A 71,818-nucleotide genomic window follows, 5' to 3' on the forward strand; every position below is an offset into this window, starting at 1 on the left:
GGTGTCCTACACCAAAGTCAAGGGCTCAGAGGAAGGAGGAGAAGAGTCTTGAGGTCCTGGTGCATGATGGTCGAAAAGTTGGTAGTGAGAGTGTCAAGAGCACATGAAAATTTATACTCATGTGTTAACAACTGTACAGTAATCCATTACGGTCTCCATCAAGTAAAAATTAAATAAACATAGTAAAGACAATACTATCTTTATTTGTAGATCATAGTAAAGACAATACCATCGTTATTTTTGAACATAGTAAAACATTGAACATAGTAAAGACAATACTATCGTTATTTGGAGACAACTGTTGAAAGTTTGTAAGTAAAAGTTTAATTAACTAGTGACTTATCAGAAGAAGAATGGTATAAAAATGTGAAGTGATTTGGAATATTTTAAGGTTTTGTTTTTTAAATACCTATAATTTGTCACTGTGCTCTATTTTGCATGACTTATAAGATCTTAGTGTTAATATTTTTGATTGTGGTGCTATTGAACCAAAATTTATTTTTTATATCTCAGAAACAACTAATTATTACTGTCTCAATTGTGTCATTTTGGTATAGTTAATTTTGTAAAGAATTACCATATGAATTAATAAACTGATGCAAGCCCCTTTCAGTGACAATCACAAAGTTATACTACTATGTTAAATGTAGGTATCCAAAATATTTTTTTATTTATACTAAGGAAACACTGATAACAAACATATGATAAGAGGGGTACAACTCCACACAGTTCCCACCACCAGAACTCTATATCCCATCACCTCCCCTGACAGATAGCATTCCTATTTTTTTTTCCTCCAGGGTTATTGTTGGGCTCGGTGCCTGCACCATGAATCCACCGCTCCTGGAGGCCATTACCCCCCTTTTTGTTGCCCTAGTTGTTGCAGCCTCGTTGCGGTTATTATTGCCACTGTTGACATTGCTTTGTTGTTGGATAGAACAGAGAGAAATGGGGAAGACAGAGAGAGAGGGGAGAGAAAGATAGACACCTGCAGACCTGCTTCACTGCCCTTGAAGCGACTCCCCTGCAGGTGGGGAGCCGGGGGCTTGAACCGAGATCCTTATGCCGGTCCCTATTACTGATGTGGTGAATGACATTGATTGACTTACTGGTGTTGAACCAGCCTTGCATTCCTGGGATGAATCCCACTTGGTCGTGATGAACGATCTTTTTGATATGCTGCTGTATCCGGTTGGCCAAGATCTTGTTTAATATTTTGGCATCTATGTTCATCAGAGATATTGGTCTGTAGTTTTCCTATTTTTTTTTCTGTCCTTATCAGCTTTTGGTATCAGGGTGATGTTGGCTTCATAGAAGGTGGAAGGGAGTATTCCTGTTTCTTCAATCTTATGGAAAAGCTTAAGAGGTATGGGTACTAACTGTTTCCTGAAAGTTTTGTAAAATTTGTTTGTGGAGCCATCTGGTCCAGGACTTTTGTTGTTGGGGAGGTTCTTAATAATGGTTTCAATTTCTTTGTCTGTGATTGGTGCATTTAGATTTTGTAGTTCTTCTTGGTTCAGTTTTGGAAGGGCATATGTTTCTAGAAATTGTTCCATTTCTTCCAGATTCTCTATGTTGGTGGCTTATAGTTCTTCATAGAAGTTTTTCATGATTCTCATGGTGTCCTACACCAAAGCCAAGGGCTCAGAGGAAGGAGGAGAAGAGTCTTGAGGTCCTGGTGCATGATGGTCGAAAACTTGGTAATGAGAGTTTCAAGAGCACATGAAAATTTATATTCATGTGTCAACAACAGTACAGTAATCCATTAAGGTCTCCATCAAGTAAAAATTAAATAAACACAGTAAAGACAATACCATCGTTATTTGGAGAACATAGTAAAGACAATACTATCGTTATTTTTGAACATAGTAAAAAATTGAACATAGTAAAGACAATACTATCGTTATTTAGAGACAACTGTTGAAAGTTTGTAAGTGAAAGTTTAATTAACGAGTGACTTCTCATAAGAAGAATCGTGTAATAAATGTGATTTGGAATATTTTAAGGTTTTGTTTTTTAATACCTATAATTTTTCACTGTGCTCTATTTTGCATGGCTTATAAGATCTTAGTGTTAATATTTTTGCCTGTGGTGCTATGGAACTAAAATTTATTTTTTATACCTCAGAAACAACTAATTATTACTGTCTCAATTGTGACATTTTGGTATAGTTAATTTCGAAAAGGAATTACCATATGAATTAATAAACTGATGAAACCTCCTTTCAGTGACAATCACAAAGTTATACTACTATGTTAAACATAGGTATCCAAAATATTTTTTTTAATTTTTACTAAGGAAACACTGATAATAAAACATAGGATAAGAGGGATACAACTCCACACGGTTCCCACCTCCAGAACTCCATATCCTTTCACCTCCCCTCATAGATAGCATTCCTATTTTTTAACACTCTGGAAGTAAGGGCCCAATATCAGAATGTGGAACGTCTGGCTTCTGTAATTACTTCCCCGCTGAACATGGGCATTGGCAGGTCAATCCATACTCCCAGCCTGTCTCTCTCTCTCCCTAGTGGGGCGGGTTCTGGGCAAGTGGGGCTCCAGGACACTTTTATTTTTTCTTTTCATGAGCCTGACATTTGATATGCAGGTGGATCCAACTTATTGTCTAGGGAGATGATGCCGTGGCTGGAAAATGGACAAGAAAGCTGGATCAGGGAAGAGAGTAGCTGTGTTCCTGGGATGCCATTCTGCACTACCTTCCTTCCAAGCCCTCCCTCCCAAATTCTGCCTAACCCTGCTAAGGCTGTGGGGAGAAAGCAAGGAGCCCAGGCAAAAAGAGTGCATTAAAAAGGTACATGTTTAATTTCCAGCAGGAGAGGCTACTGGCTGAAGGTACCAGGTGGCCCCACTGGACTTTACAGTTTACACTTTATAATCTACAGTTTACATGCTTCCTTAGGGGGTACACAAAGAGTACATGATGGGGAAGGGTGCAGCTTCTTCTCTTCTGATGTGGTGTCTGTAGAGTCCTCTGCCAAGTGCCGTCCTCCATGGTGCTGCTCTGGGGCAGGTGGTCGCTGAGAACTGTGGACTGTCTTGCACTGGTGCCGCCATCTTGAAGTGGAGCCTTAAGTCATGACCTGGGGAAGAGCACGAAGGCCACTTTTGGGCAGCCAAGTCTCCTCAGCAATGGGGGTGTGGGGAAGAAGAGGGAAAGTGGGGTTGTCTGGCAATGGGGTGAGAACAACTTTAGACTAAAGCAGACCCACCCTGGGTGACTAGCTCCTCAGCAGTGTGCATCCCGCTCTCCCTTTACTGTTGGAACCCCAGGCCCAGGGGTCCCCCACTCCTTCTCACAGAGGAAAATGTTCCTTAAAGCTGAGCTCTGCCCACAGCACTCTCTTGCTAGAGCAGCTTCAGACAGCAGGGGAGGAAGCCCCTGTGGGACAAGGATCTGAGCAGACCCCACCTGAGCCCCCCATAAGTTCCCCCATGCTGGACCCCAGGGCTCTGCAGAGAAAGCACCAGGAACAGTGCTTGCTTCTCTGAGTCAGAGTGTTGTGTCCCCATACAGTATGACACCAGGACATAGTTACCTTCCTGCACCCTCTCAGCTACCTTCCACTCTGCCCTGTGACCACACTCAGATGTTTCTAAGAAAACCTGAGAAAGTCATGCAGCCTGTTGTGTGGTAGGTTAAGCACAGGTGGCACAAAGTGAAAGGACTGGCTTGAGGATCCAGGTTTGAGCCCCCTGGCTCCCCACCTACAGGGGAGTCACTTCACAGGCAGTGAAGCCGGTCTGCAGGTGTCCCTCTTTCTCTCGCCCTCTCTGCCTTCTCCTCCTCTCTCCATTTCTCTCTATCCTATCCAATAAGGATGACAACATTAATAACTACAACAGTCCAAGCACAGACAGCAAAAAGGGAATCAATCAATATATGCACATGAAAAAGAAAACAGGAGATGAAAGAAATGAATGTCCATGTCATTGTGTGTGGGTTTCAAAGGACTCTGCTGTGCAGGGTGAGAGGTCACTATGGGTGCCTTCTGGTGTGTCCCAAAATCAAACCATTGGTTGAGAAGCTCAGACAGAGGCCGGCCAGAGAAGCTGCAGGGACTGATGTTACAATAGGCCAGGGAGGAAATCTGCTAGTTCTGGTCAAGATGCTGGGAGCCCATCATTTCTGAACTCTGTCCCCAAAGAGGTGGGTGTGGGCAAGGGCTGATATTCACACATCCCCTTCCAAAGTTCTCAGACGTGGAACTTGCCCTGGTGCCTGCTCTGTGAGGGGCACCCGTGTGTGAGCTGGTCTTCATCTTCTCTGGTCTGGTCCACAGTGATTGATAGGAACACAGGGTGAGTAGATCTGCCCAAGGCCACACACACCCTAGACTCAACCTGCCCTCCTCACTCTGCAGTGCTGCATTCTGTAGGCCTTGCTGGTTTAAAACACAATGTGCTTGTCAGGTTTAATGAAATCGAGATGGGAATGAAAACTGAAATGAAAAATAGATACCTTCCTGAGAAAACTGTGCGGTCTTCACTTGGCCCATGCTGGCTTCTCCGTGTGCTAATGGGCACCCAGGTGTCCCTGAGTCCAGAGATGTGGTTTAGGCTTTCTTCCTCCTGCTGCTGCTGCCTCCCTGCTCCCTCTTCACCACCTGGGTTAAGGAAGGTCATTGGCATGTGTACTCAATCAGGCTCTGTCCTGGGGGTGGAGGGTTGCACTCCACACCCCTCAGAGGGCACACCCTAACTCTGGGTGGAGCCTCCCAGGTGGGTGCTGGGATGCCTGCATTCAAGCCAGAGGGAAGGGACCTGGGGACAGCTCACTGCACTCACCTGGGTTGTGTTTGCCAGGCTAAACTTTTGCCTCTCCCTTTCTGTCTCTGGCCAGGAGCCTCACCTACAAGTGCACAGGTGGTCCCCCAGTCAGTACTGCTCTGAATGGGGCTAAGCTTAGCCTCTCTGAGTTCCACTGAGAGCAGTGTTCCCCACTGTGCTGCAACCCTGAGTGGAGCTTGGAAAGCGTTTTCTTGCTCATGTAAATTGGAATGAGTTTACACCTTTATGTTCAGAGATAATAATGATCACGGAATGCAGTAGGTACATTGGTGTTGGCATTGGCAGTTCCTCCTTTACTACTTCTGTACAATGTCTGTGCTGTAGGTGGGCCGTATGGATGGATGCTGTGATCCCTGATCTGTGGGGAGGCTTCTCTCATCCCCAGTGGCACTACCTCACTAGCCTTTGTCACAATGGATTAAGGAAGGTCAAGGGAATGTATACCAGATGACAACTGGTAACCCCCTTGCTTTTCTTCCCAAAGCAGTCCCAGGGGCTGCACATTGTGGGCATATTGGATCAATACCAGGGTAGCAGCCAGACTTAGAAAGGGTGGGCACCCTTATTGGGTATAGCCCTAGGCTCCCTCCCACATGAAGAAGGCAGGGAGAAGAGGCCTGGAGGTTCCTCTATGCACTCACTCCTCAGGTGCTCCCTGATTGACCCTCCTCCCTCACAGGGCCTCTAGGAGCTGGCAGGGTGTTTGGGGCCTCTTCAGTTACTCAGAGGGGTGCAGGGGCTGGACCCCTACAGAATATGGAATCAGTGACAGTTCTTGCTCTGTGTGGGAATCTCTTTGGGTCCCTCCTTTGTGTGGAGAGTTCACACTACCAGAGTTGTGTGTCCATTTCTCTCTCCACGTCTCTGTGGCATGTTGTTCTATGCTCCTCTCCATTACGCTCCACTTCCTGCGCTTCTAGGAAACCCTGCTGTAGATCCCACTGGTTCCAGTGACACATGTCCTAAATCCTATGATACCTCTGCCTCAGGCCTGCTTGTGTGGATGCAGGTTCCTGGTGCAGGGAAATCTCACCCCGTCAACAGGAAGGATTATTTCAGTGTGGTACCATAATGGACACATGGAACTGGGACAGTGGAAGTATGTCACTAGTGATATTAGGAAGAAACATTAGAAAACATAAATGAGATTTGAATTCTTTAATAACTGTCATCCATCTTCAAGGAAATATTTCTCTTAATATGTGAAGGAAAAAGGCATCTACAGATCATCACCCTAGCACCTTTAATGTCAGGGATTGAACTTGGGAGCACTTACTTTTTCCTCTCCAGCCTCAGCCAAGTCTTAACCTACTGGGCAGCAGTTGCTATATTCCATCATATGTGAGATAAAGAGAGTCACATGCATAGGCAGTCATCATATTAGAGCTAGGAAATGACATGAAACCATTCATTTAATATATGGGAATGAATGTGCAAGTGTAGAGGTGTTTCTCATGTTCTCAAATTAATACAGTGGCTTCTTTAACTGTCTAGAAAGCCTTTCCCATCTACATTTTGACCAAATCTGTTGTTCTTAGGTCCAGAAGGTGAACAACTTTGTTTTTAGTCTCTTCATCGCAGTGTCTGTCTTTCTGTCCTATCTCTGTTTCCATGAGGCAGGCACTCCTTGTCTCTTCATCAGGTGTTACACCAGGACCAGATAAATCCTTGGCTCTGAGGAATGGCTGCTGTGTGTTCTGACAGGGAGAGATGGGGGTGGCCATGTTGTGGAGTAGGAGGAGACAGACAGTGAGAGGGTGACGGCATCTGAGCAGAGAAGACAACTCAGGAGTCTGTGTGAAGGCCACACTCACTGAAAACAAACTTGAGCAGAGCTAAGGACCCCTTTCCTGGCTATTTCCAGAAATCTCTATATGCATAGTGTTAATAAATTAGAAAAATTATGAGGCGCAATAGTTAGGTACCTTCCTGTTGGCATTGTCCAATCTTCATTTCTTTCTGATGCCCTGGCTGTGGTCAAGCACATCTGAAAGCTGTTGACACCAGAGCTGTGGGGAAACCTCTCTCACCCCTGCAGTTGCAACCTTACTGCTTATGTTTGTCACCTGGGATGGAAGACATTCATAGGTGTGTTTACAATATCAGGCTTGATCATCACAAAAGGTTCTTTCCCTAGAAGCAGCACCATGGGCTGAGTACTGTGGGCACTATTGGTTGGATCCCTGGTGGCACACCACACTCAGCACTGGGCCCACAGCTCATACTCTGGTGTTCCTATTGAGTGCAGCTGTAAGCTCCCTCCCACATGATGAAGGTAGACTGCAGGGGCCTGGGAGCTCCTCACTGCACTTGCTCCTCAGCTGCTCCCTGCCTGTACCTCCCTGCACACAGCCCCTCTTGGAGAAGGCAGGGTGTACAGAGCCTCTTTATTCACTCAGGGGGGAGCAGGGGCTGAACCCCACAGCACCCAGGTTTTCACCTTGCAGTGCCAGCTCTTTCTTTGTTGGGGAAGGTTCTCTGGTCCCCTGTTAGTAGGAAGAACTCACTCTATCAGAGTAGGGGGTTCGCTTCTCTCTTCAGGTCTCATTCCAAGCTGGTATCTGCTCCTGTGGCCTGCCTTCCACGGCCTGTTGTCCTAGTGACCCTCCCGCCCATGCCACTGACCCTGCTGTCAAGTGCCCTAAAGCCCATTTTCCTACTGTCCTGCCTGCTGGTACGGCCAGAGGCCCTGGGTGTTTCACCAGTGATATTAGGAAGGAAATAGTAGAATACGTGAATGAGATTTGAATTCCTAAGTTCCTTCCACACATTTTCAAAGATGTATAATTTGTCTTACGTATGAGGGAGAAAAATCTGCCCAGGCCATTGCTCTGGCACATGTGATGTCAAGCATTGAATTTGGGAGCACTTCCTGTTTTCTTCAACTCCATGCAAGACTCCACTTCCTGGCCTCCAGTTTCCATATGCTGTCATTTATAAGAGAGAAAGAGTGACCTGCATATCACAATCCTGCCAGAGCTATGAAATGACATAAAGTTGTGTATTTCACTCAATGTGTGATAGAAGATGTATAAATCCAGAGGTTTTTCTCATGCTCTCCGATGAATGCAGACCCTTCCTTCACCAGCTAGGAAGGCTTAACTGTCTACACTGGTGTGTTGGACAGCCTGAAGGTGTACAATCTGCTCCTAGTTTATTCATCCCTTTCTGGCATTAGGTCATCTCTGTTTCTCTCTGTCTCTGTCTCTCTCTGTCTTTCTCTCAGTGGCAGGCCCTCTTTACTCTTCCTAGGATGAGACCCCAGCATCATAGGAGTCCTTGTCTCTTAGGAAGGCTTGTATGTGTGCTCGCTGATATGCAGAAAGGTTGTTGGCTGTGTTGTGAAGGAGAAGGGGGTAGAGTGGGTAGCTGGACCTTAGTAAAGATGACAATTCATGAGTTTGTGTAAAGCCTGTTCCTGAATGAATCATGTATCCAACACCCTAGGCATATTCTGCCCAAGGTTGCAACCCTCCTTGTCTCTGCCCAGCATGCTCACCGGCCAGGCTCACCGGCTATGGAGTCACTCAGGCTCTCCAGGTTGTTATAGGAGCTTCCATTAAGGGTGATTTAGCACCTGGCAGTGCAGTGTTTCCCACCGGTATTTAATTTGAGTGGAACGAGGGACCTTTGTTGGGGCTAATTTTAAGTGCATTGTGCTTATGTCAATTTTAATTCTTTAGAGACCAAAAAGATCACAAAATGCCATAGTTACCTTCCTGTTGGAATTGTCCAATTTCCTCTCATGCTGACTTTTGCTCCTGCTGAAGGGAACCAGGATGTTGGTGACCTCACAGCTGTGGGGAGGCCTCTCTCCCACCTGCTGGTGTCTCACTGCATAATCCCCTTCTCACCTGGAATTGAGGAAAGCCATGGGCATGTTTACCAGATCAGTGCTCATAACCTCTATGTTTTTTTTTCCCAATAAATGGTACAATTGGCTGAGGTTGTGAGCACATAGCCTTTTGCCCTGGGTGACTTGTCACACTCAGCAGTGAGCCCACAGCTTATCCTCTAGGAACTCTTAGTCTGCATTGCTCAAGGCACCCTTCCACATGATGAAGGCGGAGAGAAGGGGCCTCTTGAGGTGCTCAGAGGGGTGCAGGAGCTGAGCCCTCACAGAATATGTGGCCTTCCTGCACTGTAGGCTCTTTCTCTGTGGGGGAAATTCTACTGGTCCCTTTTCATTGTGAAGAACTCACTCTACCAGAGCCAGGTGTCCACTTCTGTCTCCACATCCCTGTGGCAGCTCCTCTCTGCTCTTCTTACTTGTCCAACAATGCCTGCTCTCTTGGAAGTCACTGGTCCTACTGACAGGTGCCCTTCATCCCCTGTTACCCTGGCCCCTGGCATGCTGGTGTGTTCACAGGCCCAGCAAACAGGAGACTCAATGCAGTCTGCATGCAGAATTATTTCACTATAGGCACCAGAATCAACCCATCTAGTAGGGGGCAGTAGCAGTGTGTCACTAGGGAAGGTATGAAGGAAATGTTAGAAAAGCATAAAAGAGATTTAAATTATTTAATAGCTGATAGACATCTTCAAAGATTTATTACTTGTCTAATGTGATGGAGAGAGACCTACACAGACAATCCCTCTGGCACATGTGGTGTCAAGGATTGAACTTGGGAGCACTTACTTTTTGGTCCAACTCCAGCCAAGTCTCCACCTCCTGGGCTGCAGTCCCATATGCTGTTATATATAAGAGAAGAAGAGGAACCTGCACATCACAGCAATCTTTTCAGTGTTAGGAAGTGATATAAATGCATTCATTTAACTGAATGTGTAATAAGAGTACAAAGGCAAATCCAGAGAGGCTCTTAGTTGAACACATATCAATCTCTTGCTCAATGGGAAGCCTTGACCATCTACACTTTGGGAGAAGTTTGAATGGTGACCAGAAGCTGTACATCTTTGCTAGTACTCTCTTCTTAACTATGCTTCGTATATCTCATCTCTCTCTATTTATCTCTCTCGCTCTCTCTCTCTCAATCTCTATCTCTCTACCAAGGACTCTTGATTGTACTCCCTGTGTAGGTTCCAGGACCAGAGTAGGTCCTGGATCAGAAGAAGAGCTGAGTGAGTGTGTACTAATGGGGAGACTGGAGGATTGCTGTGTTGTGAGAATCAATACCTGAGTTAAAATAAAACTCAAGGGTCTGTGTGAAAGCAACTTGTGAGTCAGGATCCACCCTTTCAGCTGTGTGCTGCCCAAAGAACACCCCTCCTGGACTCTGCCCAGGATTCTCATCAGCCAAGTGCCCTGTAGAATCGCCCAGGGTCTCCAGGAAAACACTGTGTATCTGTGAGTGTTTATGGACTTCTGAAACTTGCTCATTAGTGCTACCACACTAAAACTGCTAAGGCAGACTTAGTCTGATCTCTCCACCAGTAATCGCTAAAATGAGTCTGTGTAAGGCTGAACTGTCCTGCATGTAGGCTGTATTTGTTTGGTTTGAGATTCACACTGTACATGGGCCTCCTCCCACTCAGAATAGAGGGATCAGAGGAGCATCCCCTAGACACTTACTGAGCAGGTCTTTTCTGAGGGTCTCCAGGTCACTCTAATCTGGTGTGTCCCATGCTGCAGATGATGCTCCTGGGGGTGGGGAGGCAGACTGGCCACAGTCACAGGGTACAACTAGCATCAGCCCTGCACCTGAGTCCCTCCAGAGCCCCAGCTGCTGGCCACACTGCCCTGCAAGTCCGCTGCTCTACAGATCACTGTGTTCAAGACCAGATGTTGCACCCTGGTCCACACCCTGGGGGGAAGCTGCTGGTGTCTCTCTCCCTATCTATCTCCTCCTGCCTTCAAAGTTGCTATTCCAGGGAAAAATATATAAATAGGGCCACCAGGATAATGGGGGGTGGTGTCGCTGTGCAGGCATCAAGCCTGGTGGCAAGAAATTAAAGTGTAACATGCAAGTGGATGCCAAGCCCCTACAGGCTTGTGTTGACTATTATCTATATCAATACTTTTATTACATACATGCAACAAAAAATGGAGAGCAGAAAATAAGACTACTACCAGGAGCAATGTGTAGCATTGTTAAGGAACCAAGTCCCAGCAATGACCCAGAAGTATAGAAATAAAAAGTTCATACAATAAACTAATAGTAGACAGAATAAAAAATAAAATATGCTTTAATCTAGTAAATTAAAAATAGATATAGTAATAACTAAGTAAAATAATGAAAAAAAACAAATGAAAAAAAGTTGAATTGAAAAATAAATTTAAATAAAGAACAAAAATCAAACAATGTTGGTGGCTGTCCCCCCTGGTTAACCACACATTGCCACATGACAGTGTGTGTGGATCTGAGTTCCAGCTCCTGCTCCCCACCTGCAGGGAGAAGCTTCAAAATCTGTGAAACAGGTACAGCAGGTATCTTTTTCTTCTTATCTAATTCCCTCTCTTCTCTGAGTTTAAGTCTATCAGATAAAAATACAATAAAATAAAATCATCCCAAGACATGTCAGCTAAATGTGCAGAGCCGCCAGGCCAGTGATGAGGGTGTGGATTTCATAGTCATCATGGCTCCCAGCTCTGGACTTGACTGTGGGAGTGGTCTTTGGAGGGGCTGCAGCACTTGCAGGGAGACCTGCAGATGAAGGGGCAGGAAAGGCGGAGACCCCAGTTGGGGTTGTGTTGGTCAGCCTGGGTCTGCAGTCAGAACTTGAAGCTCTGAGGCCCTTCCTCATAGAGAGCCCAGGTTTGGACAGGGCAGTGGCAGAGTGACCCTGGGTCACAGTCCCAGGAATGCTCGGATGGGTTAGGCTCAGAGCCTGCATCTTACTTATAATTGAAGCCAAGTCACTGGAGACTCTGGTGCCAGCAGCAGAAAGGCTTGAGTGAGCTGCCCTTCCAGACAGGATGGGAACCTTAGGACCTGCTCCCAGGGCACCAGAAGTGGTGACTCCAGATGGAGCAGTGGTGGTTTTCCTTCTGGCAGACCTGGCTGATCTGTGGTCCATCCCACCCAGGGCCCAAGATGTGGACAGGGCAGTGGGTAAAGGACCCTGGGCCACAGTCAGCCCTGTGTTGGTGTCACTCAAGCTCAGAACCTGTAGCCTACTGATAAGGAAATTCAAGTCACTGGTGACTCTGGTGCCAGAGTCAGGAAGGCTTGAGTGAGCTGCCCCTCCAGACAGATTGCGACTATTCAAGGGACCTGCTCCCAGAGCACCAGGAGGAGTGACTCCAGATGGTGCAGTGGCAGATTTCCTTTTCCTGTCCTTCCTGCAGGCCCTGTGTTCTTTCCCATGCAGGGCCCCAGAGGAGGACAGGGCAGTGGCTGAGTTACCATGGGCCACAGTCCCTGCAGTGCTGGCATGAAGGCTCAGAGCCTGCAGCTTCCTTATAGCTGGCTTTATGTCTCTGGTGGCTCTGTTGTCAGCACCAAGAATGCTTGTGTGAGCTGTGCCTCCAGACAGGTTGACAGTAATAGAGGGACCTGCTCCCAGACCACCAGAAGGAGTGACTCCAGATGGTGCAGTGGTAGATTTCCTGTTCTTGACTGTTCTGCGCACTCTGTGGTCTTTCCCACCCTGGTTCCCAGAGGAGGACAGAGCAGTAGTCATTGAACCCTGGGCCACAGTCCCCGGAATGCTGGCATGGGTAAGCCTCAGAGCCTTCAACTTACTGTTAGGTGACTCCAAGTCACTGGTGTCTGTGGTGCCAGCACCGCGCATGCCAACTTCAGATGGTGCAGTGGTGGACTTTCTTTTCCTGTGATATTTGCAGGCCCTGTATTCTTTCCCACCCAGGGATCCAGAGGAGGACAGGGAAGTGGTTGAGTTACCCTGGCCCACACTCCCCATGTTGGTCGAGTCCCCCAGGCTCAGTGTCTGCTGCATGGTGATAGCACCCACTCTCCTGTCTCCAGCATTGTGTAGGCTGCTATCTCTTGTCCCTGCAGAAGTGGTGGGAATGCCTGAGGGGGCTGCAGCCTGCACAACAGCAGATGTGGAATGGCTGTTGGTTTTGGCCCCCACGGTGGGCAATGTAGTGCAGGAGCCCCAATTACCTGGGGTCACCATGGAGGAGGGCCCCCCGTCTGCTCTTGTGCTGGAGGGTGCTCCACTGGAGGGACCACTGGCAGAGGTAGGGGTCCTGGAATCCATTCCTGAGTGGCCCCCAGGGAGCACCTGCACAGGGGATGACTGGACTGTGCCCTGGCTTCCCTGTGTGCTGGAAGGATCTTGCTTTGGGACCTGAGGGGTGCTCATGGCAGTGCCCCCATCACCCCTGTTGCTGTTGCTGGGGTCTGCTCTGGACACTGTGGTGGGAGCAGTCCCTCCTATGGCCTTGGGCCTGCCAGGGTAGACCTCTGCCATGTAGATGACAAATCTAGAGAGAATACTCCTGGCTGTGGGGGTCTGCTGCATCTGTGTTGGGTCAGTCTCAGAGCTGGGAGCTTTGGAGTCCATTGCACCCAGGGCCCCAGAGGAGGACAAGGCATTGGCTGAGGGACCCTGGGTCGCAATTTCCTGTTTGGAAAGATCATGGCTCAGAGTGCCTGTGTGAGTCCCTCCACTGGGCAGGGTGGTGATACCTGTTGCCCTTGCATAAGTGGCAGTGCCAGCATTGCCATCAACCTGGGCAGTTGTAGACGGGAGCTGGCTGTTTGTTTGGGCCCTCACCATGGGTAGTGTAGAGCAGGAGCTCTGAGTCACTGGGGGTGCAGTGGAGTCGTGGGGAGCAATGCCTGCCATGGAGGAGGGCACCCCATCTGCTCCTGTGCTGGAGTGTGCTCCACTGGAGGGACCACTGGCAGAGGTGGGGGTCCTGGCATCCTTCCCTATGTGGCCCCCAGGGAGCACCTGCACGGGGGATACCTGAACTGTGCCCTGGCTCCCCTGTGTGCTGCAAGGATCTTGGCTTGGGACCTGAGGGTTGCTCTTGGCAGTGCCCCCATCACCCCTGTTGCTGTTGCTGGGGTCAGCTCTGGACACTGCGGTGGGAGCTGTCCTTCCCACAGCCTTGGCCCTGCCAGGGTAGACCTCTGCCATGTATATGACAAATCTAGGGACAGTATACCTGGCTGTGGGGGTCTGCCCTATCTGTGCTGGGTCAGTCTCAGAGCCAGAGCCGGGGGCTTTGGAGCCCATTGCACCCAGGGTGCCAGAGGAGGACAAGACAGTGGCTGAGGGACCCTGGGACACAGTCCTCTGCTTGGAGTGAGCGTGTCTCAGGCTGTCCGAGTCACTCCCCCCACTGGGCACAGTGATGTCTGCTGTCCCTTTGGAGGGGGCTGCAGTGCTGGCATCACCAGCAGCCAGGGCAGCAGCAGAGGAGGGATGGCTCCTCTTCTGGGCTCCCTTCCTAGGAGCTTTGGTTGAGGACCCCTGTGCGCCTCTTGGTGCAGCCCTGCCTACAGTGACCTGCTGGACCTCTGAGCTGTCAGAGGAGGCATGGCTTCTTTTGGAGGCTCTAGTATTAGGTCTTGTGCCTCTGCTCCTCTTCTGCCCAGAGGTCCCAGACATGTCACCCTGTTCCATGATGGGTAATTGGGGAGGACACACCCCAATTGCTTGGACACTGAGCTAGAGTAGGATTTGAATATTCCAGTGGTAATATCTCCGCACAGGTGTGTGTGTGTGTGTGTGTGTGTGTGTGTGTGTGTGTGTGTGAGTGCGTGTGCGTGTGCCTGTGTGTGTGTGTAAGGGGCGGGACCCAAATGTGGCCCAGAGAGGCCAACCCCCACCCTGACCCCACCCCTCCCCTAGCCTCCCCCGCCCCTTAGTGTTCCTGTCCACCTGATATAGGTGCTGTTGTTGATCGCAGGACAAATCCTCAGTTTCTGAATAAAGGGCAGGAGGGAGCAGTTCACCGCATACGGATCAGACCTGGAGAGAGTAATCTCTTGATCAGAGGTCAGCTCAGAATCAGAGATGCCAACTGCTTGACCTGTTGCCAGGAGACCAGTGGAAGCTGTTGGCCCGGGCAGCCCATGTCCAGTGGGGGTGGGGGCCTGGGGGAGGTCATCCCAACAGAGACAGTCTTGGACTACACGGACTGTCTGGGTGCTAGCCTGGGGGGTGACAGGCCCTCTGAAAGAAGCATGTCCCATCCCCCTGCAGCAACCCCAACCTATACTGGGTGCTTGAGGGACAGCTTTTCTTAACCCCCCCATCGGAATGTGGACTGTCCCAGTGCCCTGTGATTGGTGGAAACTGTTTTTCTAATGTCAGCTCAGGTGATGGTGTTCCATTAACTATCCCTCCCCCAACCCATGGTAGGAATGTTCCACTTTTTATTGGGCACATTTGCACATCTGATAGATAGGGGGCATTCACTCTATCCCATTGTGTATTGAAATCTACTCTTAATTGTATGGTTGTTAATGTGACTCATCTTATGAATACTTGTTTCATGTGTCTGTGCTGCTCCTTATTTGGTTCATAGACAGGGTAATCCATGTAACCCCTTCATGTTATTATGGGTCCCTAATCATCATGCAATGCCCAAGTTGTTCCTTCCCTTTTTAAAGTCACCTTCTGATAGTGGGAGCAGCTTTCTACCTTTGACTTGGTGCTGCTTTGTCTTAGAAGCTCAGCTGGGTTTCTTGTAGAGAGCAAGTCAACAAATGGTGTTGGGGAAATTGGGTTGAAACCTGCAGAAGAAACTGGACCACAACATTGCACTGCACAGAAAAGAGAACTCCAGATGAGAAGGTCTTGGGGGCTGAGAGGGTCTGGGGGCTGTGAGGGTCTGAGGAATGTGAGGGTCTGGGGGCTGTGGGGTTCTGGTTGCTGTGAGGGTCTGGGGGCTGAGAGGGTCTGGGGGCTGGGAGGGTCTGAGGGCTCAGAGGGCCTGGGGTCTGTGATGGTTTGGTCTGTGAGACTCTGGGGGCTGAGAGGGTCTGGGGGCTGTGAGGGTCTGGTGGCTGAGTGGTCCTGGGGGATTTTAGGGTCTGGCGTATTGTGAGGGTCTGTGGGCTGTGAGGGCTTGTGGGCTGAGATGGTTTAGGTGCTGTGAGGGCCTGGGGACTGTGGGGGTCTGGGGGCTCTGAGGGTCTGTGGCCTGAGAGGGCCTGGGGCCTGTGAGGGTCTGAGGGCTGTGAGGGTCTGTGGACTATGAGGGCATGGGCGCTATGGGGGTCTTGGAAGCCTTAGGGTCTGGGTGCTGTGAGTTGGGGCCTTGAGTGTCTTGGGGGCTAAGAGGGTCTGGGGGCTGAGAGTGTCTGGGGTCTCTGAGGGTCTTGGGGGCTATGAGGGTCTTGGGTGCTGTGATTTTCTGTGGGCTGAGAGGGTCTGGGGGCTGTGAGGGTCTTGGGTGCTGTGATTTTCTGTGGGCTGAGAGGTTCTGGGGTCTGTGAGGATCTTAGGGGCTATGAGGGTCTTGTGGGCTGTTAGGGACTTGGGGCTTGAGGGTCTTGGGGGCTGTTAAGGTGGGGGCTGTGAGGGTCTGGGGTCTGAGAGGGTCTGGAGGTTGAGAGGGTTTGGGGGCTATGAGAGTCTGGGGTTAGAGGGTCTGGGGCTGAGAGGTGCTGCGCGCTATGAGGATCTTGGGGGCTGAGAGCGTCTGGGGGTTATGTGGGTCTTGGAAGCTCAGAGGGTCTGGTGGATCTGAGGGTCTGGGTGCTGAGAGGTTCTCGGGTCTGTGAGGGCCTGTGGGCTGAGAGGATCTGGGGCTGTGAATCTGCAGGTTGTTTGTAGGGGGGGTTGTGATGGGGGGGACACATGGGACAGTGATTCCTGAGGGCCGCTGAGGCTCCTGGCAGGAAGCAGGGAAGCTGGGCCTGGGGGTCAGGGAAACTTGCAGTAGGGAGCACCTTGGGGGACAGCTGAATGCAGGGACATCTAGGGGTCTGGAAGCCCAGAACAAACCTTGGTGGTGGATACTTGCGGCTCCACCAGAGCCCAGCCTGGGAAGATTTGTGCTGCAGCAGCATCAGGTGGTGGCCTCTGCATGCAGTGCAGCCACCCTAAAGCTGGCAGCCCTCATAGCTGCCTGCCCTCTGGACCTGGCCACAAGTGACAGTGGTGCCCAGAGGCCCCACACCGTGTCCCCGAGGTCTGGAGTACAACGGGACTCCCAGTGTGTACTGAATCTGCTGAGAGTAAACACATGCATCCAGCAATGGCCTGGCCCTGGCTTGTGGGGTTCTCAGTGGCTCTATGGGCAGGAAGCCCTGGACCTGCAGTCAAATGACCAGCAGGGACTCAGCTGTGCAGGACAGGAATCAGGAGGAGTGGGTGCTGCAGGAACACCTGGGGGGCTCCAGAGGAGGAGGGGACCTGAGGGTGTTCAGGGGCCTGTGGTGCTGAGAGGAGGTAGGGGCCTGAGTGTGTTCAGCGCCCTGGGGTGCTGAGAGGAGCAGGGTCCTTAGGCTGTTCCGGAACCTGAGGTGCTGAGAGGAGGAGGGGGCCTTAGGGTGTTCAGGGACCTGGGGTGCTGAGAGGAGGAGGGGGCCTTAAGGTGTTCAGGGGACTGGGGTGGTGATGGGAGGAGGGGGCCTAAGGGTGTTCATGGTCCTGTGTGCTGAAAGGTGGAGGGGGCCTGAGGGTGTTCAGAGGCCTGGGGTGCTGAATAGAGGGGGCCTGAGGGTGTTCAGAGGCCTGGGGTGCTGAGAGGAGGAAGTGTCCTTTGGGTGTTCAGAGTCCTGGGGTGCTGAGAGGAGGAGAGGGCCTGAGGGTGTTCAGGGGACTGGGGTGGTGATGGGAGGAGGGGGCCTAAGGGTGTTCATGGCCTGGGTGCTCAGAGGTGGAGGGGGCCTGATGGTGTTCAGAGGCCTGGGGTGCTTGGAGGAGGAGGAGGCCTGAGGGTCTTCAGAGGCCTGGGGTGCTGAGAGGAGGAGGGGGCCTGAGGGTGTTCAGGGCATTGCCCTGTCCTCAGCCCTCTTTCTCCAGTCCCAGTCCCCTGTCCCCAGTCCCTGTCTTTAGTCCCCTATCCTCAGCCCCCTGTCCCCAGTCCTTTGTTCTCAGTCACAGTCCCCTGTCCCCTGTCCCCAGTCCCTGTCCCCAGTCCCCCAGTCCCCAATCCCTTTCCCCTGTCCCCAGTCCCAGTCGTTGTCCCCAGTCCTAGTCCTCAGTACCCAGTCCCCTGTCTCCAGTCCCCTGTCCTGGAAACTAGCCCAATTCCAGTTTGCTAAGTTTATCTGGCTGAGTGCACAGATGCCCCTGCCCTTTATCAGGAGCCTGCCTGTACCCCACGGAGCCCTGAGCACTCACCAAGCACCACACCCTGGGACTCTCTTCTGGGGTGCTCAGCCTGAGTGCTCAGCTTGGTGTGCTCATCTGGAATTCTCATCCAAGTGCTCCTCTGGGTGCTCAGGCAGGGTGCTCCTCTGAGGTGTTCAGGCAGGGTGCTCCTCTGGGTGCTCAAGCAGTGTGCTCTCTGGGTGCTCAGGCAGGCTTCTATGTGTGCTCAGGTATGGTGCTCCTCTGGGGCTTTCCACAGGGCGCTCCTTGGGGTGCTCTGCCTAGGGGGTGATGGGGTGCTCTGCCCCGCCCAGCCCCTCCCTGCCCCCACTGGAACACCTGTACATGCACCACCCCCATTCCACCAGTGTGGCTGTGCTCCCCTCAGCCACAGGATGGGGGGCACTGGACCTAGGGGCTGCAGGCAGGCTCTGGCCCTTCCGGTGCTGCTGGCCTTTGTGTGCACACAGAGGTTCTTATCCCGCAAGCCGTCCGGGGGTCACAGGGCTGCCCTGGGGGGAACTGCACCCCAGCAGCAGGCGGGACCCCGAGAATGGCCGCCCCCATAGGGCCAGGACCACTCCATCTGCACCCCAGACCGGGTGGGGGCCCCGGAACTGCCCCCACCCGCGGGGGACCGTAGAACAGCAATTGGTCAGGCTGGGTCCCCAAGATCTGGGCCCTCTGGTCAGGCTGGGACCCCCCCTCCGGGGGGGCCCTAGGGCCCTGGAACTGACCCATAGGGCAGGGGGGCGGGACTGAGCAGCACCCACCAGGCACTGAGGTTCCCCTCCCCGCAGTGTCAGCAACCCCAGTAACACCTCCCTGGTGAAGGAGAAAGTGGACCAGTTGCTGAAAGGCTATGACATCTGCCTGAGGCCAGACTTTGGAGGTGAGGTTGCTGGGTATAGAGGGTGCCAGGTGCCTGGGAGTTGAGGGTTGCTGAAGTGGGGGGTGCATGAGAGGTGAGGGCGTGGAGGTGAGGGGCTGCAGGTATGAGGGGGTGAGAACATAGGGCTGTAGGTGAGGGGGTGTAGCTGATTGGGTGCAGGTGAGGGGGTGCAGGGGGTAGGAGGTGGGGGTGCAGGTGAGAGGGTTCAGGGGGTAGGAGGTGGGGTGCAGGTGAGGAGGTGCAGGTGAGGGGTGAAGGGGGTAGGAGGTGAGGGTTAGGGGTGAGGAGGTGGGGTATAGGTGAGGGGGTGCAGGGGGTAGGACTTTGGGTGCAGGTGAGGGGGTGCAGGGGGTAGGACTTTGGGTGCAGGTGAGGGGGTGCAGTGGGTAGGAGGTGGGGGTGCAGGTGACGGGGTACATGGGGTAGGAGGTGGGATGCCGATGAGGGGTGTAGCGGGTAGGAGGTGAGGGTGAAGGTGCGGGGTGCAGGGGGTGGAGGTGGGGTACAGGTGAGGGATGCAGGGGGTAGGAAGTGAGGGTGCAGGTTAGGGGGTGCAGGGGGTAGGAGGTGAGGGTGCAGGTGAGGTTGTGGAGGGGGTAGGAGGTGGGGGTACAGGTGAGGGGTTGCAGCGGGAAGGAGGTGGAGTGCAGGTGAGGGGTGCAGGGGGTAGGAGTCGGGATGCATGTGAGGGGATGCCGGGGGTAGGAGGTGGGGTGCTTGTGAGGGGTGCAGGGAGAGGGGGTGACAGTGCAGGTGAGAGTGAATGGTGTCCAGCCCTGTGAGTGTCCTGCAGGGTCCGGGCTGTGAACGCCACCTCCAGCACTGTGCTGCACTGGGTCCCTCGTGGCTGACTGCACCCTGCTCCCTGAAACACCCCAAGTTCCTGGGTGCTGCCTGCCCAGCGCACTTCCAGCCTGAGGCTTGTGTCTGAGTGACCTTTGTGCAGTGTCCAGTCCAGAACAAGGCGGAAGCACACCTGGTAGTCCCAGCGTTGCCTGAGACAAACCTGTGTCCTGTGGTCTGGAGAAGTGCTGTGTCCACCCCAGTTCCCAGTGGGCAGGGTGCTGTATACTAAGCTTCCAATAGAGAGGGCCCTGTCCGCTTTGGGGCCCATTGCGGACTTTCTGTCCACTTCAGCATCCAGTGGGGAGTTCCTGTCCACCCCAGAATCCAGTGGGAGTTCCAGTCCACCTCTCTGTCCAATGTGGAGGGTCCTATCCACTGCAGCATCCAGTGGGAGTTCCTGTCCACCTCAGTGTCCAGTGGGGAGGGTCCTGTCCACTGCAGCATCCAGTGGGGAGTTTTTGTCCACAGCAGCATACAGTGGGAGTTCCTGTCCACCTCAGTGTCCATCAGGGAGTTTCTGTCCACTTCAGCGTCCAGTGGGGAGTTTCTGTCCACCTCACTGTCCAGTGGGGAGGGTCCTGTCCAATGCAGCATCCAGTAGGGAGGCCCCTGGTGTGGAGGAGCGGTGGCTGTAAGTGGAAGCTGGCTTGTGCTGGGCCCTCACACTCAGGCCTGTGGTCACTGCTGCCCCATAGCCCCCCCCTTGTGGCTGTAGGCATGAACATCAACATATCCAGTATCAACATGGTGTCAGAGGTCAACATGGTGAGTGGAATCCTGGGGGAGGGGCCTGTGGTCAGATGGCGGCTAAGAGAGTCAGGGGTCCTGGGGGTTTTGGAAGCTGTGAGGGTCTGGGGGCTGTGAGTTGGGGGCCATGAGGGTCTTGGGGGCTGAGAGGGTCTGGGGGCTATGAGAGTCTTGGCACTATGAGGGTCTGTGGACTGTGAGGGTCTGGGGCCTGAGAGTGGGGGCTGTGAGGGTCTGGGAGCTATGAGGGTCTTGGGTGCTGAGAGGCTCTTGGGGCTATGAGGGTCTGGGGGCTGAGAGTGTCTCAGGGCTGAGAGGGTCTTGTGGGCTGAGAGAGTCTGGGTGCTGTGAATCTGCAGGTTGTAAGTAGGGGGGCTGTGATGGTCTGAGGGCTGTGAGGGTCTGCGGCCTGTGAGGTTTGGGAGTTGTGATAGTGGGGTTGTGAGTGTCTCAGTTCTGTGTGTGTCTGGGGAATTGTGAGTTGGGGGAACAGGTTTGGTGGCTGTGTGTGAGAGCAGTGGATTGGGGGGCTATGGGTTTGGTGTTGTGGGTTTGGGGGGCTGTAGATTTTTGGGTCTGTGGGTATGGGGGGCTGTGGGTTTTAGGGGCTGTGGGTTTTGAACCTGTTGGTTTGGGGAGCTGTGAATTGGGGGGCTGTGGGTTTTGGGGCTGTGGGTTTGTGGGCTGTGGTGTTTAGGGGCTGTGGGTTTGGGTGGCTGTGGGTTTGTGGATCTGTTGTTTTTAGGGGCTGTGGACTGTGGCTCTATGGGTTTGGGGTCCTGTGTGTTTGGGGGGCTGTAGGTTTTTGGGTCTGTGGGTATGGGGGGCTGTGGGATTTAGGGGCTGTGGGTTTTGGACCTGTTGGTTTGGGGAGCTGTGAATTGGGGGGCTGTGGGTTTTGGTGCTGTGGGTTTGGGGCTGTGGGTTTGTGGGCTGTGGTGTTTAGGGGCTGTGGGTTTGGGTGGCTGTGGGTTTGTGGGTCTGTTGTTTTTAGGGGCTGTGGACTGTGGCTCTATGGGTTTGGGGTCCTGTGTGTTTGGGGGGCTGGAGTTTGTGGCCTGTGGTTTTTAGTGGCTGTGGGTTGGGGGGCTGTGGGTTTAGGAAGCTTTGGGTTTGGGGGCCGTGTGTTGGGGGGTTGTGGGTTTAGTGGCCTCTGGGGTTGGGACTTTGGGTTTGTGGCCTGTGGGTTTGGGGGCTGTGGTTTTTAGGGGCTGTGGGTTTGGGGGCCTGTATGTTTGAGGCGCTGTGGATTTGTGGGGCTGTGGATTGGGGGTTTGCGGGTTTGAGGGTTGTGGTTTTGGGGGACTGTGGGTTTGGGTGTTGTGGGTTGTGGGGCTGTTTTTTTGGGTTTTGGGTTTGTGGCTTTGGGGTTTGTGGCTTTGGGGGTTGTGGGTTGTGGGTTTGGGGGTGTGTGTTTGGGATTGTGGGTTGGGGGCTGTCGTTTAGGGGGCTGTGGGTTTGAGGTCTGTGGGTTTGGTTGTTGTGGGTTTGGGGGCTGTGGTCTTGGGGGCTGTGGTTTGGGGCCTGTGGATTGGGGGGCTGTGGTTTTGGGTGTTGTTGGTTGGGGAGCTGTTGGTGGGCTGTGGGTTGGGGTGGGGGTTGTGGGTTGGGGGGCTGTGTGTTTGGGGGCTATGGATTTGGGGGGGTATGTGTTTGTGTCCTGTGTGTTTGGAGCTGTGGGTTTGTGTGTTGTGGTTTGGAGCTCTGTTGGTGGGGGGATGTGGGTTGAGTGTTGTGGTTTGGAGGCCTGTGGGTTTGGGGGGCTGTTGGTTTGGGGGTTGTGGGTTGGGGGGCTGTGGGTTTGGGGGTTGTGTATTTGGTGACTGCCAGATGGTGGCTGTTGGTTTGAGGTGCTCTGAGGCTGTGGTCCTGGTGAACCCTTCTCCCCCATCCAGTTTTGATAGCATTGTGCCCAGATTCAGAAGGACCCTCAGGAAATTGGGATTAAAAAGTCTTCCTTATGGTGGGCTTGGTGTCCTGGCTGTGCTGTGTCCTTGGGGGCGGCATCACAGATGGGTAGCAGTGGGGACATGGTGGCCAGGAGTGATGAGGGCGAGGGACTTTTGGGGTCCTGGGGACGGTACCTTCTGGGGGCAGAACCAGGACACCTAGTTGACTGGTTAGGGACACCTGGGAGCCCCGGGGCAGGGACACATGGGGTGGGGAGACACCTGGGGCAGGGATTCCTGGGAGCCGGGGACAGGTCATCTGGGGGCGCGTGGAGGGCACCTGGAGTTGGGGGATACCTGGGGTCCTGTGCGGGGACACCTGTTGCGGAGATACCTGGGGGCCTGGGACCTGACATCTGGGGTGGACAGGGGACACTTGGGGTGGGGGAAAGATGGGGGCCCGAGGCATGGACACCTGGATGGGGAGAGACCTGGGCGCAAGGAACCAGACATCTGGGGGCAGTACGGGGCCACCTGAAGTGGGGGAAAACCTGGAGGCCAGGGGCGGGGACACCTGGGGTGGGGAGAGACCTGGGGGCCTGGGACCGGACGTCTGTGGGCATCGTGGGTGGGGGACACCTTGGGTGGGGGAAAACCTGGGGGCATGTACATCTAGGGGTCTGGAGGCCCAGAATAAACCCTGGGGTGGACACTTGCGGCCCCACCATAGCCCATCCTGGGAAGGTTTGCGCTGCAGCTGCGCCACCTGGTGTCCCTGCTGGCAGTGCAGCCGCCCTGCAGCTGGCAGCCCTCATGGCCACCTGCCCACTGGACCAGGCCCCAAGTGACAGTGGTACCCAGAGGCCCCAAACCGTGTCCCTGAGGTCTGGAGTACAACGGGACTGCCAGTCTGTACTGAGTCAGCTGAGATTGAACACGTGCGTCTGGCGCTGGCCTGGTCCTGGCTCGTGGGGGCCTCAGTGGCTCTATGGGCAGGAAGCCCTGGACCTGGAGTCAAATGGCCACCAGGGACTCAGCTGTGCAGGACAGGAAGCAGGAGGAGTGGGTACTGCAGGGACATCAGGGGGACTCCAGAGGAGGTGGCCTGGAGTGTTGCAGGGACACCTGGGGGGCTCCAGAGGTAGAGGGGGCCTGAAGGTGTTCAGGGGCCTGGGGTGCTGAAGGGGAGGATGGGGCCTGAGGTTGTTCAGGGGACTGGGGAGCTGAGAGGAGGAGGGGGCATGAAGGTGTTCAGGGTCCTGTGGTGCTGTGAATAAGAGGAGGCCTGAGGGTGTTCAGAGGACTGGGATGCTGAGAGTAGGAGGAGGCCTGAGGGTGTTCAGAGGCCTGGGGTGGTGATAGTAGGATGAGGCTTGAGGGTGTTCAGAGGCCTTGGGTGCTGAGGGGAGGAAGTGGCCTGAGGGTGTTCAGGGGCCTTGGGTGCTGAGAGGAGGAGGGGGGCTAAGAATGTTCAGGGGCCTTAGGTGCTGAGAATAGGAGGTGGCCTGAGGGTGTTCAGGGTTCTGGGGTGATGAGAGGAGGAGGTGGCCTGAGGGTGGACCGATGGGGTCCAGGGGTCTGGCGGCCGGTTTCTGGGGGCCTGCACTGATGTGGGCCGGAGGTCTCCAGCGGAGGGGGCCTGGAGTGTTGCAGAGACATCTGGGGGGGCTCCAGAGGTAGAGGGGGCCTGACAGTCAGTGTTCAGGTTGTCTGGGGTGCTGAGGGGAGGAGGGTTAATGAAGGTGTTCTGGTGCCTGGGGTGCTGAGAGGAGGAGGAGGAGTAGGCCTGAGATTGTTCAGGGGCCTGGGGTCCTGAGGGGAAGATGGGGCCTGTAGCTGGGTGCTGAGCCCACCACAGAGGTTTGCTTTACAGCATCGCCACCTGCTGGCTGGTCAGGCAATGCAGCCACTTGCCAGCCCCTCTGAGGGGGGAGACAGCTGGTTGAACAGGCAGCTGAGTATGTCTGGGGCTCCAGGGATGGACACCTGGGGCAAGGATTCCTGGGGGCCTCGGACCTATCATTTGGGGGTGGATGGAGGGCACCTGGGGTAGGGGGAAACCTGGGTGCCCGGGCCAGGGAATCCTGAGACAGGATTTCCTGGGGTCCTGGAACCAGCCATCTGGGGGCAGATGGGGGTGCATGTAGGGTGGGTGGAATCCTGGGGACCCAGCGGACACCAGGGGCGGCGATTCCTGGGGTCCTGGGGCTGGACATCTGGGTGCGGACAGGGGACACCTGGGGTGGGGGGAAACCTGGGGTCACGGGGTGGGGACATCAGGGACAGGGATTTCTGAGGGCCACTGAGGCTCCTGGCAGGAGGCTGGGAAGCTGGGCCTGGGGGTCAGGGAAACCTGCAGTAGGGAACACCTGGAGGGACACCTGAAGGCAGGTACATCTAGGGGTCTGGAGGCCCAGAATAAACCTTGGGGGTGGACACTTGCGACCCCACCAGAGCCCATCCCTGGAAGATTTGTGCTGCAGCAGCGTCACGTGGTGGCCTCTGCAGGCAGTGCAGACACCCTGCATCTGGCAGCCCTCATGGCTGCCCGCCGTCTATACCAGGCCCCAAGTGACAGTGATGCCCAGAGGCCCCACACCGTGTCCCTGAGATCTTGGGGACAATGGGACTCCCAGTGTGTACGGAGTCTGCTGAGAGTGAACACGTGTGTCTGGTGCTGGCCGTGCCCTGGCTTATGGGGGTCTCAGTGGCTCTATGGGCAGGAATCCCTGGACCTGCAGTCAAATGGCCACCAGGGACTCAGCTGTGCAGGACAGGAAGTAGGAGGAGGGGTGCTACAGGGACATCTGGGGTGCTACAGAGGAGGAGGGGGCTGGGGTGCTGCAGGGACACCTGGGGGGCTCCAGAGGCAGAGGCCTGATGGTGTTCAGGGGCCTGGGGTGCTGAGGGGAGGAGGGGGCCTGAAGATGTTCAGGGGCCTGAGTGCTGAGATGAGGGGTCAGAAGCTGTTCAGAGGCCTGGGTTGCTGAGAGGACGGGGTCTGAGGGTGTTCAGGGGCCTGGGGTGCTGAGAGGACGGGGTCTGAGGGTGTTCAGGGGCCTGGGGTGCTGAGGGGAGGAGGAGACCTGAGGCTGTTCATGGGCCTGGGATGCTGAGTGGCGGAGGGGGCCTGAGGGTGTTCAGAGACCTGGGGTGCTGGGGGGAGGAGGCTGTTGAGGGTGTTCAGGGGCCTGGGGTGCTGAGAGGAGGAGGGGGCTTGAGGGTGTTCAGGGGCCTCGGGTGTTGGGAGGAGGAGGGGTCTGAGGGTCTTCAGGGGCCTGGGAAGCTGAGAGGAGGAGGAGCCCTGAGGGTGTTCAGTGGCCTGGGGTGCTGAGAGAAGGAGGAGGCAGGGTGATCAGAGGCCAGGGTGCTGTGAACAGGAGGGGTCCTGAGGGTCTTTTGCACCCTGGGATGCTGAGAGGAGGAGGCAGCCTGAGGGTGTTCAGGGGCCTGGGGTGCTGAGAGGAGGAGGGGACCTGAGGGTTTTCAGGGGCCTGGAATCCTGAGGGAAGGAGGGGTCCAGAGGGTGTTCAGGGGCCTGGGTACTGAGGGGAGGCGGGGGCCTCAGGGTGTTCAGTGGCCTGGGGTGCTGAGAGGAGAAGGGGGCCTGAGGGTGTTTAGAGGCCTGGGGTCCTGAGTGGAGGAGGGGGCCAGAGGGTGTTCAGGGACCTAGGGTGCTAAGGGGAGGAGGGGGCCTGTGGATGCTCAGGGACCTGGGATGCTGAGAGGAGGGGGCCTGAGGGTATTCAGGGGCCAGGGGTGTTGAGGGGAGGAGGGGGCTCGAGTGTGTTCAGGGGCCTGGGGTGCTAAGAGTAGGGGGCCTAAGGGTGTTCAGAGGCCTGGGGTGCTGAGTGGAGGAGGGGGCCTTAAAGTGTTCTGGGGCCTGGGGTGCTGAGAGGAGGAGGGGGCCTGATGGTGTTCCTGGGCCTGGGTAGCTGAGAGGAGGAGGGGCCCTTAGGGAGTAAGGGGCCTATGGTGCTGAGAGGAGGGGGCCTGAGTGTGTTCAGAGGACTGAGGTTCAAAAAGAGGAGGAGGAGGCCTGAGGGTGATCAGAGGCCTGGGGCACTGAGTGGAGGAGGAGGCCAGAGAGTTATCAGAGGCTTGGGGTGCTGAGAGGAGGAGGGGGCCTGAGGGTGTTTAGAGGCCTGGGGTGCTGAGTGGTGGGGGCCTGAGGGTGTTCAGTGGACTGAGGTTCTGAGAGGAGGAGGAGGCCTGAGGGTGATCAGAGGCCTGGGGTGCTGAGTGGAGGAGGAGGCCAGAGAGTGATCAGAGGCCTGGGGTGCTGAGAGGAGGAGGCCTGAGGATGTTCAGAGGCCTGGGGTGCTGAGTGGAGGGGGCCTGAGGGTGTTCAGGGGCTTGGGGTGCTTAGAGGAAGACTGGGCCTTTGGGTGTTCAGGGGCCTGGGGTGCTGAGGGGAGGAGGAGGCCTGAGGGTGTTCAGGGGCCTGGGGTGCTTAGAGGAAGACTGGGCCTTTGGGTGTTCAGGGGCCTGGGGTTCTGAGAGGAGGAGGAGGCCTGAGGGTGTTCAGGGGCCTGGGGTGCTGAGAGGAGGAGGAGGCCTGAGGGTGTTCAGAGGCCTGGGGTGTTGATGGGAGGAGGGGGCCTGAGTATGTTCAGGGGCCTGAGGTGCTGAGAGGAGGGGGCCTGAGGGTGTTCAGTGGCCTGGGGTGCTGAGTGGAGGAGGGGGTCTTAAGGTGTTCTGGGGCCCGGGGTGCTGAGAGGAGGAGGTGGCCTGATGGTATTCCTGGGCCTGTGTAGTTGAGAGGAGGAGGGGGCCTTAGGGAGTAAGGGGCCTGTGGTGCTGAGAGGAGGGGGCCTGAGTTGTTCAGAGGACTGAGGTTCTGAGAGGAGGAGGAGGTTTGAGGGTGATCAGAGGCCTGGGGTTCTGAGAGCAGGAGGGACCTGAGGGTGTTCAGAGGCCTGGGGTGCTGAGTGGAGGAGGAGGCTGGAGAGTGATCAGAGGCTTGAGGTGCTGAGAGGAGGAGGGGTCCTGAGTGTATTTAGAGGCCTGGGGTGCTGAGTGGAAGGTGCTTGAGGGTGTTCAGAGGCCTGGGGTGCTGAGAAGAGGAGGAGGCCTGAGGATGTTCAGAGGCCTGGGATGCTGAGTGGATGGGGCCTGAGGGTGTTCAGGGGCTTGCAGTGCTTAGAGGAGGACTGGGCCTGAGGGTGTTCAGGGGCCTGGGTTGCTGAGGGGAGGATGAGGCCTTAGGGTGTTCAAGCGGCTGGGGTTCTGAGAGGAAGAGGAGGCCTGAGGGTGTTCAGGGGCCTGTGGTGCTGAGGGGTGGAGGGGTCTGAGGGTTTTCAGGGGCCTGGGGTGCTGAGTGGAGGAGGAGGCCTGAGGGTGTTCAGGGGCCTTGGGTGCTGAGAGGAGGAGGGGGCCTGAGGGATTCTGGGGCCTGGGATGCTGAGGATGAGGGGCCCTGAGGGTGTTCAGGGGCCTGGGTTGCTGAGAGGTGGAGGGGGTATGAGGGTGTTCAGGGGCCTGGGTTGCTGGAGGAGGTGGAGGCCTGAAGGTGTTCAGGGGCCTTTAGAAATTAAAAATATTTTACTAGGTACATATAAATATAATAAATTTTAATTAATATAGCATGCAGTTCTATATGCTGACAGTATTAAACAATGAATGAAGTGTTCTCTGGCTACCAAGGTAAACTTTCAAGGTTGTATAGAGCAGATGGTGACATGCAGCTATTTGGTAATATAGTTAACTGACATCACTAGTAATCTGTTTTCCCAGTGGCTTTAAGCTGCAAATAAATAAGCATCAGTTCATCTGGGGTCTGTTTCACCGTCTTCTTTTTGTGACTAGTGGAGAATTATGGTGGACATAGTACAGACTGTGTAGCAGTATTGTGGAAAGATCTGCTCCATTATGCACCTCAGGAGCCATGCCCTACATAAAGATTCAGTCATGATTCAGTATTTTTGAACTGAGTACAATTGATTTATCTTATAATTAAAGATATGTGAAGTCTGCTTCACAAATTTCCATGTCCTCCTAGCAGATTAGCCATGCTTATCTTCTCTATATTGTTCCAATTTTAGTATATGTGCTGCTACAGCAAACATCATAAGTCTGCTGAGTGGAAACCTCTGATCCTGGTCCTCCTTTGGTGAAAGAGTTTTGTATAACATCCTCTCTGTCTCCTATGGATGTTATTCTGTTCATAACACTTATTGTTAATTTTGAAATCGATATTGCGAGACTGTAGTTTCCACCAAATACCCATGTTGATTTGAAGGCTCATTTAAGCAACTTAGTGTGTGACTGTTATTTTATCATTTCAGTAGATACATCACTGAGCATTCTTCTGTTTTCCTGATTCCTTGCCTCTGCTCTTATTTTTTTGAGAAGCCCAAAGGATTTTAATAGTTTTATCTTTTTATTTGTTCAATATCTGAAAATTCTCCCATCTGTCTTTCTTATTTTGTTTTAGCAGTTTTATTTCAGAGGTCTTTCTCCAACTGTCACAGAGTCACCTCATGTTTTATATGCTAGTTGCTTCCTAATTTTCCTTTACACTTGCAGGTCTCAAATACATGCAGAGTTTGTCTTTTAGTGATCTATGTCACAGGATAGGGATCCAGTTTACTTTCCATTAAGTATGCCAGTTTTCTTAGTGTCTGTCTTTTCTTTTTCCATAGATAAAGCGGTGCTGCATTTGTATATGAAGTTCTCGTATGTGACTTGAACACTGTATTTTACTCTCTGGTTTGCTTTTTTGTTCTTTTCATTCCATGTTTTTTTCAGGACTGTGATTTTTTTCTTTTTTAAAAATTTTTCTTTATTGGCGAATTAATGTTTTACATTCGACAGTAAATACAATAGTTTCTACATGCATAACATTTGCCAGTTTTCCATAGAACAATACAACCCCCACTAGGTCCTTTATCATCCTTTTTGGACTCGTATCCTCCCTCCCCCCAAACCCAGAGTCTTTTACTTTGGTGCAATACGCAAAGTCTAGTTCAGGTTCTGCTTGTGTTTTCTCTTGTGATCTTGTTTGTCAACTATTGATCAGAAACTTTACCTGAATGATTTCTATTGTGGCTGAGTCCATAAATATCAACTATAAAATACATGCAGGCAGATGAAGTAAATCACTTCTGTTTAAATTCCACACTTGTGTTATATTCATGTTATTAAATATTCCTGATTATCATTCTTGCATATATATATATATTCCTATTTATTTTTGTGTAGAATCCAACAGAGAAATTAGGTGGTTATTATTTGAGTAAAACAAAACCACAAATATTCACATTTTCTGCAGCAGGATGATATACTGTGTGCACATTCTCATTTTGTATTCTGTGGGAAGTGTATCTACCACTGATTTTCTTTGCCAGCAGATATTAATTCCCAATTTCATCAGATCTTCTTTCAGAGATTTCATTTTGTCTTATACAGAACAAAGCCCACATATATTTAATTAAAGGAAAACAGCCACAAGTCCACAACAAAGAAAAAACAGTTGTTGTTGTTGTTTTCTCCCCCAGTAAATGGCCCTGGTAAAACGGGACAGTCAGTTTTTCAGCAAAACAATGTACCTGAACATGTATATTACATGATATACAAAAACTAATTCAAACTGAATAAAAGATTAGAACATGAGATCTAACACCATAAAATCTTAGAAGAAAAACTAAAGGAGTTAAGCTCCTTGATATAGGTCAAAGTAATGCTTGAAAAAATTGGACACTGGAAGTGGACTGTGATTTTGCACTGTTTTCCCTTCTATGAATAATAGCCTTGTTTGGAAATGATGATAGATTCATAGGAAGTTACAAAATATAGTACAGATAAGTCTGGTTTTCCCCACCAGTAATATACCATAGCACTTCCTAAATTCCTTAATAGTTACAGTATTATTATTACTAAATTATGTGGTTAGTGCTGTAAGCCATTATGTGGAGAGTAAATCCTCCATTCCTTGCCCATTTTCAAAGCTGGTTTAGCTATAATAATTTTTTAAGACTTTTTATATTTATTTATTTATTCCCTTTTGTTGCCCTTGTTGTTTTATTGTTATAGTTATTGTTATTGTTGTTGCCATTGTTGGATAGGACAGAGAGAAATGGAGAGAGGAGGGGAAGACAGAGAGGGGTGAGAAAGATAGATACCTGCAGACCTACTTCACCGCTTGTGAAGCAACTCCCCTCCAGGTGGGAAGCCGGGGGCTCAAACTGGGATCCTTATGCTGGTCCTTGCACATTGTGCCACATGCGCTTAACAAGCTGCACTACCTCCCGACTCCCGCTATAGTAATTTCAGGTCCTCCAAACACACAGAGGTATTTTGCTTTGTATTTACACATATTGTTTTGCACATAAATAGTTATTTCACTTCTGATGTGTCTGTGATCATCCATAGATTATGTTTTCATACTCATAGAGAGAGAGTAAGAGTCTCCACATTTCTGGAGCTGTTATAGGGAGATAGATGCATGAGAACTAAATAAGTACAATTTTGGCATGTTAAATAGAGAAATCTAATGCAATATTGTTTGGCTGGCAGACTTTATAACTTAATGATGGTTAGAAAAGATCTCAGAGAGAGGAAGACATTCTAGCAGGAGCTTGAAGGAGGTGAGGAAGACTGCCCTGCAGACACTGCTAAGACCCTACTTGGTATCCTGGAAAAAATTCATCAATCAGAATGGAAACAAATAAACAAAAGGCCCTCATTCTTGTAGGATAGACAATTGAATAGAGTGACTTTTACTCAGCTTGAGAAGGAATCCTTGAGAAGGTTCTGAAATGTATGGCATGCTGTGATGGATCTGTTTGTCTTCTTGTCTATCTATCTGACTGTTGGTATCTGGGATCAGACATGGTACCTCTTTCATGCAATTCCAGTATGTTGGTGCTGTAACTCCTGGCCCCTGATTTTATATCGTGTTACCTTACGTGTTGTGTTGGAGTGTCAGGGTACAGGGAGATAGAAAGAAACCAATTCCATCTGTCTTTCTAATCTATCACTCTCTACCCTATTCCAAGTCTCTTTGCAAACAAGCATGTTATACACTCAGAATGAGCTTGTCCTATGAATTCTGATGCTTCATAACTAAGACAGTGCTATCTCTCCAGTTTATAACTTCTTAACTGTCTCTATAAGAAATAGTGCCATTGTCTCCAGTTTTTTATTTATAAAATGGAAATATTGACAAGAGCATAGGATAAGAGGGGTACATTCCCACACATTGCCCAGCCTCAGAGCTCCATATCCCATCCCCTCCCTTGACAGCTTCCCTATTCTTTATCCCTCTGGGAGTGTGGACCCAGGATCATTGTGGGGTGCAGAAGGTGGAAGGTCTGGCTTCTGTAACTGCTTCTCCACTGAACATGGTCACTGGCAGGTCGATCCATAATCCCAGCCTATCTCTCTTTCCCTAGTGAGTCAGGGCTTTGGGGAAGTGGGTCTCCAAGGGCCATTGGTGGCATTGTCTGCCCAAGGAAGTCAAGTTGGCATCTGGAACCCAAACCAGTGTCTCCAATATTTTAAGAAATAGTGCCACCTCTTCAGTTCAGCAGTCTGCTGGTATATTTTCACTCCCCACCCCTATACCAAGTTACCATGCAAACACATATTCTACCTCATGTTATAGAGTCAGACTGAGCTTGTCCTATGAGCCTTTCCTATGGTTCCTTTCCTCTGCTTGTAAATCTGTCAGTGAAACTGAGAGGCCTAGGTGGGGAAGGGTGCCCACTGAAATAGAAGGACCAAAGACAGCATAGATGCAGGGGCACTGCCCTCACTCACTCATACACTCTTTCTCTGCCCCTCCTTGGGAACCTGTCTGGCCCAGAGGGGGGTGCCTAGTATCTCCAGACACCACAAAGGTCTTCTTGGAGTTTGATGTGTAGCTGTGTCTGGCAAACAGTTACTGGAGGGAGGGTACTTTAAGAACTAGTCCCACCTCTCCAATTCAGCACTCTGCAAGTCTCCATGTAAACACACATTCTGCTTCATCTTATAAGGGCAGACTGAGCTTGTTATATGAATTCTGATGCTTCATAACTAAGACAGTGTTATTTTCCCAGTCTGTAACATAACTCAATGATGTAATATGCAAACCATCTAAATTGTAAAGATGTAATATGCAAACCATCTAAATTGACTCCAGTGTGTCTAATTCCAAAACTGACCTTGCGGGAGTCTGGCGGTAGCACAGCAGGTTAAGTGCATGTGCCAGGAAGCACAAGGACCAGCATAAAGATCCTGGTTTGAGCTCTAGGCTCCCCACCTGCAGGGGAGTCACTTCACAGGTGGTGAAACAGGTCTCAGGTGTCTTTCTCTCCCCCTCTCTGTCATCCCCTCCTCGCTCCATTTCTCTCTGTCCTATCCCACAACAATGACATCAATGACAACAACAATACTAACTATGACAACATTTTTTAAAAAGCAAGAAGGGCAAAAAAAGGACAAATAAATAAATATAAACAAACAATTTGCCTTAACATGCCTGAGGCTCCAAAGTTTCAGGTTCAATCCCCCTCACCACCATAAGCCAAACCTAAACAGTGCTCTGGTAAAAATAAATAATATAAAATTTTTAGGTGGGGGTAGATAGCATAATGGTTATGCAAAGAGATTTTCATGTCAAAACTGACCTTGCCATCAGCCTATATCCATGTTACCTTTCTCTTTATTTCCATGGATAGTCACCTCATATACACACCCCCCAATTTGACAGTTTGTCATCAGACCCCATGAATAGATACCAAAGAAAAGGTTTATTTTGTCTTATCAAAAGATCCATGACATTAGCATCTCCAGGGATTTTGAGATTATGATGATAAATTTTCCACAGTATATATCAGTATAGTTTTATATAATAATTATAATAACCACAGCTATGTAATATGTATATAAGATTTAACTTGCAACTGCTACTACATTTGTAATACTTTAGATAAAGCTCATCATTCTTGAGTTACTTCTGTAGTAGATGCCAAAAGAGTCTCCCTCTGATCACATTTGATTTGATGAACACATGACAAACTGCAGGTCAGAAAAGATTCATTTGCTGTTATATCATTGTATTTTTAGTCTCCAACATTATTCAGTGGCATGAAACAAGGGATCTTGTCTATAGCAGTTTTTCCCATTATTGTTAAGACATAATTTCTTTCTAGATGGATAAATCAAAATTTGGGCCACATATCATTAAATATTTAAATTAAAATGTTCACTTGCATTCCTCTGAATTCATAATTGTGAACTAGTGTTTTTTTCTCCCTCCAGGGGAAGAAGACACTGATCTTGCTAATGTGAGTATTCTATTTTAATATAAGCTGGATTTCTCACTTTCATTCTATAAAAGCATATTTTTTTCTAATTATTTTATTTCCCTTGAAATTTAGAGTTGCCCTCCTATGTGTTGCCCTGTTACTTTTTTCTGACTATGGTAGATTTAGTGTCTCCAACCAGAACCAACTTTGAGGAGTAGCTCTGTTTTTTATTTTATCATATAGGCATAAACAATATACTGAGCAGGATCTGGGTGGTAGCTCAGCGGATTAAGCACAAGTGGCGCAAATCACAAAGACTGGTGTTAGGATCCTGGTTCCAGCCCTTGCCTTGGCTTCCTACCTGCAGGGGAGCCTCTTCACACGTGGTGAAGCAGGTCTGCAGGTCTGCAGGTCTTTCTCTCACCCTCTCTGTCTCTCCATTTCTGTATATCCTATCCAACAATGATGACATCAGTAACAATGATAACTACAACAACAATAAAAAACAGGGCAACAAAAGGGAAAATAAAAAATAACAAAAAAGAATATGCTGAGCTGTTCAAAGAAACAGCTTTGGGATTACATACAAAAGATTTTGCAGCTTTCTGTGAAACTCAGTTTCTATGTGATTCAGTTTTGGTGCCAGTGAGCTAGCAGTCATATCTACTATGTAATGTAGAAAGCTTATTGTGAAGAATAAATAAAGGGATGAAAAGATGTTTTCATTAGTCCCACTCACAAGTTTGTGCGCAGATTCTATTAGCTGTTGCCATAATACCTTTTATGGTGAGTCTGTTGGTATTAAATTATCAGGTGGGGAGTATGATGACAAGTGAACAGGCCTAAGAATTTCATGCCCAGTAGACTCAAACTTAAGACTTTTTTGTGACTTTATCAGCTATTCTGAGCTGCATACCATCAATAGTTAAAGCTCCTTGAGGTTAAGGAATGTACTTTATATACAAGGCTGAATAAAAGTATATTAATTCATTTGTAAGGCACAGATAATATTCCCTTATAGAAAATCATTCCAGATACAAGACTTCATAATAACTGGTAGGTGAAGGAATGCAGTTAAAAGCAAGTATAAAATTAAAAGGCACAAACTATAAGTATTTTGCCTATAAAGGAGATAATTTCTCCTGCAGAGGTGACCCCACCCAGAGCCAGACCCTACCCTGTCTCCAATGAAGGTAGCAGGTTTGTTAAGTCACTGCACCCATCCTAATCATTTTAAAATGATGGCAAAATGTGGTCAGGCAGTAGTAGCACAGCGGGGTTAGCATGCATGGTGCGAAGTGCAAGGACAGGCGTAAGGAATCTGGGTTGAGAACCTGGCTCCACACCTGCAGGGGAGTCGGTTCTTCACGGGCAGTGAAGCAGGTCTGCAGGTATCTTATCTTTCTCTACCCCTCTCTGTTTCCTCTTCTCTCTCCATTTCTCTCTGTATTATCCAAGGACAATGACAGCAACAGTAATAATGATAATTAAAAAGAAAAAAACCAAGGGCAACAAAAAGGGAGAGGGTGGTGTCCAGGTCAGTGGATTCCTGGTACAGGCACAGAGTCCCAGCAATAACCTTGGAGGGAAAAAAAAAAAAGAATGATGGCAAAAGATGGCATTTAATGTTACTGAAATTCTGAATTTTTACTGTGAACTTTTAAAATTTTTATAGTTTATTTTATTTCTTAATATTTATTTATAAAAAGGAAACACTGACAAAAACCATAGGATAAGAGAGGTATAAGTCCACACAATTCCCATCACCAGAACTCTGTATCCCATCTCCTCCCCTGATAGCTTTCCTGTTCTTTATACCTCTGGGCGTATGAACCCAGGGTCATTATGGCGTGCAGAATGTGGAAGGTCTGGCTTCTGTAATTACCTCCCCTTTGAACATGGATGATGGCAGGTTGATCCATACTTCCAGCCTGCCTCTCTCTTTCCCTAGTGTGGTGGGCTTCTGGGGAAGCGGGGCTCCAGAACACATTGGTGGGGTCGTCTGCCCAGGGAAGTCCAGTTGGCATCACTTTATCATCTGGAACCTGGTAGCTAAAAAAAAAAAGAGTTAACATATAAAGCCAAATAAGTAGTTGACTAATCATGAACCTAAAGCTAGAATGAAATTTTTGGGGGCGGGGCTCCATTTTACAGATAGTTAGAGGCCCTTTTTGGTTATATACCAGAGGTCCCATGATTAAACTCATTTTTTATTTGTTTGTTTGTTTTTTCTGAGCCTGACATCTAATATGCAGGTGGATCCAAAATATTGTCTGGGGAGATGATGTTATGGCTGGAAAAAGGACCAGAAAGCTGGATCGGGGGAAGAGTGTAGCTCCCAAATATGGGGAAGGTATATAAATACTGTTCACTGTAAACCCCAATAATTTGATGTGATCTAGGGCTGTTATTCAGTTTAGGAGCCTATGTGACCTCTGTATCTCTGTAGATCTGAGCTCACATTCTGTGTTCATGAATAGGAATGTTCCAAGCTGCCCCGATTTCAGGACCCATCTTCCTCAGGTGTAGCATAGAATTTGTTGTCCAGGCTCCCTTTGGAGGATGGAATATTCTCTACCTTTGTTGATCCATGTTGAGGGCAAGGTCCTATTGGGGCCCACAAATGGATTTATTTTATTATTCCTGATAGAGATGACCAGTAACAGTGGAGAGAGACTATGACTCACATAGTCAACGACTGCCACCTCTCCAGATTCAAAGGAGGTCTCGAAACTTTACATCAGGCTCAACCTGACGCTGTTGACTGGCTATGGAAGAAGGGCAAACGCTAGAAGAAGAAGTGGAGAGAGGGATTTATTTGAGGTCTAGGCCCATCATGTCTGTTTGGGAATCTCAGGACTTCCCAAATAGGGTGGGGCACACTCCAGCCTTTCTTGGGCAGCCCCGAAGCTATTTCTTTGTTACTAAGCTGTTTATTCTGCCTGGAGACTGGGGAAGGGCCACACCTGCTACAAGTTCATGACCTCCTAAACTGGTTCTTTTCTTTGCCTCCAGGATTATCACAGGGGCTGGGTGGTTGCACTAGGAATCCACTTCTCCTCCATTGCCACTATTATTATTATTGTTGTTGCTATTGTTGTTGGATAGTACTGAGAGAAACTGAGAGGGGAAAGAAAGATAGACACCTGAAGACCTGCTGAAGACCACTGACAAGCAAACCCCCTCCATGTGGGGAAAGAACCAGGATTCTTACACCTTCCCTTGCATTTCCCACTATTTGGGCACTTAACCAGGTGTACAACCTCACCCCCCCAACCCCACCCCTCTTTTATGAGTAAGAACATTTTATCACATGATTAGAGTACTGGATCTATTATCACTCAATACTTAAAATTCAGTTCTGAGTATATAATCCGTTAAGCACTTAAGGTTTCAAATTAGTAAACTGATTTAATTTCAACACTGGGTTTAAATTGTTAATGTATTTCTAATAATACCTTTTTTTATAATTTTAAAACTGGTTCTAACCATGACACTAGACTTCAATCTGGAGCCACCTCATATATATATATATATATATATATATATATATAGAGAGAGAGAGAGAGAGAGAGAGAGAGAGAGAGAGAGAGGAGAGCATTATGAGGGCATCAAGCCCAGAGGTAGCCCTGGTGGTATAAATAAAAAAATTAATTAATGGAACTGAGGTAGTGCAGCACCTCTCCTGGTAGGACTGTGCCCAGAAGAAGTCAGGTGGGGTAGACAGGAGGCCTGCCATGCATACACTCAAGCTCCTATCACTGATATTTTATTAAATTTCAGTGAAAATTCGGTGGTCTCAGTAGAAGACAAAATCAAGTAGTGAGGGGATCTGAAAGGTTTTCTGTCAGAAGACTAAAATGTAAATTGTCTTGGTGTGTGCATAAATAGAAATATCAAAGGAGAGAGTCTTGCTTTGTTGCAGGGATGTGAAAGAGAGATGATGTCATACACTAGTCTAATATTCTAAAATTAAGGGAAGCTAATATATATACACCCATATATCTTCAAAAGGAAACAAGTGTGGCCTAAGAGGTGGCACAGAGGGTAAAAGCTTTGGATGCTCAAGTAGGGGTTCCCAACTTAGAGTCACTGTATTTCACGAGCCAGAGTGTTGCTTTAGTTCTTTCATTTTATTAATGACTTAATACTGATTTACAAACTGTGAGATGAAAGGGTTATAATCCTATACCATCTCCTCCACCAGAGTTCTGTGTCCCCATTACTTCCATTGGAAACTGCAGTAGTTTTCCCAAGGTTACAGATGTGGGTTGACTATGTCTATAACTGTCTATACTTAGACATACTTGCCCATTTTTCTATGGTTCTGCCTTCTCTTCATACGTCACACCTACACCCATAGCTATTTCCAACTGTCCATCTATTTTTCTCTTCTATTTCCTGGTCCTGATAGCATTGGAGTTTAGAGCCGTGTAATCATCTTCCCCTATCATTCCTTCCCCTCTGGGAGTCTGAATCAAATTTCTCTATAGGGTGCAGAAGGTGGAAGGTCTGGCTTCTGTAATTGCTTTCCTACTTAGGTCTATCCATATTGCCAGTCTGTTTCTCTCTTTCCCTAATGGGTTGGGCTCTGGAGAGGTGAAGTTCCCAGACACATCAGTGAGGTTATCTGCCTAAGGAAGTCAGGGTGGAAACTTGATAGCATCTGTAACTTGGTAGCTAAAATGTGGTAAGATATAAAGCAGGACAAAATGATTAATAAACAGGAACCAAAAGGTAGGAGTAGGTTGCTCTAGTTATTTTTCCTCTTCCTCTTCAGTTTCTTCTCTCATTAACAAATATTTTTAGAAAAATGAAAAAAAATCTCATCAAATGCACTGGAATAGCAGGAAGCTCTGTTGTGTGTATGTACACACACACACACACACACACACACTCACACACACACCGTGGAATGCAGCACTACGGAGTTATGTTAGCAGACAATGTTAGCAAATAAGACTTGCATGCTTTATTTGTCAAGGCCAACAAAATAGCTAGCTCACTTGGATAGCATGCTCATTGCTTTTCCATATGTACAACCCACATTTGACCCTAGCTCTACCATACTGAAGGGAGCTTTAGAGCTGAGGGTTAGCCTCTCTTTTTTCTCTCTCTTTTGCTCTCACTCTCAAGTGTGCAGTCTCTTTTATTTTTCCTTTTTTTCCCGATTATTGCTGAGGCTCAGTGTCTGCACTACAAATCCACTGCTCCTGAAAGCCTTTTTTCCCATTTTGTTGCCCTTGTTGTTACCCCTGTTGTTGTTGTTATTGTTTTCCTTGCTGAGAGAGAGGAGGGGAAGACAGAGAGGGTGAGAGAAAGACAGACACCTGCAGACCAACTTCACTACTTGTGAAGTGACATCCTGCACTTGGGGAGCCGGGGGCTTGAACTAGGGTCCTTAGACCAGTCATTGTACTTCACACCATGTGCCCTTAACCTCCTATGCCACCACTTGACTGTCCCTGCTTTTTTTTGCCTCCAGGGTCATTGCTGGGGCTCAGTGTTGACACTACAAGTCCACTACTCCTGGAGGCAGTTTTTTTCAATTTATTGGATGAGACAAAGAAAATCTGAGAGAAAAAAGAGGTAGAGAGGGAGAGAGAAAGACACCTGCAGACCCGCTTCACTACTTGTGAAGCTTTCCCCCTGCAGATAGGGAGTGAGGGCTCCAACCTGGATCCCTGCACTTAGTATTATGTGTGCTCAACTAGTACGCCACTGCCCATCACCCTGGCTATCTTGCTGCCTATCTTTATCTAATTTTTTTTTACTTTAAAAAATTAACTTTGGGCCACTCTGACTTGTTTAAGATTTATAAAGCAGTCCCAGGACAACAGAAGCAGATTCTCAGACAGCTGACTCAGGCAAAGGCCCTCATTTTGGCTCTCCATGTTTGAAGTGTGTGTGGAACTCGCACTCTAATAATGATATCTTTCTCTGTCTGTGCACTCAAGTTCATTGCATCAGGAATTCATACCCAAGAAAAGTGCTTTTTTTTTTTACCTCTTGTATTTTTTAACCTGACAACTATTTGCATACCCAATTACAAACAATAAAGTGAAAGCATTTGGACTAAAACTTTACTCAGTATTATTTTCCACATGATGATTCCCCCTTTTAAATTACTTTATTGGGGGAAAGTTAATTTTTTTACAATACAGTTATGGACGCATGGATACAACTTCTTTCCCTTCCCTCTCAATTTATCTGTCCTATCAAATAAGAAAAAGGGAAGATAGGAAGGAAGAAAGACCACTGGGAGGGGATACATGGAGGGCTAGTAATAACCCTGATAGCAATCAAAGAAAGTAGGGGAAAAAAAAGAGTGAAAAAAAGAGTTAAAAGCTCTTCAAGGTGTAGTGTTGGATAGCTCACGTGGGGAGCATCTACCTTAACCTGTGCTTGCACCTGGGTTTGTCAGCCAATCACTGCATGAGAGCACTTGCATGGGAGAAGCTTCACAAGAGGTGGGGGCATGATGTGTTTCTCTCTGCTTTCCTCTCACTCACCCTCCCATTACTTCTCTGACTTGCAACCCCTTTGTAATTTAAAAGGAAAAAAACAGTCTATCTGGAGTAGGGCAGTAGCATAGCAGGTTAAGTGCATGTGGCGCAAAGCACAAGGAACTGGGTAAACAATCCTGTTGGAGGTCCAGGCTCCCCACCTGCAGGGGCAGTGCTTCACAGGCAGTGAAGCAGGTCTGTAGGTGTCTATCTTTCTCTCCCATTCCCTGTCTTCCCCTCCTCTCTTTATTATTCTCTGTCCTATCCAGCAACAACAACATCAGTAATAGCTACAACAATAAAAAGGGCAATAAAAGGGAATAATAATAATAATAAAGCAGTCTATAACATAATCTTGAATCTACCATGTGCTTAACTAAAGAGATATGGTCATGGAAAAATAAAGGAATTAGTAAGTAGGGACACATAAGTAAATAATAATTCTAAATGCCAAGTTTTTCAACACACCATAAGAGAAACTATTTTTGTATGATCTGTTCAATTCAATGGTTAAAATTCCCTTTGTCCAAAAACTGCCCTCTCCATCGTCCACAAAATACTTAGAAACAACCTGCTCTGTGGTGGTGTGATGCCGCCCTGTGGATACATTTCAGAATGCATCTGAATAGAGAAATTTTTAAACTCCCAAATGATTCTTTAGACATCAATAATATTAGGAAATTCACTAGAGAGAGAGCGCAAAGATATGCTCAGTGGTGAAGAATAGGTCTCAGTAGGAGCACTCTCCCACCACAAAAGAGAACTTCTGCAGGGGAATATTCATTCACCAGAGCTGGAGCCATGGTGAAGGGTCTTCCCTTCTCTGTCTCTGTTGTCTCTTTTTCCTTCTATATGCATCTCCCTCTGCTCCCCTCACTCACTCTCTGATTTTCACTCTCAATCTTAAACCAAGCAGATGCCTAAACCCATAGATACATTAACAGTAAAATAAATAGTAAATAAATTATTAAAATTAAGAAATAAACCAATTTATTCAACATATCTCTCATAGGCACTTCTATGTGGCTATGCATCAGAAGCATTGTTGCTCTTGTGTTTGTGATTTCTGACAACCTTTATCTAAGTCCCACAATGGATCCTAAATGTGCTGCTTCTTCTAAGCCTTCTGGCTAAGCGCTAGAGGAAGATGCTTACCATCCAGGAGAAGGTGAAACTCTTGGCAAGAACATCCTGGAGGTTGCCCACCATTACCACTTGGATGAGTCTACCATCCGCACCATCCGTAAAGATGAAAAGAACAGGGAGCTGGGCAGTAGTGCAGCGGGTTGAGCGCACATGGCACAAAGCCCAAGGACCTGCGTAAGGATCCGGGTTCGAGCCTCCAGCTCCCCACCTGCAGGGGAGTCGCTTCACGGGTGGTGAAGCAGGTCTTCAGGTGTCTGTCTTTCTCTCCCTCTCTCTGTCTTCCCCTGCTCTCTCCATTTCTCTCTGTCCTATCCAACAATGATGACAACAATAACAATAACTACAACAATAAAACAACAAGGGCAACAAAAGGAAATAAATAAATAAATAAATTTTTTTTAAAATTAAAAGAACATTCATGCAATGGCTACTGTATCTTTCAAAGAGAAGCAAAGCTAAAGGAGTGTTATTTCATGTGTAGAGGGGTCTAAGATTCTGAAAAAAAACACATTTAGAAGGTTGTAAAAAGATTTTCTATGCTCTAGCTACAAAAATATTTTATTTCTAAAGAAAGAATCCTACTTCATGGAAATTCACTTATCTCATTAGAGTCTGGCACTGATTAATCAAGATAAATGAGGGAAGACTGTACTGCACAGCTTATAAAAACGGGCTATTAGTAAACTCAAAAGAGAAGCAGTGGGGGAGCTGGGCAGTAATGCAGTGGGTTTATCTGTTTTCCTCTCCTCTCAGTTTCCTTCTGTCCTATCCAAAGACAGCAATAGCAACAACAACAATGTCAAAACAACAACAGTGCAAAAAAGATGGTGGCTACTAGGTGCAGTGGATTCATGGAGCGAGCACTGAGCCCCAGCAATAACACTGGATGCCAAATTAAAATAAAATAATGAAGAGTGAAGTAGTTTGAACTGCTGCTGTGGCATCTACATATCTGGAAAGGTTTTAGTGACCCCAAGCCTGGAAATGGCAACAAATGAAGTCAAAGCCCACTGGTCCATAGACGACACTGTGGAGTTGCTGAAGTGCATAGAGGATATTATTCCTCCCCATGACAAAGAGGGATTCATAGAATCCAAAGATGGACTGGGAAAAAGTAACTATTAAAGATTTTTCTAGAGAAATATGCAAATGGGGCTGGACAAGGGCTTAAGCACTGGGTTAAGCACATATGGTATATATCTTAAGGACCCACTCCAGTCCCTGGCTCCCCACCTGTGGGGGCGTCACTTCACAGTGGTGAAGCGAGTCTGCAGATGCCGTTCTCTACCTCTTTATATCTACACTCCCTTCTCAAAATCTCTTTGTACCATCCAAATAAATAAATAAATAAATGCCACAGGAACAGTGAATTCGTAGTACAGGCACTGAGCCACAGTGATATCCCTGGAGGCAATAAATAAATAAATAAATGAGTATAAATGTGCAAATGGTTACAGATTTTGAATAGCCTTAAAGAGAGAGCTTTAAAGAATAGCCTTAAGAGAATTAATTTTGGAGGCTAAGTTATATATTGAAAAATCCAGCAAAATGGAAACTGCTTGCCTCAGATTCTTCCATGAGCAAAGACCTCAATATTATAAGATGTACCCCAAATTTAGCAAGGAGGAACTGCCCAAGCTCGATCCCCCTCACTACCATAAGCCTAAATGGAGCAGTCCTCAGTTGTTTCTCTCTGTCTCTCTATCTTCATCTCTCTGCATGTCTCTCAAAAATAAGATAATGTATTTAAAAAAGGGTACCCAATACTGAAAGAGTTGCCTGGGAGAAGTGATTAATTCTTTTATAAAAAAGGTTCTTTACATGTATTTTCTTTACATGTATTTTATTGCAATTTTTTTCCAGAGCTGAGATCAAATGCATGCAAAATTTATCACACAACTCACTGTTTCATGTGGAGATACAGAAACAGAGGTATTGACACCATAGCACCAGTCCCCTCCCATGCTGTGGCATCATTCATATAGTTCAGGGCTCAAGGCTTGGTCACACACATGGCCAAGCACACAACCTGCTATTTCCCGAGTCCTTAGAAAACACTGTTTTCGATATATGTATATAAACCCCACGTAAGAGACAAGGAGACTTACATACTTTTGTGGTCATTGAACAGGGGCTCTGATCTATCCTGGGTTTAAGGTCATAAATAAATTTCCTATGTAAAGATTTAGTTGACATATAGCAGAAAACTATCAGTGACTCCATAAAGGAATTCCACATATTAGGATTGTGGAAACTTCAAAGAGGAGGTAGAGCTTGAATGATTGCATGAAACCGAAAGAAACCCCATTCTGAATTAAGGCATAGAATGACTTATAATCTGAGAATAACTTGGGAAGACTTTATCAATATTTTACTGCCAACCAAAGGGGAGAAGGTGGATACAGAACTGTCCTATATCTGAATCTAAATCTCTTGACAATGTAGATAAACCCCAAATATTAATCAATATATTACACAATAATAAAATGAATTGCTATGATCTGGTGTTAGCTTCCCGTTCAGTTTAGATTTTCATTCCATCCCATCATATAAATTAAATCCCAGAGAAAGGATGTTGTAAAATTGCAGTCATTACAAACCAAACTATCTTCTCTTCTTTCTCTTCTCTTCTCTTCTGTTCATTTCTCTTCTCTCTTCTCTTCTTTCACATGATAGGACAGAAGTAAAAAGACAGAAGGGGGAAAGAGAGAAAGAGAGAGTGACCTGGAGCCATTTTCCACTACTTATGAAGCTTCCTCTCTGCAGTGTGGGACTAGAGGTACAGTCACTCCACTGGGCACACCAACTCAAACCAAATATTCTTATCTTTATATCTACTTCTGGTCCTGATGAAAAAATGCCTTGCTCGAGTAGGAACTAATGAATACTGAATTTAGTTAAAATGTCTATTTCCATGGGTAATCAAAACCAGAATGGCTACAGCACATTTAATAGAAAAACAGAAGTTGTGTGTTGTTTTGTTATTTATTTTGAAGATGTGTTAAAAATGATGAAGCCTGCCTCCCTGCCTGTCTCCCCATTTAATGCTTTTTAATATCTTCTTTATAGTAATGATTTAATAGTAGTTTATAAATTTTAAACTTACTGGGGTGTAGTTTCACATGCACCCAACTACCAAAGTTTGGTGATGTTCTGTGTTCTTAACTGTTAAACAGTTTTAACTGGACAAATAACGATGAAGCAGTCCTCTCTTTCATTTGCATTTCCTCTGTATTTTAAGTTTATCTGGGAACATTTAATGGGAGTGTAGTAAAAATGATTCAAAAACTTCAGACTGAAATAGACTGGAGGTAGTGTCTCTAGTGATAAACTGATAAACTGCCAGACTGTTACCAGCCTCTTAATCTTCCCCTAAACCCCTCTCTGACCACCAGCCACAGGTGTTTGCACTCACTGGTGATTTGGTGGATTCCTGAAGTCATTCTAGGCCTGTCTTGTTTTGGTCCCAGGTGGTCTCCTAGGAATACCAGGTGGTATTCCTAGTTGATCAGGAAGAGGAGAGGGTAGGGGAGGGGAGAGGAGGGAAAGGGAGGAAAAGAGAGGGAAGGAGAGGAGAGGAACAGATCTGCTGCTGCTCTTAACCCCTCCTCCCAGGTCTTTAATGTTTAACTCCATCCTGCAGATAAGCCAAAAGAAAGCTAAACCACCTCATTATTTCTACACCCAGAGCACAAAGTTTCTAAAAAAAAAAAAAAAAAAAAAAAAAAAAAAAGGCTTACTGGAACCAGTCACTACCAATTCCCAGGTCACTGTGTCAGTAACCCTTTTTATTTTAATTTTAATCAGAGAAAGACAGACCAGAGCCTCTCTGGTCTCTTGTGCCTGCGATCAAACTTGGGACCTGGGAACCCCAGGCAGGAGAGGTGTTTTGCAGAACCACTATGCTGTCTCTTCAGCTTCCCCAGGCTTTCTGAAAGCAACAAGTTCTCTAGTGTCACCAGGGTGAGTGTGTATTTGCTGGCTATTTTGGAGGTGATGAAAAGGGGAAGGTGTCTGGGGAGGTAAGGAAGGGATGTAAGGAAGCAATTACAGAAGCCAGACCTTCCACCTTCTGCATCCCATAATGACCCTGGGTCCATACTCCAGAGGGATAAAGAATAGGAAAGCTATCAGGGGAAGGGATGAGATATGGATACCTGGTAATGGGAATTGTGTGTAATTGTACCCTTCTCATCCAATGGTTTTTGTCAGTGTTGATTTTTTATAAATAACAATTTCAAAAAGAGTTGGGAAATGGATTGCTCTGGGAAAAATAAGTGGATGAGTGGGTGAATGAATGAATGAGACCCACCCTAAAAGATACACTCTTCCAGAGATTCTTTACTTTTTTAAAAAATTATTATTTTGTGTATTTATTGGACAGAGACAGCCAGAAATTGAAAGGAAGTGGGGAGAGAGAGAGGGAGAGAGAGACAACTGCAGACCTGCTTCACCTCTCACAAAGCTTTCCCCCTACATGTGGGGACCAGGGGCTTGAACCTGGGTCCTTCCTTGTGCACTGTAATATGTGCACTTAACATAGTACACCACCACCTGGCCCCGATGTTTGCTTTCTTTTGTCTCTCTCTCTCTCTCTCTCTCTCTCTCTCTCTCTCTCTCTCTCTCTGTCTACCTCCCCTTTTCTTTCTGGGAAGGGTGGTGATAGGGGTGGGGATGTGGAGTTATCTTTGTAGCTTCCCTATTCAGGGCTGACTTTTGAAAAAGAGAAAAGAGACTACGTCTGGAAGCCTGAGACATTTTTCATGCAGACTCGTGAGACAGCTATTTTCAGGAAGGTTCTAGGCTGTTTACCCTAGGTGGACTTGCTTCACCTCTTGGGGGTTGGGTAGCTTATTTTTGGATTGGTTGCTGAATGGTTCATAGCCCCAATTTGTCTCCTTTTTTTTGAGAAACAGTGGTGGGCAGGTGGAGGAGGGAGAGACATCTATGAGGACTGAGGGCTTGAACCCAGGTCTTTGTGCATGGAAATGTATGCAGTCTGCTAGGTGCCTTACTGCCTGGCCCCTTTACTCCCCCCTTTACCTTTAGGGTTTACCAATGGAGACTCTGAGGGCAGGCATGGGTGGGTGGTCAGAAAGTAGCTGGGAGCTGCAATCTAGGGATCTCAGCCCAGCCTCACTCAGCTCCTGTATTTAGCCAGATCTGATAGAGATTCACCAACCCTGTTTAGTACTGCCTCTCAAGTGCCAACTGGCCTCTGAGTGTGGGCTCCATCCCCCTACAGGTGGGCAGGTCACAGTGACAGGTGCCCCCCATGGCCACCAACCACTGGACATGTAATCACAGGTCAGCAACTTGACTCCCCTTCTCAGAGGCTCCCTCTCCCCAAAGTGAGGCAAGTTATCTCTGTTGGCTAGATGTGTTTTGTATGTGTGACCCAGGTTTGAGCCCTGCCCTACCACATTGCTTTAGTATTGTAGTCTCTGTCCCTCGCTGACCCCCTGCAAAACAAATAAACAAATAAACACAGAAAAAGAAATGTTGATAGTCCAAGCATTCAGGACCTGGTGTCCTATTCTCTCCAAACCTGGGTGCCACCACATCCCTTGCAATGTGAGAGGTCAGTCTTACCTAGGTGGCCCATGGCAGAGGTAGGGGTAAGTTCAGTCTGGAAGGGAAAGAGCTCCATGATATGCCAAGAGGCATTGGCATGGGACAGATCTCTGTGTGTGTGCCTGTGTGTCAGTACATGTGTGGGTGTTGTATGAATATAGCAGGTGTGTGTGTTCTTACATAAGCATATTTATTTTCATGTGTGTGTATTTATGTGCACATAGTATATGTGTATATATGTTTGAGTGTATTTGTGTCTGCATGTGTGTTTGTGTGTACTTCAATATGTTTTGTGTACACATATATATGTATATATATGAATATGTATATGAATATGCATATATATCTGTGTATATGTCTACATGTGTTTGTGTGTTAGTTCTTGTGTGTTGGTGTGTGCACATGTGTGTATATCTGTGCCTGTATATATGTGTCTTGTCTATATGTGTGTGAGAGTGTAAATGTGTGTCTATATATGTGTTTATGTGAGAGAGAGAGATTGACAGAGTGCCATGGAGCCAGAGTTGACTTTCATGCCATCTGTTGTGACCTATTTTTGTCTCTTCTCTTCTGGCTGCCTGAGGCTGAACTGAGGGGACTGAGCCCTTATAGAGTTCACAGCAGAGGTGATGCTCCCCCTGATGTTGCCCAGGCAGCCTTCACTCCTTGCCATGTGCTACCATGCCTCTGCCCTCACTACACAGAATAATCCAGGGCTGCTTTTGAAAACCTGCCCTTCTCCATAGCCTGCCTCCCATTATCTCTCCCTCTTTCTCTTTCTTTCATCTTTTTACCTGGATCCCTGCTCAGCTCTGGCTTTTTGTGGTGCTAGGGCTTGGTCCTGGTGCCTCAAAGCTTCAGGCAGGAAAGATTTTTTTGTATCTCCAAGGCAGGCTCCTCTGCAGAAGTCACTGGGCTGCAGTGGGAGTTGGGGGTGCTTTCAGTTGACAACATGTGTGGGTGTCTCATGGATTCCACTAGATGATCTAGTTTTGCAGGAACTTTCAAGGACAGGAACACATGTTGAGGGCACTAGCATTGGTGAAGGCCCAGCAGGGCACTGCCCTCAGCTGTGGGTTGTGCGATAGGTTGAGTTGCAGCATGACAGCCAGTGGAGAGAAGGCCCTGTGTGCATGGCTGCTAGTACATTGCAGCTGAGGTCCAGGTACAACAAGCAGGAGACCCATACAAAGGTGTAGTCCAGCACCTCACGGAGCCCTTCTGTGAGCAGTACAGGGAGACCAGGTCACTGAGCAGCCCCAGGTCCATCGCTGGCAGAAATGTCAGCGAGTTGTGGGCCAGGGTCAGTCTGTGGTGCTCAGGGACAGGTTACGGGGGTACTCACTTAGTCCAGCCCACAAGCAAATGGCCTCCTGTTTCTGGCATTTGCAGGAAGTGGGGCACCCAGACCCTGAGACAAAGCCCATTCCAAAGGTCAGGAGCAGCCAACAGGGCCCAGGGCCTGAAGGCGGGACATCACTTGTGGTAGCTGCTCTTGGCTCCTTCTGCCCTCAGCCACCAGGACTGGAGGCACCAGTAGGAAACGTGTACCCTAGCTTCTTTTGGAGATATTCATTGGTGAACCAGGGGGAGGAAGAGGATGAAACTTCAGGCCACTGGAGGTTGGCCTACTCCCTAGGGCTGGTCCCTGCCTGCTTCTGTCAGCTCAGAGTCACCAGGGAGACTCAGGACAGCCAGGTCACCATCTGATACCTTTGTGATGTCAGCAGACTGGGAGGGAGGAGGCTTGGGGCCACAATCTCCATCAGGGACTGGGGTGCTGTGTGTAGGTGTCCTGAGGAGAATTTGACATGTAGGGGTGCAATATTTATGTGTGTGTGTGTGTGTGTGTGTGTGTGTGTGTGTGTGTGTCTTCCCTGAGTCTGTCCTGTAGGTCAGTGGGGACCCCACCCATCCAGAAATCTAAAGGAAGGAGGGAGGTGTAGAAGATTCAGAAGGCCTCTGCCCTGCTGATGGGTCAGACTCAGGTAAAACTGGTCCTCAGTATTAAGAACAGAAAGGAGGGATCCCCTGAATGTGTTGGAGGGTGGAAGTTTACATGTCTGGGAAACCCACTTTTCCAACAAGTCTAAGCTGTTACTTAATCAAAACCTCAGTGTATGGGTGCTGGGAGAAGAATCTGATTTGAATGGCTACAATTTTTTTGTAACTTTTGGTCTTTAATTTTAATTCACTCATTCATTAATCCACTCATTAGTTTATTTTTCCCAGAGGAATGCTCAGCTCTGGATTCTAGTGGTGCCTGCGATCATACTTGGGACCTTGGAGTCCCTGGCAGGAGAGGCATTTTTCAGAAACACAGGCTTTCTGAAAGCAACAAGTTCTCTCCAGAGGGTGAGTGTGTATTTGTTGCCTATTTTGGAGGTATTGAAAAGGGGAAGGTGTCTGGGGGTGGTAAGAAGGGATGCATTAAGAGTTGGGAGGTGATCATGATGCTGACCTGAATTCCCTGGGCAGATGACCCTACCAATGTGTCCTATAGACCCACCTCCCCAAAGCCCCGCCCCACTAGGGAAAAGGAGAGATAGGCTGTGAGTATGGATCACCTTGTCAACACCCATGTTCAGTGGGGAAGCAATTACAAAAGCCAGACCTTCCACCTTCTGCATCCCATAATGACCCTGTGTCCATAATCCCAGAGGAATAAAGAATAGGAAAGCTATCAGGGGAGGGGATGGGATATGGATTGCTGGTAATGGGAATTGTGTGTGATTGTACCCCTCTTATCCAATGGTTTTTTGTCAGTGTTTCCTTTTTATAAATAACAATTTCAAAAAGAGTTGGGAAATGGATTGCTCTGGGAAAAAATAAGTGGATGAGTGAGTGAATGAATGAATGAGACCCACCCTAAATGATACCCCTTTCCAGAGATTGTTTACTTTTTAAATTTTTTATTATCTTTGCGTATTTATTGGACAGACAGCCAGAAATTGAAAGGAAGAGGGGAGAGAGAGAGAGAGAGAGAGAGAGAGAGAGAGAGAGAACTGCAGACCTGCTTCATCTCTCACAAAGCTTTCCCCCTGCAGGTGGGGACCAGGGGCTTGAACCTGGGTCCTTGTGCACTATAACATGTGCACTCAACCTAGTGCCCTACTACCTGGCCCTGATGTTTGCTTTCTTTTGCGTGTCTCCTTTTCTTTCTGGGAAGGCTGGGGGTAGAGGTGGGGGTGTTGAGTCATCTTTGGGGCTTCCCTGTTCAGGGCTAACTTTTCAAAGGGAGAAAGAGACTACCTCTGGGTGCCTGAGACATTTTTCTTGCAGACTCATGAGACAGCTATTTCTAGTAAGGTTCTAAGCTGTTTACCCTAGGTGGACTTGCTTCTACTCTTGGGGGGTGGGTAGCTTATTTTTGGATTGGTTGCTGAATGGTTCATAACCCCAATTTGTCTTGTTTTTTTTGAAAGACAGTGGTGGGCAGGTGCAGTAGGGAGAGACATGTATAGAACTGATCCACTGCTTATGAAGCTCCTGACTCTGCAGGTGAAGACTGAGGGCTTGAACCCAGGTCTTTGTGCATGGAAATGTATGCAGTCTGACAGGTGCCTTACTGCCTGGCCCCTTTACTCCCCCCCTTTCCCTTTAGGGTTTACCAATGGAGACTCTTGAGTGCAGGGTTGGGTGAGTCAGAAAGTAGCTGGGATCTCAGCCCAGCCTCACTCACGTCCTGTGTCAGTTCCTCCACTGTTCTCTCAGTCTCTGGGTCATGGTATTTCACAACCAGGTGTCCTGTTTAGTGAGAAAGCTTCTAGAAAGAGCCTATTCATGGCGCTTGGAACCAAATGGGACAGAGAAAGCACCCCGGAGGTATGTCTCCTGACTGGAGGTCCTCCTCTACTGAGGTCCACCATCACTGCACATGCTTCCCACTGCTCTATGCATAGCACCCCATTCCCCATCCCTGGTCCCCACACATCTTTCACTTCTGGCTGCATGAGATGCTGGTGACATAGGACCTGTCAGACTCTCTAAAGGCTCAAGGCACTTTGCAGTTGTAAGCTCTCTCTTTTAAAATGAAAGACATAGTTATTTATCATGGGACAGGAAGAGAGACCAGAGCACTGCTCAGCACTGGCATAAGGTTGTACTAGGGATTGAACTAGTGATATCTGGGGCCTCAGACCTGTGAGCTGGTGCTCTAACAGTCTGAGATGGCTCAGTGGCCCTCAGCTTTAAATTCTCCTGTTAGGGTTTGGCAGCACTGTTCATCTATATACTGTGCTGCTTTGCCACGTGCTCAACTCAGATTCGCACCTGGCCCCAACCATAATGGAGGAAGCTTTGGTGCTATGCTCATTTCCTTCCTTCCTTTCTTTTTTTTTTTTCTTTCTTACTTTCTTCCTATATTTCTTTCTTTCTTTCCTCCTTTCCTCCCTCCTCCTTTCTCTCTCTGCCTCTCTTTATCAGAAAGAGGAAGTAGGGCAGTGCAGGTGGTGGCCCACTTGGTAGAGTCCACACATCACCAAGCACAGGCACCTTGGTTGCAATCTCTGGTCTTCACCCACAGGAGGGGAAACTTCATGAGCAAAGTCAGTGCTGCAGAAGTCTCTTCTCTCTCCCCTCTCTTCCTCCCTCTTCATCTCTGTTTCTAGCCAAAGAAAAGAAAAGGAGGGGGAATGGTTGCTGGGAATACTGCTACTGAACCTCAGTAATACCCCTGCTGGTCAGAAAAGTATCGTAAACTAAAAAAGACACAAAAGCCCCACTCTTTGGAGAATGCCTGGCCATGGAATCAATGGGATGATCTGCTGTTCTACTTGAATGTCCCTGACCTTAGAGGACCTGTGGAGGATAGCCAGGTACTAGCCCCCCAAAGTTTTCTCCTTATTCTCCCTCTCCTTCCCTCATAGGGTCCTCTGCTTTGGTGCAGTACACCATGTTTAGTTCATGTTTCACTTTCTGCGAAGTCCTACTAGTAAGTAAGATCATTTGATATTAGTCCCTCTCTTTTTGGCTTATCTCACTCAATGTGATGTCCTCATGTTTCATCCAGGAGGATGCAAAAAGAGATGAATTCATCATTTTTAATAGCTGATTTGAATTACACTGTGTATACCAACCTTTTTTTAGCCACTCATCTAATGTTGGACATATGGGTTGCTTGCACATCCTGATACTTAACAAATTGTGCTGCTATGAACATAAGTATTCAGATAGGTAAATCTGTTTCCATTGGGCAAATCCTCAGGAGAGGAATTGGTACATTTGTAGTGTGCTGATAAGTCTTCAGATTGCTTTCTACAGTCTTTGGATCATGTTCCTTTTGGGGGTATCTCCTGCATGTTCCTTTTTCTCCACATCCTTTCCAACATTTGTGATTTCTGTCCTTTCTGATGAATGACATTCTCACATGTGTATGTAAAGTGATAACTCATTGTTGTCTTTACCTGTTTTTATATAATGAGCAGTGACTTTGGGCACCTTGTCATATATCTGTTGGCCCTCTGGATCTCTTCCTCAGTGAAATTTCTGCTCATGTGTTGGCCCCATTCTCTAAGTGGGTTGTTCATTTATTTATTTTGTGCATTGTGTAAAGATCTTCTCCCATGCCCTTAGATGCCCTTCTGTTTGTGTGGCGGTACCCTTTGCTTTGCAGAGCTCTTCAGTTTGATGTAGTTCCATTGGCTTATTTTTTCTTTTGTTTTCTTTGCTGTTAGATTTGAATCCCTGGAAACTTTTAGGAAGCATAAGTAGTGAAGTGTCCTGCTGATGATTTCTCCCATGTGTTTCTAGCCCAATATCCATGTCCTTGATCCAGTTGCAATTGACTTTGGAGCATGGTACAACTTCCTCTGCTTGCATGTTTCAATTTAACTTTCCCAGTGCTATTTGTTGAAGAAATTCTCCTTTTGCCATTCAATGGTTTGAGTCTACTTGGAAAACACTTGTTGGCTAGAGATGTGGAGCCTTATTTCTGGGTCTGGGTCTTCAATTTCATTTGTTGGTACCATGATGGGGATGTCACTACATCTTTACATGGCTTTGGACAGGATAATCATTTTGATGATGTTAATCTTGTCAGTCCATGAGCAAGGGATGTTTTCCATTTCCTTGAAGCATGATTTATAGTTTTCAGTGTATAAGTCCTTCACTCCTTTGCTAACTTTATTCCCAAATATTTTATTGTTTTTGCTGCTATGGTGATGTGGATTGATTTCTGTATCATTCCTTCTTCTGGTTTTGTGTGTTCATAGAGGAATGCCATTGATATTTGTAGCCTGCCAGTTTAGTATATATTTTCAATAAATCTGTGAGTTTTCTTTTTAATATTTTAAGTTTTTATTTATTTTATTTATAAAAAGGAAACACTGACAAAACCATAGGATAAGAGGGGTACAACTCCACACAGTTCTGATCACAAGAACTCCATATCCCAACTTCTCCCTTGATAGCTTCCCTATTCTTTAACCCTCTGTGAATATGGACCTAAGGTCATTGAGGGATGCAGAAGTTTGAAGGTCTGGCTTCTGTAATTTCTTCCCACTGAACATGGGTGTTGACAGGTCAATCCATACTCGCAGCCTGCCTCTTTGTTTCCCTAGTGGGTTGGGGTTCTGGGGAATTGGGGCACTAGGACACATTGGTGGGGTTGTCTGTCCAGGGAAGTCTGGTTGGTATCCAGCTAGCATCTGGAGCCTGGTGTCTGAAAAGAGATTTAACATATAAAGCCAAACAAATTGTTGACTCATCATGAACTTAAAGTCTGGAAGAGTGCACATGAAGAGTTGCAGGAGGGGGGTCTCCATTTTTTAGATAGCTAGTAGGCAATTTTGGTTATATTCTAAAGATCCTGTGGCTATACTAGTTTTTTTTTTTTCTTTCTCTCCCCTCCTGCCTGAAATCTGATATGCAGGTATATCCCAGTTATTGTCTGGGAAGATGATGTCTTGACTGCAAAAAGGATCAGAAAGCTGGATCAGGGAGGAGAGTAGCTCCCAAATATGGGAAAGGAGCATAAATATTGTTGACTATAAATCCCATTTATTTGATGTGATCTGGGGCCCATATTCAGCTTAGGAGCCTATGTGACCTCTGCATCCCTGTAGATATGAGCTCACATTCTGTGGTCATCAATCGAAACAAGCCAAGCTGCTCCAATATCAATGCATCTTCCTCAGGTGTAGCATAGAGTATGTTGTCTAGCTTCCCTTCAGAGGATGGAGCATTCTCTACCATTGTTGATGCAAGTTGAGGGCAAGGTCCTATGGAGTCCCACAAAGGGGTCTATTTTGTTGTTTTTGATAGAGATGACCAGTAAATGGAGAGAGAGAGATTTATATGAGGTCTAGCCCTATAATGTCTGTTTGGGACTCTCAGAACTTCCCAATTAGGGCCCCAGCCAATGGAATGGCCTGATAGTGACTAAAGAGTCATCCTTAAAGTATGCCAGTCTCTTTCCCTTATTCAGCTTTTGCAGTACTTGTCTTGATAAGGTGAGCTTTGGAGTAAGTGAGAGAACTGTAATAGGAGGTAGGTGAGGAGGGTATCTAAGTCTAAGTAGACACTATTTAGGAACTTTATACTGACTCATGGCAGACTATTGTGTATTTTTGCTTTCAGGTATATATTTTGTCCTAATTTATGGATACATGTGAACATATGTTCTGTCTCATAGGACCTGGTCTATATTTAGGTTTTGGGACTTTGAAAGGAAGTGAACCACCTGGAATGGAATTAGAGAATTCTATGAAAGGAAAGGTCTCACCAGAGTAATGAGGCTGCAGGGTTGGCATTCCATGCCTGATGTCTCTGGAAACAGTCTGAAATAAACCATGCTAAGGTGGTACTTGTTGCATTGATTAGGTTGGGATCTGCAGATTCAATATCATTTTGTCTGAGTTGATAGAAGCATACAGGAAAGTGAACTCCACTGTAGAGGTTCCAAGACTGGGGAAATATATGCTCTGTAGAGGAAATGGGAGGTTCCTGCAGTCTGAGGGTTTAAGAAGACAGTAGATAGTTATTGCTATAATCACATTGCTTAGCAATTGAGTTAACTTTGAAAAATCCCTTTGTTAGGATATAATGTACCATATACAACATAGCATAATTTATGTCATTTGACATTATTTGTGTATAACCATGCCACTGGTTGATTCTGTTCTCCCTGGTCTAAGCTTTTAAGAGAGTCAACATATCAAAGACTCAGCCTATGTATTAAAAAGACTCAGTCTGTGCTTTAAAAATTTCGAGGCATTCAATCAGTTTTCCCCCCATATTACTTAAGTAGTGATTTATATGACTACAAATTAATGGGAGTGTACATAAACGCCATTCCCACTACCAAAAGACTGTGTCCCCGTGAAGCCAAACATCCACCCTCACCCTCAACGCAGGTTTTTTTTTTTTTTTTTTTTTTTGCTGCCCTATTCCAAATTTAGTCAAATCCTGCTTTGAGTTTTCCTTTCTGTTATTATTTTTCTTTTTAAAAAATGTTTTTTATTTCTAAAAAAGTAAACATTGACAAAACCATAGGATAAGAGGGGTGCAGCATTGTACAATTCCCACAACCGGAACTGTGTATCCTATCCCCTCCTCTGATAGTCTTCCTATTCTTTAACCCTCTGGGAGTATGGACCCAAGATCATCGAGGGATGCAGAAGCATGAAGGTCTGGCTTCTGTAATTGCTTCCCCATTGAACAAGGGCATTGACAGTTGGATCCATACTCCAAGCATGTCTCATTACCTAGTGGGGAATGTCTCTGGGCAAGTGGAGCTCCAGTACATATTGCTGGGGTTGTCTTTTTAGGGAAGTCTGGTTGGCATGCTAACATCTGGAACATGGTAGTTGAATAGAGAGTTAACATACAAAGCCAAACAAATTGTTGTCCAATCATGGACCTAAGGGCTAGAATAATGCAGATGAAGAGTTTTAGGGGGTCCTCCACTTTTTAGATAGCTAGGAGTCATATTTTAGTTAAATTCTAAAGGGCCTGTGGTTATGCTAGTTTTTTTTTTGTTTGTTTGTTTGTTGGTTGATTGTTTTTTCTTTCCTATTTATTTTTGCCCCTGAGCCTGAAATCTGATACACCAGTGGATCCAAGTTATTGTCTGTGGAGATTATGTCATGGCTGGGAAAAGGACCAGAAAGCTGGATCAGGGTAGAGAGTAGCACTCTTAATATAAGAAGGGGGTATAAATATTTACTGTAAACCCCATTGATTTGATGTTATCTGGATCCCATAATTAGCTTAGGAGCCTATGTGACCTCTGCATCCCTGTAGATCTGAGCTCACATTCTGTAGTCATGAGTAGGAACATGCCAAGCTGCTCCAATTTCAGGACCCATCTTGCTCAGTGTAGCATCGCATATGTTGTCCATCCTCAAGGGAGGATGAAACATTCTCTACCATTGTTGATTCAAGTTGAGGGCAAGGTCCTATGGGGCCCACAAAAGGGGTCTGTTTTGTTGTTTCTGGTAGAAATTATTGGTAACAATGGAGAGAGGGATTTATTTGAGGTTTAGGCCCATGAAGTCTGTTTAGGAATGTAGGACTCCAGCTGATAGAATGGACTGATAGTGTCTAAAGAGTCATCGTTAAAGTATGTCAGTCTCTCCCCCTTTATTCACCTTTTGCAGTCCTTGCTTTGATAAGGTGAGCTTTGGAGTCGGTGAGAGAACTGTAATAGGATGTAGGTGAGGAGGGTATCTAAGTCTAAGTAGATACTATTTCATTATGAAATTGATACTGACTCACTACAAACTGTTGCGTACTTTTGCTTTCAGGTATATATTTTGCCCTAATATATGGATACATGTGAACATTTGCTCTATCTCACAGGACCTGGTGTATATCTAGGTTTTGGGACTTTGATAGAAATTGAACCACCTGGAATGGAATTAGAGAATACTATGAAAGGAAAGGTCTCACCTGAGTAATGAGGCTGAAGTGTTGGCATTGCATGCCTGATGTCTCTGGACACAGTCTGAAGTGAAGCATGCCGAGGTGGTAGTAGTTGTGTTGATTAGGTTGGGATAGGTGAATGAATTATCATTTGCTATGGCTTGAGAGAAACATGCAGGAAAGTGAGCCCTACCCCAGAGGTTCCAGGACTGTGGGAACTATATGCTCTATAGAGGAAATGGGAGGTTCCTGCTGTCTTAGGGTTTAAGAAGACAATAGAGAGTTATTGCAAAATCACAGTGTTTGGAAATTGAGTTAATTTTGAAAAAACACTTTCTTAAGATATAATGTATCATGCACAACATTACCATAATTTATGTCCTTTAACATTCTTTCTTTTATAATTTTTTATTAAATTTATTTATTGGATAGAGACAATCAGAAATTGAGAGGGATGGGGAGAGAGGCAGAGAGAGAGACACCTGCAGCCCTGCTTCACCACTTGCAAAGCTCACCTTTTGCAGGTGGGGACCGGGGGCTCGATCCTGGGTCCTTGTGTACTTCAACATGTGCGCTTGACCAGGTAAGCCACCATCCAGCCTCATGACATTATTTCTATATAGCTATGCCACTGATTGCTTCTGTTTTCCCTGGTCTAAGCTTTTAAAAGAGTTAATATATCAAAGACTCAGCCTATGTATTAAAAAGACTCAGTCTGTGCTTTAAAAAGTTTGAGACATTCAGTTTTTCCTTTCTCATATTACTTAGTGATTTATATGACTACAAATTAATAGGTGTGTACATAAACAGCATTCCCACCACCAAAAGACTGTGTTCCATCCCATCATCCCCCAACCCCATCTATCCCGTGAAGCCAAACATCCACCCTCACCCTGAACCCAGGGTTTTTGATTTGGTGCTCTACTCCAAATTCAGTCAAATCCTGCTTTGAGTTTTCCTTTCTGTTATTCTTTCTCAACTTCTGTTTTTGAGTGGGATCATCCCATACTCATCTTTATCTTTCTGAATTATCTCATTTAACATAATTCCTTCTAGGTCCATATTCAAGATGGGTGAGAGAAAGTGGGTTCATTGTTCTTAATAGCTTCATAGTATTCCATCGTGTATATATGCCACAGTTTCCTCAGCCACTCATCTGTTGTAGGACACCTGGGTTGCTTCCAGGTTTTAGCTATTATGAATTTTGCTGCTATGAGCATAGGTGTACACATGGTTGGGGGTTAGGGAGTCCTTGGGGTATATCCCCAGGAGTGAAATTGCTGGGTCATATGGAAAGTCCATGTCTAACCTTTGTGAGTTTTCCAGACTGCTCTCCACAGAGGTTGGACAACGTTACATTCCCACCAGCAGCACAAAAGTGTTCCTTTGTCCCCACAGCCTCTCCAGCAGTTATTTCTGCTGTCCTTTTTGATGTATGACTTTCTCACAGACGTGAGGTGGTATCTCAATGTTGTCTTTATTTGCATTTCTCTGACAGTCACTGACCTCGAGCAATTTTTCATGTGTTTGTTAGCCTTTTGGATCTCTACTGTAGGGAATGTTCTGTTCATATCTTCTGCCCAGTTTTGGATGGGGTCATTTGCTTTTTGTTGCTAAGTTTGCTGAGCTCTTTGTATATTTTGGTTTTTAGTCTCTTGTTTGATGTATGGCATATGAAGATTTTTTTCCCATTCTGTGAAGTATCTCATTGTTTGTGTGGTAGTTTCTTTGGCTGTGCAGAAGCTTTTCAGTTTGATATAGTCCCATTCATTTGTTTCTGCTTTAGTCTTCCTTGAAACTGGGTTTGTTTCATCAAAGATATCCTTGAGATTTAGGTGGGGAAGTGTTCCACCAATGTTTTCCTCTAAGTATTTGATAGTTTCTGGTCTAACATCCATGTCCTTGATCCATCTGGAGTTTATTTTTGTTTTTTTGTGAGATAAAGTGTCTCTGTTTCATTCTTCTGCATGTTTCAGCCCAGTTTTCCCAGCACCATTTATTGAAAAGGACTTTCTTTCTCCATTTTATACTTTGGGCCCCCTTATTAAAGATTCGAGGTCCATAAGTATAGGGGTTTAGTTCTGGGCCTTCAATTCTGTTCCACTGGACTGTGTGCCTATTTTTGTTCCAGTACCAGGCTGTTTTGATGATGATGGCCTTATAATATAGTTAGAGATCTGGTCATGTGATGTCTCCATTTGTTTCTTTTCCTCTAGATAGTTTTAGTTTTGGCACTTCCATGTGTTTTCTGGTTCTAGATAAATGATCATAATTTTTGTTTTATTCATTTAAAGAAGCTTGGTGGATCTTTGATGGGTATCATGTTAAATTTCTGTATGGCTCTGGGAAGAATATTCATTTTGAAGATATTAATTCTTCCAATCCATGATCATTGGATGTCTTTCCATTTCTTGGTATCATTTTTTATTTCTTTAAATAGTGGCTCATAGTTTTAAGTACGCAAGACTTTCACTTCTTTGGTCAGGTTTATTCCTAGGCATTTTATTGGTTTTGCTGTAACAGTGAATGGGACTGATTTCTGGGTGTCCTCTTCTTCAGATTTGGTGCTTGCATAAAGAAATGCCACTAATTTTTGTACATTGACTTTCTGTCCTGACACCTTTCAGTAGTTTTCTGCCTAATATCTTCCGGTTGTTTTCTGCTGGATTCTTTAGGTTTTTCTATGTATACTACCATGTCATCTGTAAATAGTGAGAGATTGACTTCTTCGCTTCCAATCTATATTCCTTTGATTTATTTCTCATGCCTGATTGCTATGGCAAGAACTTCCAATACTATATTGAAGAGTAATTGTGATGATGGACAGCCCTGTCTAGTCCCCGATCTGAGGGGGAATGCTTTCAGCTTCTGTTCATTGAGTATGATGTTGGCTGTACGTTTATTCTATATGGATTCCACTATATGGAGGAATTTCCCATCTTTCCCATTTTTTGCAGTGTTTTGATCAATGGGTTTTGGATTTTGTCAAAGGCTTTCTCAGCAGCTATTGAGATAGCCATGTGGTTTTTGTTTTTGCTTTTATTGATGTGGTGAATAATATTGATTGACTTTCGTGTGTTGTACCAGCCTTACATTCCTGGGATAAATCCCACTTGGTCATGATGAACAATTTTTTTTATATACTGTTGTATCTTGTTGGCCAAGCTCCTGTTCAATATTTTGGCATCTATGTTCATCAGAGATAGTGGTCTTTAGTTTTCCTTTTTTGGCGTGTCCCTATCTGCTTTTGGTATCAGGGTGATGTGGGCTTCATAGAAAGTGGAAGGCAGTGTTCCTGTCACTTCAATCTTGTGGAAGAGCTTTAGAAGTATAGGTATTTAATGTTTGATGAAGGTTTTGTAGAATTCATTTGTAAAGCTCTCTGATCCAGGACTTTTGTTATTGGGAAGATTCTTAATAACAGTTTTGATTTTTTTTTCTGTCTGTGATTGGTGCATTTACATTTTGTTTTCTTCTTGTTGCAGTTTTGGAAGAGCATATATTTCCAGGAACTTGCCCATTCCTTCCAGTTCTCTAGATTTGTGGTGTATAGTTCTTTGTAGAAGTTTCATATGATTTTGTGGATTTCTGTGTTATCATTCGTGAAATATCCTCTATTGTTTGCAATGCTATTTATTGGAAGTCTTCTCCATTTTTTAAAGTAGAATCCACTATTGGATACTATGGTATCTTTCTTTGATCTGTATTAGGTTTGTTTTGTTCTTTTTTTTTTGTATTTATAAAAAGGAGACTTTGACCAAATCATAGGATAAGAGGGGTACAACTCCAAAAATTCCCAACACCGGCTCTCCATATCCCATCCCCTCCCCTGATAGCTTCCCTATTCTTTATCCCTCTGGGAGTATGGACCCAGGGTCATTATGGGGTGCAGAAGGTGGAAGGTCTGGCTTCTGTAATTGCTTCCCCGCTGAACATGGATATTAACAGGTCAATCCATACTCCCAGCCTGTCTATGTCTTTCCCTAGTGGGGAAAGTCTCTGGGGAAGCGGAGCTCCAGGACACATTGGTGGGCTCTTCTGTCTATGGAAGTCTGGTTGGCATCCAGCTAGCATATGGAGCCTGGCGGCTGAAAAGAGAGTTAACATACAAAGCCAAATTATTGACCAGTTATGGACCCAGAGGCTAGAATAGTGCAGATGAAATGTTGGGGGGGTTCTTCATTTTGTAGAGAGCTAGTAGGCATATTTTAGTTAAATTCCAAAGGGCCTATGGCTATACTAGTTTTTTTTTTCCCCTGAGCCTGAAATCTGATACACCAGTGGATCCAAGTTATTGTCTGGGAAATTATGTCATGGCTGGAAAAGGGACAAAAGCTATATCAGAGAAGAGAGTAGCCCCCTAATATGGGAACAGGGTATAAATATTGTTAACTGTGAACTCCACTGATTTGATTTGGTCTGGGGCCCAAATTCAGCTTAGGAGCCTAGGTGACCTCTGCATCCCTGTAGATCTGAGCTCACATTCTGTGGTCATAAGTAGGAATATGCCAAGCTGTCCCAATTTCGGGACCCATCTTCCTCAGGTGTAGCATAGAGTATGTTGTCCATCCTCCCTTCAGTGTGAGGACCATTCTCTCTACCATTGTTGATTCAAGTTGAGGGCAAGGTCGTATGTGGGCACACAGAGGGGTCTATTTTGTTGTTCCTGATAGAGATGACCAGTAACAATGGAGAAAAGGATTTATTTGAGTTCTAGGCCCATAATGTCTCTTTGGGAATCTCAGGACTTCTCGCATAGGGACCCAGCTGATGGGTGACCTGATAGTGACTACAGAGTCATCTTTAAAGTATGCCAATCTCTTGCCCTTATTCAATTTTTTCAGTCCTTGATTTGATAAGGTGAGCTTTGGTGTGAGTAAGAGAACTGTAATAGGAAGTAGGTGAGGAAGGTCTCTAAGTCTGATTAGATACTATTTCATTAGGAACTTCATACTGACTCACTGCAGACTATTGTGTACTTTTGCTTTCAGGTATATATTTTGCCCTAGTTTGTGGATACATGTGAACATTTGCTCTATCTTACGGGATCTGGTCTATGTCTAGGTTTTGGGACTTTGATAGGAAGTGAACCACCTGGAATGAAATTAGAGAATTGGGTTAACTTTGAAAGATCCCTTTATTCGGATTTGCTGTATCATACCCAACATCACCATCTTTTATGTCCTTTGACATTTTTTGTATATAGCTGTGCCACCAGTTGCTTGTGTTCTCCCTGGTCTAGGATTTTGGGAGAGTCAACTTATCAAAGACTCAGGCTATAAATTAAAAAAAAAAAAACCCAGTCTGTGCTTTAAAGAGTTTGAGATATACAAACAATTTTCCCCTCTCATATTACTTAGTGATCTATATGACTACAAATTAAAAGAAGTGTACATAAACAGCATTCCCACCACCAATAGACTGTGTCCCATCCCACCCACACACAACTCTGCCAGCCCAGGAAGCCGAATATCCACCCTCACCCCAGGGTTTTTACTTTGGTGTCCTCCCTGGTGATATTCTTAAAAATTCCTGTGAATACATTGCCACTGGAGAGGTGGGTCTGTTAGAGATAAAACAGGCATATCTGAGGTACCTGGTGCTGACCCACCCTCTTATGCCAGACTGCTTTGTGGTCTCTTTCTCTTCTTTGCATACTACATTAGCTTTGAAAAGAATAAGAACATGTCCAGTGTGGGCAAAAGTGAGTACCTCCAAGAGGAGACAACAAGGGAATGTGGCACAACTCATTATCCATGGGCTCCAATTCAGAGAACCTGGGCTGGCACTAGCAATGCAGAGAGTAGGGGTGTCTTGTCTCAGGTAGCTTTGCTTGTAAATCTGTGTGACTTTCAAATCCTGCTGGTCATCCACTCTCCCCCCCAGGCAGCCCTGGCAGAATCTTCACTTGGGTAACATTGAAGCAGAGTGTAAATGGTGCTCCCATGACCTGGAACATACATCTCCACCTTCTTTTATTTCTTATTTTAGTGTGCTCATTTATTTATAGTAACACTACAGTTAACATGTATCACCCTGGAATATAATTTAAGGTTAGTTAATTTTATAATTGTAAGAAAATGTTTTATACTACAATTAGGTTTATGTATGAAGTTTGACCAAACTAGTTCCAAACCAAGCATCCCATCATTGGCCATTTGTTTTATTTATTTTATTTATTTATTTATTTATTTATTTATTTATTTATTTATTTATTTCTGAGAATGACTGGAAGAGAGAGAAAGAACCAGACATCATTCTGATACATGTGCTGCTGGGGACTGAACTTGGGACCTTATGCTTAAATGTCCAATACTTTATCCACTGTGCTATCTCTCAGCCTACTAGTTTATTTATATTTTTAAAAGATTTTCCACTTTATTTATTTAGTTTTATACGACAGAGAGAAATCAAGAGACAAGGAAGAGAGACAAAGAGACATTTCTATTTCAAGATGACATTTTAAAATACTTTTGACAGCAGAAAAAAAAAAACTTCAGTAATTACAAAAGAGCTAGAAGGAATCCTTAATTAAGTTGTTTGGAATGGGAGAGAATGACTTTTTCTACCCTTCCAGCTCACCAATTTGACCTTTAGCTTCTGTCTTTTTTTGTTCTACTTTTTATTTTGTTAGGACAGAAAGAAACTGAGAGGTGAAGAGAGAGATAGAGAAGGAGACAGAAAAAGAGACACTTGCAGACCTGCTTTCCTCACTTGTAAAAGTTTCCTCCTGCTGCTGGGAGTGGAGGTTTGAATCCTGGGCCTGTGTGTCACTCCTGACTCCCTCCTTAATTGATTCTTCTTGTTTCCAAGTATGGTTCTGAAATAAAGGCTACTTTTAAGTAGTTCTTCTGTAGTTCTTTAGGTTTGGTGAAATACACACATTTCCAGCAGTTGGGAGGCTTATTCCATACAATGCTCTTCAACAGACAACCAGCCTTAAAAATGGAAGTACCCATGAGTCCACAGGGCAGGCAAAAAAAAAAGACAGATGGAGTAAATGGGACTTTGTTATCAAACATCAAAATCAGGCAATATTTTGCAGCAATTTTATTTTAGAACTGAACTGTTATCTTCTTTAAAAGGACGAGTGAAGTGACACAACTTGATTACCCCCTTAATGACCTACTTAGTGAAGCACTCACTAAAATTTCAGTCATCCTGTAGAGCAGCTCAGGCTGAGGCAGGGCTCATTGTGATGTCATAAAAAGGTGGCCTATCAGAATCCTCCCTGTATCCTCCCAGGGTCCTGCCTGGGGAGTGTCTGGGCAGTGTGGACAGCTGGTCCTGAGCTGCCCTGCTCTCTTGGACCATTTCTCTCCCCACAGCAGGGGCCACTGTAGCCTCAGGTGGCCAGACTGGCTCCCTCCCTCCCACAGCCCAGCAGGTATGTTGTTCCTGGTGCTTGAAGTGACTTGCTCCAGGGCATTGTTTCTACTGTTTAGGGATTGTTGCTTATGCCCATTTCTTCTGATATTTTTCTGCTTATGTTTTATTCTGTCATGGGAACTTTTGCTCTATTCATTTAAGGTTTTAAAAAATGATTATAAATTAATTCTTTAGAAAATCATTTTGACATTTGTTTTTTACTCCAGTCTTATTGAACTTAACTTTCCTTTTTGTTTATGAAAATTCACAGTAATTGTATTGTTAAATTCATACCATTGAAAAATATACAATTGTGGTTGTTTTTATTATAGTGTATTGTCAACATATGTAAATATACTCCTCTTATGATGATTGTATATAATAGTTGACTTCCTAGCTCTTCTTCATTCATATTAATTACCTGGTTACACTGGATGTCCTAAATGAAAGAAGAAAAACTGAGAACCTTGTGTTCATTACCTTCTTGCGGGGTAGTTTACGATAGTTTTATAGTAATGACACTAGTTATATGTTCATTTACTTTATTTAATATTGCTTTGTTTTATTATGGGGTTTCAATTTATTACTTGATTTTCACATTTTTCTTGATATTTTTGATATTAAATATATTTTGTGTTTTCCTGCAGTGAAATCCTTCTATGATTTATTATTGAATTGTAAACATGTTCTAGAGTGCACTCTGTTTAATACCTCCGTTTGTATCATTATATGTTACTCAGGAGATCTATCTCTATTAAAGATATGGCCTACACTATGCTTGCTTTCTCATGTCATAGAATTATGGAGTCTAAGAAATTTTGATATTTTAAGAGAAATTTCAAAATATTCTATTTGTCTCCATATTGATTAAACTTGATGAGAAGAAAGTTGAACAAAGAGACAAACATGGATGACAGGAAATTGAACAAGTGAGAAATAAGACTGAAAAATGGGAAGTAAATAGCCCACCACAAGTAGCAAGCAACTGATAACTGCGCTCCCCAGGTTTCCAGCCAGGTTCCTCTGTTAATGAAAACCATAGACTAGGGACTTGGGGACTTCCAGTGCACAGGCTCAGTCTGGAGGGCAGGGGTTGACCTGATGTCACAAAACCCCACCCCTACAAGAGCCAGGTGCAGACTCTGTCACACAGGTGCTCTGTGTGGCAGGGACTGGGCAAGAGGCCACCTCTGGGTGCAAGGCCGCCATTTTGAGGGCTATGTGCTGAGGATTCTCTTCTTCTAGGGGGCCTTTGTGCAGGTTAGACTATGGCTGTTCCCACTTTGGGGACGAGGTGGTTGGGTTGGGGGCCTTCCTTGGGGAGGCCTAGCAGCACAGCGGCCTGGAGAGCCAGGTCTTGGGCTGAGGGGGAGTCTGTGCATAGGTGCCACTGCCTGGCCACAGGCCTCTGGGGACCAGGGACCAAAAACCCTGGTGTGGTGTGTAACTATGCACTGTAATCTTGCAATCTTGTAACCTACTATTAGTCACAAATAAAATTTTTTAATTTAAAATTCCAAAAAGAAAAAAAGTTGGCAGAGACATTTTATAGTTGTCTTGAGGCCTAGTGCTATTCAGATGGGACAAATTGTATGGTTAGACCACAAGATAAAGTGGATTTACGGGGTCTGGAGGTGGCACACCAGGTTAAGCACACTTATACTATGCACAAGGACCCATGTTCCTGCCCCCCACCTCTAGGAAAGATGCTTCACAGGTGGTGAAGCAGGACTGCAGGTGTCTTTCTCTTCGCCTCTCTGCCTTCCTCTACTCTCTACATTTCTCTCTGTCCTATCTAACAATGACAACATCATTAACAGCCACAATAATATCTACAACAATAAAAAGGGCAACAAAGGGCAAATAAATATAAATAGCCCAATTAATGCTATTCATACTTTAGTTTCCTCTTCTTCCCCCCAAGTTTTTTTATTATTTTGATATTTATTTTTTGACACAGAAAAACACAAAGGGGTTTAAGAAGAGGAGAGTGAAATCTGCAGTACTTCTCCACTGCTTGAGAACCTTCCCACCACAGGTGGGGACCAGGAGCTTGATCCCCAGGTCCTTGTACATCATAGCATGTTAATTCTATCAGCTGTGCCATCATCTGGCCCCCTCTACTTTCCAGTTCCAAATGCATACATTCATGTATTCATTACACATTTTTATTTGTTGTCACCTGGATTATTGCTGTGACTATACTCATGCTGCCAGCAATGATTATACCACTCCTGGAAGTCATTTCTTTTTCTTTTTTCTCTTTTTTCTTTCTTCCTTTTCTTTTTCATTTTTTCAGGATTAAATGTGGGAAAGTTTTTTTTCTATGCCAAGGGTCATATGGACATTTGTAACATCATTCATGGGTCATACAATATTATCAACTTAAAAACTACCCCTCAGTGTTGTTATGAAAAAAGACGAGGTTAACTTTGCATGGCCATACCAAATGATTTCACAAAATTAATACAGCCCCATGGGCCAGTGTTCTGCACATCTGATAGAGGGTGAGGGGCCAGGAGAGAAAAGGAAAGATACCACAGCACCTCACAGCTCTTTGGGATTCCACTCTGTAGACACTCACATATGGTAGCTCAAGATTCAAACCCAGGTCCCTGTGCATGATAAAATGCATGATCTACCTATTGGGCCATCATTACACGATTGTTTTATTAGAAATACTTATAGGTACATTAATACCTATTAAGGATATTAAAAGGCTTCACTGTGAAATGATAGATTAGCCAGCTACCTTTTTCTTAGTAGAGTTGCCTTTTTCAGATTACAGTCTTTTAAAATTCTTTTATCTGTTATTGATAGTATGTTACAAGATTTTAAGTTTACAATGTATAGTTCTACACCACACCCACCACCAAAGCATATTATAGTCTTGACCACATAGAACAATGTCATTTCAGTGTTTCCTGACTTGGGTCAGCATCACCGGAAATAGTATTTCACATTTCCTTTTACAAAGATATTGCCATCTTTGAAAATTTCTCATTAAGGTAGTTCTTCTTTTAACTAAAATATACCTCATTATGTCTTGCAGAATTTTAATTAAGTCTCTTTGGTCCATTCAAAATAGTCCTTCCTCCACAAAAGAATATTTTAATTTTAAAAATACAGACAAAATTTAAAAAAAGAAGAAATTACTTACAAGAAATCAATCCAGAGCATCACTCTGGCACATGAGATTCTGGGGATCAAACTCAGGATGGAATGCTTTTAAGTCCAGTGCTCCATCCACTGTGCTACCCCAGGCCACTCGATGCAATTTTTTTTGTGAATTAATATAGACTTAGTAAAGAGAGCCTGAGAAATTAAAATCCTATTCTAAGGGAACAGAATAAGCATCAGAGAGATTACTAGAAATCATTAGAAAAAAATAGACCATGTGACTTGCCAAGGATTTCATTAATGACAATAAAAATGCAGAGTGATGCTGTGATCTTTTCCACCCTAGGTTATAACAAAAATAATGTTTTTAAAGAGACAGTTGCATTCTTAGTATACAAGACAACCATTTTTTGTATATTTCTTTAAAAATATTTTATTATTTATTTTCCCTTTTAGACCCAGGGCTTGAACCATGATCCTTATGCCAGTCCTTATGCCAGTCCTTGCACTTTGCCGCACGTGCACTTAACCTACTGTGCTACCACCCAACTCCCGACAACCATTTTTTAATCACTTGTTGTTTTATTGTTGTAGTTATTATTATTGTAGTATATATTGTTGTTACTGATGTCATAGTTGTAGGAGAGTACAAAGAGAAATGGAGACGAGGGGAAGACAGAGAGAGGGAGAGAAAGATAGACACCTGCAGACCTGTTTAACAGCCTGTGAAGTGACACCCCTGCAGGTGTGGAGCTGGAGGTTTGAACCTGCACTTAACCCGCTGTGCTACCACTCAACTCCCCATACTATTCTAATATAGCCATCAAATATAGTCATTTTCAGGTTAAGAGTTCCTCAGTTCTTTCAGTTTTTTTTTTTGAGTATGAGGTAACTAAGTTGTTACCATGTAAGTTGCAGGCAAATTCTGTAATCTGTGCATTTATATAGTCCTTAAAATGTTGTTGATCAGAACTGAGTATGGTAATTTAAACAAGAATCAATTATTCGACCCTGAATTTATTAATATAGCCTTAATTTTCTTCTTTCTTATCTCCTGCTTCTTCTTATTATTATAGTGTACCATTGATGCACCTCCAGGAAATGTTCCTCCCTGTGTTTTCTTGTAAGTACTATTGCTGAATTATATGCCCCTCAAAATGAATCTATACAACTGGAAGTTTGGTTACAAGTCAGGTTCTCACAATTATTCCAACCAAATTACATACTGATAGATTTTGTTAATCTTTTAGTTAAAAACTTCTTCATGCTGCTCTTGTTACCCAATACATTTACTCACTTTTCTGTATTGCAAGTAACTGATTTTCTATAAGCATTTCTACTGATAGCTTGATCTCACTCATTGATAAATCTGTTCATATCAGACAAGGTCAAGGGCAAGTGCCTGTGGTATATCATCTGAAAAACTTCCTTCAGGCTGACACAAATTCATTAAAATCACCACTGGGTATAATTATTCAGTCAGTTATGAAAACACACATTAATACTATGTATCAAGTTTTTTTTTCCCATCTGACCTAGCAGGTTATAAAGACCTAATTAAATGATTTGCTTGAACCTAACTATGTATATTAACTGCTTTGATACAATGGCTTATTAACTGTACAGAAAAGAGGTATGTATGAGATAGTGCAACTGGTAGTGCTCTGGTTTCTCTTAAATTTTGTAAAGTAAAACCTAAAAAAGAAAATATATGGGGGTCAGGCAGTGGTGCAGTGGGTTAAGCGCATGTGGCGCAAAGCACAGGGACCGGAGTAAGGATCCCGGTTCGAGCCCCCGGCTCCCCACCTGCAGGGGAGTCGCTTTACAAGCGGTGAAGCAGGTCTGCAGGTGTCTATCTTTCTCTCCCCTCTCTGTCTTCCCCTGCTCTCTCCATTTCTCTCTGTCCTATCCAACAACGAATTGTGTCAACAAGGGCAATAATAATAACCACAACGAAGCTACAACAAGGGCAACAAAAGGGGGGAAAATGGCCTCCAGTAGCGGTGGATTCATGGTGCAGGCACCGAGCCCAGCAATAACCCTGGAGGAGGAAAAAAAAAAGAAAATATATATAGTAAAATAAAAATTAGTTTAATTGAAATACTTTTGTTCATAATAATCACTTTAAAAAGGTTATGAAAGGAAGAGTGCATGAAGTGTATACCTGGGTGGTCTGGGAGGTGGCGTAGTAAATAAAGTATACTCTCAAGTATAAAGTCCTGAGTTCGATACCTGTCAGCACATGTACGAGAGTGCTGTCTGGTTCTTTCTCTCTCCTCCTATCTTTCTTATTATTAAATAAATAAAATATAAAAAAGAAGTGGAATACCTAGTTAAGTGTCCATGTTACCATGGACAAAGATCTGGTTCAAGCCCCCAGTCCCCACCTACAGAGGGAAAGAATCATGAAACTGTGATATAGCTGTCTCTCTATTTCCATCTCTCTCCCCATTGCTCTTTGCCCAATCCATAAAACAATGTTAAAAAAAAACTTATAAAGTGGTTGAAGACATAGCAAAATGGTTATTTAAAACACTTTCATACCCGAGGCTCAGAGTTCTGAGATTCAGTCCCTAGCACCATCATAAATCAGAGCTAAGCAGTACTCTTGAAAAACAAGTAAACAGCCAAACAAGTTTTTAAAAAGTCTCACCAAACAGGCATTCGTAAATATAATCTAGACTATTTCCAGCTAAGGAACATGTTTCATGGATCTCAAGGTAGCACTTTTTTGTAAATAAAGTATTAAGTCATCTGTCACATTTCTTTTTTTATTTATTTTATTTATTCCCATTTTATTGTTGTAGTTATTGTTGTTGTTGTTGGATAGAACAGAGAGAAATGGAGAGAGAAGGGGAAAAGAGAGAGGAGGAGAGAAAGATAGACACCTGCAGACCTGCTTCACCGCCTGTGAAGCGACTCCCCAGCAGGTGGGGAGCCGGGGTTTGAACCGGGATCCTTAGGCCGGTCCTTGTGCTTTGCGCCACCTGTGCTTAACCCGCTGCGCTACAGCCCGACTCCCTATCTGTCACATTTCTGTAAGATAATAAATTGGTCCATAGTCTCATTTAGGTCTCTGGTAATAATTCAGAGAGATCATAAAATATAATGGCAACTAGACCACTCAAGTTATTTCTCCACTTCTGTCCATGAGTTGGATCATGCCATATTAATCCTTCTCTTCTTGGTTTATCTCATTTAACATAATTCCTTCAAGCTCCATCAAAGATGAGGTGAAGAAGATGAATTCATCTTTCTTAGTAAGTAAGTAGTATTCCATTCTATACCTAATTCTGTATCGTCTCCACCCCAAGAGTTCTGTGTCCCAATTTCCTCCATTGGAATATGCTGCTGTTTTCCAGAGGTCAAAGATATGGGTTGACTATTATTTATATAACTGTATATATTCATATATATATATATATATATATATATATATATATATATATATATATATATCCCATTTTTCCCTATGGTTCCCTTCCTTTCTAAGTCACACCAACACCTATTGCTACTTCAGAATATCCTTCCCATTTTCCCTCTCTTCACTCCTTCCTTTGACAGAATAGGAGTTTAGAGCCTGCTGGCCATTTTGCCCTACTATTGCTCTGCCTCTGGTGGTATAGAGTATAGACCAACATTCTTTTGAGGGTGTAGAAGATGGAAGTTCTGGCTTCTGTAATTGCTTCTCCACTGGAGATGGGCATTGGTAGTTGATCCATACCCCCAGCCTGTTTCTATCTTTTTTCTGGTGGGGTAGGGCTCTGGAGAGGTGACACATTGATGTCTACAGGACACATAGATAAGGTCCACTGCCCAGGGACGTCAGAATGGCATCATAGTAGTACCTGCAACTTGGTGGTTGAAAGGCAGCAAGAAACAAAACAAGACAAACTAATAAAACTGAACAATAAACAGCCACCAAGAAGTAGGAATAGAACCTATGAGAATAGGCATCTTAGGTAGAGAGAAGCTAGGAAGTATATTTTAGATGTGTTCCTTAGGACCCATGACTTTAGTCATTTCTTTTTTTAATTTTTTTATTATTTATTTATTTATTTATACCCTTTTGTTGCCCTTGTTGTTATATTGTTGTAGTTGTTGTTAATCTCGTTGTTGTTGGATAGGACAGAGTGAAATGGAGAGAAGAGGGGAAGACAAAGAAGGGGAGAGAAAGATAGACACCTGCAGTCCTGTTTCACCGTTTCTGAAGCTATTTCCCTGCAGGTGGGGAGCCAGGGGCTCGAACTGGGATCATTACACTGATCCTTGTGCTTAGTGCCACCTGCGCTTAACCCTCTGTGCTACCACCCGACTCCCCCTAACATTAGTCATTTCTGTTTAAGCTTGATAGCTAACATGCAGATGGAGTAAAATCATTGGGGAAATGTAATCAGAACTGAGAATAGGGCTAGAAAGCTGGACTAAGGCAAAGAGTAGCTCCCAAACTTGAAAAAGTATACAAAGACAATTAACTGTTTACCTCGTCGATCAGACACAAGGTGTATTTATATTCACATTTAGCTGTGAGTCTGAGCTCACAGCCTCTGGTAACAACTGGGAACATTCTAGGTTTCACTAATTTCAGGACTAGTATTCCCTGAGTGGCAGAGCAGGATGACCCAGCCTCCTTTTGGAGAGTGGTGTAGTCCCTGCCATTGCTGCTCTACTGTGA

At 46.1% G+C, this 71,818-nt stretch overlaps 1 non-coding gene across 1 annotated transcript; it reads right to left on the minus strand.

The window, feature by feature from the left end:
- Positions 1–28,292: 28,292 nt before the first annotated feature.
- LOC132540571 (U6 spliceosomal RNA) lies at positions 28,293–28,395 on the minus strand. Its single transcript, XR_009551769.1, has one exon. It is a non-coding gene; the product is annotated as a U6 spliceosomal RNA (small nuclear RNA).
- Between the last annotated feature and the right edge of the window lie 43,423 nt (positions 28,396–71,818).

Source organism: Erinaceus europaeus, chromosome 9, assembly GCF_950295315.1.
Source record: "Erinaceus europaeus chromosome 9, mEriEur2.1, whole genome shotgun sequence".
NCBI classification, from domain to species: Eukaryota; Metazoa; Chordata; class Mammalia; order Eulipotyphla; family Erinaceidae; genus Erinaceus; species Erinaceus europaeus.